The sequence below is a fragment of the Schistocerca americana genome, chromosome 4, assembly GCF_021461395.2.
Source record: "Schistocerca americana isolate TAMUIC-IGC-003095 chromosome 4, iqSchAmer2.1, whole genome shotgun sequence".
NCBI classification, from domain to species: domain Eukaryota; kingdom Metazoa; phylum Arthropoda; class Insecta; order Orthoptera; family Acrididae; genus Schistocerca; species Schistocerca americana.
In genome coordinates this window covers 464,358,112-464,430,200 of record NC_060122.1, presented here as the reverse complement: position 1 = coordinate 464,430,200, position 72,089 = coordinate 464,358,112, and positions in this window count along the sequence as shown.

The window sequence follows — 72,089 nt, the reverse complement described above, 5'->3', positions numbered from 1 at the left end:
ATCTGTAATTCTGCTGGTCCATTTCCTTTCCTTTTCTTTTGTCCATGTTCTCCTACTATTTTTCATTTTTTTCCTTATCCTATCATCGAATTCCAGTCCTCCATCAGAATTAAATTCTGGTCTCCCTTAACTATCTAAATAATATCCTTTATTCGTTTATACTTTTTTCCAATTTGTTCATCATCTGCGGAGCTAGTTCTACTATTGTGGTGGGCTTAGTGTCTGCCTCTCCTTGGCTTTGATAATGCGTTCACTTTGCTGTTCGTAGAAGCTAGCCAGAATTCTTATTATCTTATTCATTATTAGACCTACTCATTCGTCCAAGAATCCTTTCTGTTAACGCAGTCCACTAATTCCCACTATATAAAATTTCAACTCGTCAATTTCCCATTCTAAATTGTCTAGCCTTCCTTCCCAATTAAGTCATCAAACATTCCGCGACTTGTAGAACGCCAGTTCTGTTTTTCCTTGTGTAGACATGCTCTACAATAGTCTCCGCAAGTAAATACTAAGGGCGGACTCTTTCATCTCCGCATATTTTACTCAAGAGTATCATTTAACCATACAGTAGAGCTGCATGTCCTCCGGAAACGTAAGGGTTGTAGTTTCCCCTTGCTTACAGCTGTTGGCAGTACCAGCACAGCAACGCCTTGTCGGCTGATATTACAAGGTCAAATAAGTCAATGATCCACACTGTTGCCCCTGCAACTATTGAAAGCCTCCTGCCTCTGTTCAGGAACCACACAGATACCGCTCCGCTATGGTTGCACCTACGGTTCGGCTATCTGTATCGTTGAAGCACATGAGCCACTCTATCTCGGCAAGATGGGTGGTCCATTAAATGCTCGGCAGGGCCAACGATGATTAGAGAGAAGGTGGGAGGGGGGGGGGGAGGTATTTCGAGACGTCTTGACTCCCACAGGAATGCCCTTGCTGCTTATTATTTGTGTCAATAACTTAATACTGAGGGGGTCATTAGAAGACCAGCCGTGCGGGATTAGCCGAGCGGCCTAAGGCGCTGCAGTCATGGATTGTGCGGCTGGTCCCGGCGGAGGTTCGAGTCCTCCCTTGGGCATGGTTGTGTGTGTTTGTCCTTAGTATAATTTAGGTTAAGTAGTGTGTAAGCTTAGGGACTGATGACCTCAGCAGTTAAGTCCCATAAGGTTTCACACACATTTGAACATTTTTATAACCAGGATCTCACATATGTTTGCATTATATTTTATTCCACACTGTGTCGTAGTTTCTTCCGAAGTTTCGAGCTATTACTGAATGTCTTCCTCCCTTGATGATTATCATCCACGAACACCACTGCTTTCATCTTCTCTTCTCGAGCTTTTTCTGTCACCTTAGCCATTATCTCATTCAAGACGACAATGAAGAAGAGAAGTGAGCATGCACTACCCTGTTTCATACAACTTGGTTGCTGGAACCAGTCGGTCCTTTCGTTTCCCACTTTCACACAACTCAGACTTCTACAGTACATCTGCTTTCACCTCCTTGTCTCTCTTTTGCCTCGTAGAAGGCCAACCCTTCGTCCAAGCCGTGGGAGGCGAGCAACGCCGCATGGCTTACAGGGGTGAAGTACAGGGTGGGGGTGGGGGGGACTTGGAGTACCCTGGGGCCGATATTGCAGCTGTGAAGGTCTTGTAGGCTAACGGGGATTCTGGTTTAGCTGTGCCAGGCCTAACTAGCCGACAGTGGATCAAGTACGAGCTTCGAACAAGCAAACTAACCGACATAAGAATCGACTGTTTTTACATTGCACCTAACACTCATTTTACGGGACGTACTCCACTAACGTAACATGTTATGCAGACTTCCAGATACTCTCTAACGGTCTCAAGGTCGCAAACCCCAAAAAGTGTTTTTCACCCACACTTCGTATTCAATCCACACAATTTTAGATACTTGTAAGCGGTGTCTTCTTACTTGTAACGAAGAAGTCTGAGTTTTAAGTAATTTTCTGAAGTTCGGAAAACGTTAAAGATACTGATTTGAAACTTAATCAACTACCGTTGTGCTGTACAACATGGTTGCGTAAAGTTTCATTAAAACTGGCTTATTGAAACGGATACAGAAAGGCTCACGTGTTGGGGTAGGATATAGCGTTTCGATTACAGTGTCACGTACCGCAGTTTACCATCTCATACGTGCTTAGCATGGGAAGAGGCCACAAGGGCGCGTCTTCACGCAGAAACTGCAGAGTCACTCAATGCTGCAGAATACATATGGCCACGCCACATGTTCTTGTGATTGTGTCGACAGAATAACAGTACAATTCGCCGTTTTTTCACGACTGCGCGCGCTTAACGCCACCCGCCCATTCCGGCGAGTACCAGCATCCGCCCGGCTGCGCACCCGTCTGCTCCACTGGGCCGCTCGCCGCCGAGCACGTAACCGGTTTGCGCCCACGGTCCGTCACTCGCGTATTTTATTTCGCCACTAATTTCAATAAAACGGAAACAAAGGAAGAGCTTCCTGTTCGCGCTGTCGCCCGCTGTAGGACCATTTGCACGGCCCAGTTGAGTTGGCTCACGAGTCTTGAAATTGGCATGGAGTGCGCTTCGGTAAAAACGAAAGCCGAATTAGCTGGTGACTAGGCGGCAGGCTGCAAGCGAACGCCTTCGTGCAGTCGATATTCTCCTGTAAAAACTACGAGTCGTCGCCTCCCTATTTTGAAGAAGGAGATTGCTCGGCAAAGAAGAGGTAGGACACCGTTTGTGAGCTGTGTATCTACAGGATCTCCACAAACGTCATGCACAGTCTTCAAGCAGTCGACTAGCGTCCACCTAACATGGGTCTCAGAGGCATTGACATTAGTCTGTGAATGTTTACTGACGGGTAAGGTCCCATTCGAATTAAAGTTGTTGTGCCCACTCTAATAGATTTACAGCACCAATTACCTTTCAAAGCATTAAAAAAATTATTGTCTACCGACTTATAATTTGGTGCCAGACGTGCTACCATATTTCATTAGTGACAATTAGAAATCAGAACTTAGCTTTAAACTCACCAACGAGTCCGATGACATCATCTCCAAACTTGCCCCCTACTTGCACTCGAGACTCGATTCGGGCGTCTCCTCCTCCGCTCATCTAAATGAAAACTCCTCATTTAAGTCTGTTGTCGGTTACAAGTGGATTCGTCCTTTGTATAAAAGAGAGCAAAAACACGAGTTCACAAGTACAGCCGCGGACTCGCAGCACTGCCGCTACAAACCCATCCGTTCGCATGACGATTATTATGAGTATATACTAGTAAAGCGACTGATCGATTAGCAGTGAATATTGTTCTGTTAATATATAGAGTGTTAAGGTTACAAGTGCAGATACTGTTACTAGTGACTGAGGACAGTCTACTGAAGAACATTACGTCAGTATTTACTTCATTTGCAAATTAACGATTATGGCTATTAGTAGTATCTTTTTTAGTTGAGTTAGTATCTCCAAGTATAAGTGGCAACAGCAAGCTATTAATACTTATTTTCCCCTAGAAAGTAGGTAAGATGTTGAAGTGTGTATGAGTGGACACAAGACGATTACTCTATACTGACAGGCGCAGTCAACTTGGTCGTGCTGTTATAACCGTGTAGAAAATGTCAGGTAGTAAATTACGTGACATGTTTGCGGGAAGACAGACAGAGAGGAAAAAACAACTAGCAAACTGAAAAATATAGGATGTTAGGGGTATAAGTGCAGATATTGTGAATACTGATACCTTAGTATGTACCTACTTCCGTGTGTTAGTTGTTTTTACTCTGCGCCTAACAGTCTTCCCACGAACAAGTCGCATAATTTACTGCCTGTTGTTTTCTGGACCGTTGTGACTACACCATTAAGTGGACTGACCACTAGATATCGAGAGCACGTTAGACTAAGTGGCAACGACCCATTCACTTCTTTACACCATATTACTCGTAAAAATGACAGATCGATTGGAAAGTGAGGTCGATATTTTACACATAACACCAAAAGGACCGTCGCTGAATATGTTGGAAGAAATAGAGATATATTTGCACGCTAGAAATTATTCACATTTTATCTTCAACAAAAAAGTTGATCCAAAATATAAACACTTCATCGAAAACTTTATTGACGTTATCGACCAAGATCCTGACTAAATCATAACATTTCAAGAGACAAAATTTCAGTAACACAACACCACAGATATCCATTCAATACAATGTAATACGTCGTTGACAGAGTTTTCAACAAGCAGATGTAAACGTTCAATATCCCTGATCATTTGACATACTTGCTATCAAGAAATTTCATCTAGAAACTAAATTTATTTCTGATTATTATTATTGAAGTGCTAAAAAACCGGAACACTCCATTCAAAACTACAAAACGATATAGTCAGTAAACAAACAGATAGCAACAGAATCGACGATATTGCATGGAAGTCAGGACTTCAAAATGTACGTAAAATCATATTATCCATAAGTAACACACATATCATACAACAAACGTACAAATTTCTAAAATGTTCTATTACATATAATCATATGATGACTGTATAGCTGAAATAGACCTACAGTTCAGATAATAATAAAGAAAAATGATAACCCGTAGCAGCGTAACAGGCTGTGCGAATTTTACTTTGTCCTTGTAACCGTTTTGTTTCCCAGAGGGAAAATAAACATTAATGACTTGTTGTTGCCACATGTACTTGGAATTACTAAAAATATAAAAAGCATACTACCACTAATAGCTATAATTATCAATCTGCTAATGAACTGAATACTGATGTAATTTTGTTCAGCAGGCTGTCCTCAGTCACCGATAAAAGTATTTGCACCTAAAACTTCCACTGCATACGTTGCGGAAATGGAAAGTTCTATTGATCTACTGATGAGCGGTAGTTGGTTGACAGTCAGAGCTCGTATTGTTAGCCAATCAACAGACTCTAATGATACTTAGAAAGAGAATTTTTTGTGCAAACATATATATTTTTGAATGGAACTATGCCTAATGGCATTTAAAAAACGAAAAGTAGGGTAAATTAGAATATCTGTGGTATGTGGTGCAGGATTCTACTGCCCGTCGTTTACTAGATATCGTATTTTGAAAAGTTCCCACATTAACACCTGCGTAATACCTGTGGCAGCAGATACTAAAAACATCACAAGTGTGTACACTAGTTATGTGGATTCTGACCAGTAACGAGACAACTGACCATCACAGGTTGTGTTCAGAATGACCACCGGCAGTGGCCATAGAAGCTTCCAGTCTGATACGGAACGACTGCTGTACACATGCTAGCGTTTCAACTAATATGTCCGAGCAGGCTACAGTGATACATCGTTACATATCATCGGGTGTAGTTGGTGCGTCCTTGTAGACAGTCAGTGTAATTCAGCTTTCCTCAGAGAATAAAAGTCTACGGAACGGGTCGACCAAGGTACAGGTCCTCTGCGTCCAGTTCAACGATTTGGAAACAGTTCGTGAAGACGTGCTGTAGTACTTCGAGCACTACTGGCTGGACATCCATCGTGTTGGTACCAAAGGCTGTAAGGTGACTATAATTCGCACCTTACAAGCACTCATCCACAATCTTTGCCGTGAACTACAACCACAATCAGGTATCATTTGATAGGTTGTACATGGTATGTATGAATATTTAAAGGAGACTGACATTGTCACGTACGCTTTGTAAATAATTGTTAACGCTTATTGCATGAAAGGCGACGGATTGTCTTTATTATCAGACCAGCGTAATGAATGATTGCCTATACTAATAGCGGTTGGAACGCCAGTGGAGATGAAACGGCAGGCAGAACTCGAGCTTTGGGTAGAAGGCCTGCACAAGTGTTAGCCTTGCTTAGACACAGGAAGTAGCCAGACGGACGTCGTGGCACCTGAGCTCTGGAGCACAATAGGGTGAAGGCCGGCCGCTATTGTAGCGGGATCGGAAGGATAACCGGGAACTCTTCAAATCTTGGATGCAGGTGAGAGGAACGAAGAAGCGGCAACTCGGTAACCACGCAGGCTGGCTTATTTCCAAGGATTTTTACTCAGAAGCATACCATTGTACGAGTATAGGTTTTTCCTGGCCAATTTCCCGCACTGGACGACAAAAGACTAAAATATGGTTGGTCGGCGTTCGGAAGAATCTGTAGAGAGGGAGAATATTCCGTAGTGTCGGGAATATGATTCGTTTTCAGAATTACGAAGGTGGGGAGCCGAGCCTTGCTGGGAAGTCAGTGGTGGAGAGACGTGGTCTTCCCTTATGAGGGCCCGTAAGTGACGGTCGCTCGGCATCAGCTTTATTGGTATAGATGGACTTGCTGTCTTTGCTCTCAGGAGAGTTTATAGTTATAACAGTTAGGCACTGTACTGTTGCGAACCTATACGATTGTGGACCTCACCTCCGGATTGGAAGTCGTCGTTGAGTACGCAGCGTTCAAGCAATTGAGAGCACTTCTTCTGCCTCTACACACGTTGCGATGTTATCTGAATTCTGTCCTAGCGGCTGGGCGTTCGCGTTTCTCGTCTGTAAAACACAGGGAGGAGAAGATAGTATTAGAGTTTATTAGTCAGAGGACCACCTTCTGCCATCCTGGTGTTTGAGTTTGTTTGTGGCTGGAGTTCTTCCATCGCCACAGACGAGCACTAGAACCATCACTTCTACGCGCCGCATGCAGTACATACGGTGAGATCGCAAATTGCTTCGGCTTATTAGGGCTATAAAGCTAAACAGCTGTGATCCCGTTAGTTTATTTCCACGCCACTGTAGATCATCTTCGAAAGTAGGGTCTTCTAGTTTTTGGTACGTAGATGATGTCAGTCATTTTGCGTTAGTGATATTAGACCGTGCAGTCATAATAAGGGGCAGAGTTGGGCAATAGATTAATAATTTCCGTTAGGAAATAGAGACAACTGTCCTTAAAGGGTTGATTTTAATCTATAATAAATAGATATTGAACAACAATGTTTATCATTTAGTAGTATTAGTTGCCTTCATCATTCATTTATGTTTAGATTGTAATTTATATGTGAAAAAGACCATTAAGAGATCCTAAAATCTGCATCAGGGGGTAGTTATAGAGGGTCAAATCATCATTTTAGCGTTTATTATTTTCTGTTGCGCACATGCATTTTTACACCCGCCTGGAGTAGGATCTTGGAAGGCTCCTTCTAGTCAGCGGAGGAACATCTTATAGTATCTGTGGAAGGAGGTCTGTAGTGAGTCTGCGATACTTGTGCACTTTCAGCGTTCCGTCTACGGAAAACGGCCCTACGAGTTGGTGGTTCACTATCCCACACCACACTTTTACACTCCGTAGATGCTGACACTCCACCTCTCCACCTGACGAAGGTAATGGCGACTGTCAACAGTCTATTAATGCATGTTTCGGCGGTTTATGTGGCCATGATTGGTAAATGTGATTTCAGTACTAAACAAGATACATGATGCTCCTGGCGTACGCTGTTCTTGATGGAGAGAGATGTAATATGGGTGGAATCTATGTCGACGGAGAATGCGTAGGCCACGCGCCTGACTCACGTCACTTCCTCGTGCGATTGCGCGGAAGCTAACGTGATGATCAACTGCAACAGCAGCAAGGACATCTAGCTGTTACTCTACCACTTTCACGTAAATGGCTGAAGAGGTTGATAAATAATTACTGAGATAGTTGACGTCCATTGAGATATCTTGCCACGTACATCGCAGAAGAACGAACTGTATTCTTCCTGCACTCTCTGTGCACCATGAGCATATCGGCTTTTTCTGCATTGGTAGATTCTATCGCTGCTGCTTGGACTGTCACACAGCAACTGACATGCAAGTTGAAATACACCCAAGGAACAGATAAGCACACTGTAAGCAATATCGTACCTAGGAAAAGCGCAGGAATGATACAAAGAAGTGTCGGCGTGGAAACGTTCCAAAATACGACATCTCACAAACATCTCGCACTAGTACCCTGTCACAAACTCCACTGATATTCTAATTTACCCTACTTTTAGTTTGTTAATGTCAGTAGGTATTGTTCCATTGAAAAAAGCGTATGTCGTACAAAAAATACACTTTCTAAGCATTATTACAATCTGTTTATGGCTAACAGTACGAACCCCTGACTACCAATTCATTCTGTGAAGACCGCACATAAATAGGACTTTCCATTTCCACAATATTTGCGGTGCACGTTTTAGGTTATTTATCCTGTATTTGCACGTCTATTTATGTTCTATTGGATGTGACACCTCCTGTTGTCGGGATGACGGAGCGTGGAGTGCGATGGAGCAGGCCGGTGATGCACTGGGTGCCAATGATGTATATTAGCGAAACACATTTATCACTTTAAGCTTTACAACTGTATATTCTTCCTTTTGGTGGCGTCCAGATCGTCGGAAGTGCACCACACGGCTCCGAACGTGGTAACACTGCCTCAGTATTTGCGTTAACACGGTGCCGAGCAGACGGCAGGTCTCGCTGGCGGGTGGCGTAGCCCACACAGCAGGCGTTGCTGCCCAGGATATTACCAGAGCACTCTCTTAGACATCAAAGGGGTGTGACTGGGTAATCTCTCAACAGCTCTGCACGATGTGGAGAGGGACAACAGCATAGCTCTTCTACCAAGGAAGGCGGGGATGTCGATTACCGACTACTGATACTAGTCGGAGGCAGCATCAGTTAGCTTGCCTCGTGAATACTATGACAGGTGGACACTGCACGAAAGAGCATCAGTTCGGCTCAGCAAGCCGGAGGTAGAAGTCTCCAAGCCTTCTCATTAGGCTCACAGCTACTGAGTACAGCAGACCACACAGGCAGCAGTTTCGAAGGCAGAAGTCACCTTGGCGAGCAGTAGCACATATCACAGGTTTGCCCACGTAGCCGGCGTACTGCAGTGTAGTTCATGGCGGGGCTCTGAAGCCTGAGAATTTGCTACTGCAAGTCCGATGCAATGACTTTATGCCTGGGCGGCGATGACCGAATGTCACCTGCTTTTCCGCGCTCATCACCGGTTTTCACCACCTCTATGTTTCGCAAGAGCTGCTTTCAGGGCTTCAGATTGTTGCTTTTATGCCGTATCAGCAGGCTTATTGGTGTTCTTGTGCAACTTTTACTCCCTCTTGCAAAATCGAGCTGAGCTGTTGGAATGACGTTAGGTCTTCTTCTCGCTGAAGTCATGTCGACGAGATTACGATTCAGGCCTCTCGTTTAAGTGAGATGAAGCAATATCTTCCCGGTTTGCTGTGCTATTCTCAATGTCGGATTTCTGCCTGTGTGTCGTTCTGATTGCGACATAGGGCGTTTGGCCTGGCGTGTCTTACCTTGGTGCTGCCTGAAGAGAACTTTGAGAAAATTCTACGTTTGTTTATTATACGTTTCCGCTTTGTACCATTATATCTAATACCTATTCAGAGAACGTATGAAAATTACGTTGACATACGCACACTGTCGGAAAGTTACTGAGTTTGTGACAACAATACAAGTAGACGTGAAGTGCATTGTCTAAGTTGTGATTAACTGTTGAAATAAATTTACAACAGTCTTCGAAATAGTTATATAAATCAATGATAAGCCACACGTCTAGCTGTTAGCGCATAAACACATGTTGACATGACGAAAATAATACAGAAATAGCTCTCGTTTTGGTTGCAGGAATGGCCCACAATAATGTTCATGTAATCCACAGTTGTCTTGACGCCTTCGATTACTACCACAGGTCCCATGAAAGACGAGGTGGGTTGTCTTGACGCCTTCGATTACTACCACAGGTCCCATGAAAGACGAGGTGGGAGTCCCCACTGGCCTATGTCTGTGGTGGTTCGGTGCATATTTCAAGGAGACGTTCCCCTGGAAGACGGCGTATCTCAATACGACCATAGACCTGCTGTTAAAAGAAACGTGATTCACCCGACCGTGCGACATCTTTCCACTGACCAACGATCCAAGCTCGATGATTCCATGGCCACTGCAATCGTAACTGACGTTGTCATTGGGTCTACCTGGAAACAAGTAAGGGTCATCAGCTGCTGTGAACAGTGTGATTCGAAAGCCTTGTACCCACACCAGCATTGTACTCTTTCGTAAAATCTGCAAATGTCGACACCTACCCTACCTTACAGAGCGGTCGAGCCTCCGACCTCCTCGTTGTGTGCTGAAGCATGGACGTCCAACATCTTGTCTTCTACTCGTGTTTCACTGTTCTTCAGCCACTTACAGTAGACGCTCACGACAGCAGCTCGCCAAGAACCAACCGGCTTCGCCGTTCCCGAGTTGCTCGCTATCAAACACATGGCGACGGCAATCTTTCCTTTGTCAAGTCGATATAATGTCAGTGGGTTTCCCAATTTGTGGCCTGTACTGTTGCTAGAATGACTCCCTACTTGTCTGTGCTCTGTTTACAAATTCTTACTTTCGTTACCCAGTCATACGCTCCCAACAGCACGGGGCGTCATTCGGCATCACGGTGCGTAGTGACTTCCAAGGACATCTCGGCCTTACAGTAGAGGCGTCGCGGTGATTTCATAAAAACAGTAATTTGCTTCGCTTGCTTTCAAAGTAAAGAAGCAACGTGTGTGTTAGCAGTGATATGTAGCCGACCGGAAAGCAAGGGTTGTTGATATGGGAACGTGGTGTCTAGCAGTCGAGTTATACTGCGCGACTCATTTGTTTTTCTGTTCAGTACATTCAGTCTGAATGTTAGTTTGGTCCAACGCAGATCTTTTTAATTGTCGTTTGTTTAATGCGATTTGCGTTTTTATGGCTGCATGGACAAATTTTTGAAAAAAGTAGAAAACGTGATATTTCATATGTGTCACAGGAAGTATAATGACAGTTGCGCTACTTGAATTTCTGTTTCAAGTGCACTCCTGTTGGAAATGAATAAGGACCACATCGTGTCATTAATTTAAAAGTCCGAGCTACTGAAAGCGTGCTTCCTAATAAAATGAAACAAAATTTGGGGTCTAATTACGGTAGTTTGATACATAGACCACGAGGATACTTTTCTCACAAGGTAAAATAAAGTTTTGCCTCGAGTGAAGCCTTATATTGCAATGAAACGCGAACGATAAACTAAGGAGGGGGGGGGGGCGACATTATGCCTTAACAACTCATCGACGTAGATGTCAATACAGATGATCACAAGTCCGGACTGGTGGAAGGACTGCGAATAAAAAAATTCAGCATTGTTCTTTTTACGGAGGAACCATCCTGGCATTTGCCTCAAACCAGTTCTTGCTTTGTGACGGTACACGGCGGTAAGCAGTACCTGCGCCTCTGACGAAAAAAAAGTATTGGAGTAAAGTTTTAAGACTTCTAAATTTCAAATATACACGCTCCAGAAAGTCACAACACCGGAACCTCTTCTTTAGCAAATAAGGCACTGCCTTAAACTACTATAAACTTAACTATTACAAAATGTAAACCTCGACTGCCAAACAGGGAATGAACTGTCACTTTCCGAATGCGAACTCAGTGTGCTAATCACAGAACAGCGTCGCTCACTTTGCCCCGTAAACAGTATAGGCAAGAATAGATTAGAAGCTTCTGAATTTTTTTTACCGAAGAAGAATGTTGAAGGTTAGGTGGGTAGACAGTATAAATGGTGAAAGAGAAGGAGCTTTATCCGCAAACTAAAGGAAAGTGGTATTAAGTAGGTCTTGGGACTGAAGATTAGAAAATCAGCAGGTGTTATTATCATGCCACTTTTTGTTTATTTATGTATCAGGGTCCGTGGGATCATGTAAGACTTATGAGCCAGTACATAGTTTACAGAATGTCGATTAGAAATCTTATAAACAAAAGAATTAATGAATTAATAAAACACGAAAGACATTGTGAGAGTTTATTCGAGTAAGTAACAAACAGAAAATTTCGCTACTGTGAGGTACTCCCGTACCAAATTGAAGGAGTGTGCCACGAGGAAACCACTCAATTTCGATTTGAAAAACTGCAATTTTTCAGCATTTTTTTCATTTTGAATTTATCTGGGCCTGTAGCGTTATAAGATGTCTTGTAAGAACATTATATGTATAGGAAGCAGAAACGCTGCTACACTCAAAGACATTTTATTAAGATGTTGTTTTCCTGTGCTATAAGATTGTTTCTGATCCATGGCCATTATCGAGCTGTCTGCAAACATATGGAGTCTTCAGTGTGTGTATTTGTGTCTGTTTTTAATAACAATTTTAAATACAGGGTGAGTCATAAATGAGGAAAAATATGTCGAGGACCGCATGCTGCTATGCGTAACATGTGACGCACCGTTGTTAATTTCGTTCTCCTCGGTGTACTGTGTACGTAAAACAAAAACAACTCTTAACCATTGAACGAGATACCGACGATCCTCACGATCACGATATGTCATTCACCCATAGATACAACACATGACACACCAATGAGCTGATGTGTATTTGCCAGCGTTTGAAAGATACGAGAAAGAACAAATCCCGTAGTAAAGTATGTGATATTGTATCAAAACTTATGAATCACACGTTGCCGGCGTTAACGGAGTGTACAGTCCCATGTTAGTGAATGTGTGTCCTGTAAGCGGAAAGAGTGGTCAACGGCGGAAGTAACTTCTTGTGCGCTGCTAACTCTGCCCGGTACTCGCCGTGTCGACAGCTGCTAAAGGCCGCGTCGCAGTGTTACTACAGTACCATGCCAAGTTCCGCAAACGAGGAATACGACGACATCCACCTCACCTACGGGTTTGCAGATGGAATAGCTGACGTTGCAAGGCAACTGTATCACGAGAGGTTTCCTAGCCGGCGTCTTCCAACCGAAAAAGGTTTTACCCTGTGGACAGGCGCTTGAGGGAGTATGGTGCATGTGTAGCACCTCCATGATTTAGTGGTCGTGGCCGACCGTCGACGTGCAGTGCGGATGACGAAGAAAAAGTGTTACAAACTGTTGCGGAGGACCGAACAATAAGCTCCAGGTCTTTCGCCACTGCGGTCGGAACGTCACAATCTACTGTTATGCGAGTACTCCATAGAAACCAGTACCATCCCTTTCACATGCAGAAGGTACAGGCATTATTGCCGGAAGACTACCAGAGGAGGCTGGACTTCTGCAACTTTATCCTACAGCGTCAGACGCACGACCAGCATTTCTCACGAACAATACTGTTCACCGACGAAGCCTATTTCACGAAGGAGGGTATAGTGAATTCGCATAATTGTTACGAGTGGGCGGAAGAAAACCCCCACAGCACAGTGATACGAGAGTACCAACAACGATGCGGTGTCAGTATCCGGTGGGGTATTATTGATCGCCATCTCGTAGGGCCACATGTGCTACCACAAAAGCTTACTGGAGAGCGGTATCTGCGTTTCCTAGATGCTTCATTACCGGAATTGTTGGAAGACGTTAGCTTGGCCTCTGGTATGAACCTGTGGTACATGCATGATGGTGCTCCCGCTCACTTCAGCGGCACAGTGCGACGCCACCTGGACAATGCCTTCCCTTCGAAATGGATAGGTTGTGGAGGACCTGTAGCATGACCAGCAAGATCGCCAGAGCTAAATCCACTGGATTTCTGTTTGGGGGGGACATCTGAAATCTGTGATTTATGGAGAAGAGGTTGTTGATGTCAAAACCCTTCAACCCAGAATACAACGCGCTTGTGATTTTACGCAAAGAGATACAGACATGTTGGATCGTGTTCAGCAATCCTTCCTGCGGGCCACACACATCGTGTCCGTCATTTCACACAGTACTTATAAACCGCCACTGCAGCTTCTGGTCATGTGTTTCTACGTTAGTTTCGATTTGTACAGCTGTATTGTATTCGTTAATATTAACTGCCACATACCTGTGTAGTTGTATTTTGTATTGTGCATCTATGTACTCGTTTCTTAAAACTAAGCCTGGGACACAAAAACCAAATTACAAAACATGCATGTACAATAGTGCAGCACCTCCTCACATTCCTTTCCGTATGACAACTACCCACGATACAAAATACCGGCCAGCGTAACCGGTGTGAGATGGACGTGGGCGCTGTCATAGCTCGCAGCGTCACGCAGACCGGCGCTTGACGCCGCATGCCTCGCCTTCTCGTGGGCGGTTAAACTACCTACAACACTCGCGTGTTGTGCCGTGTTGCCGATCTCTCCCCCTGGCCAATGTCAGCGCACAGTAACACCTGAAAGTCAACTTCATATTTCCAGATTTTTACCATTCAATTGCATTGTCATTTGTTGACATAGGAACATTCTGATTCTGACAATTTGCACGACATGTTTTTCCTCATTTATGGCTCACCCTGTATATTTGTCATAGTACAGTACTTACCGCTACAACACAACGTTAACGCTGTCACTGTCTAATACAATGTATTGCTGCGAATCGTAGTGTAGCGTAGATAAAATTGTTGTTTTCTAGACATCTAATGTCTTAGCAGTGGAATTTGCTCAAAAAAAATGGCTCTGAGCACTATGGAACTCAACATCGGAGGTCATTAGTCCCCTAGAACTTAGAACTACTTGAACCTAACTAACCTAAGGACATCACACACATCCATGCCCGAGGCAGGATTCGAACCTGCGACCGTAGCGGTCGCGCGGTTACAGACTGAAGTGCCTAGAACCACTCGGCGTGGAATTTGTTGCTGAGCAATGTTCGCTAATACGCATTTAATATTTTCCGTAATTTTGATAACTTCATTTGACAGCTGAGTCAACGATGTTATTACATATTTAGCTAACACTCTATAGAGTTGTTTGTGGTAACAGAAAATTCTTTGCTAATATTCGGCAACGTTAGAATTCCGAGACACACTAAGTTCGCGAACTGACGCCACCGGTTAGTCTCATCGCATTTTTGTCGCCTGTGAATATGGTTGATGAATGCACAGAATTGCCACAAAATACAACACCATTCAAGACGATAGACTAAAAGTAAGGAAGGTAAACAAATCTTCTTGTTAAAACGTCAGAGACCTTGGATATCGTTTCTACAGTGAAGACAGGAGCATTCACTTTGTTGACAAAATTGTCAACTTGAAGCTTCCAATAAAGTCCTTCACCTGCCTACCCTCAGTCCTAAAAATGCAAAATGATCGATTTCACTGACTTTTGACAACCTTGAGACAGTAAAATTTCGATTTCACAAGAGTTTCGTGTCAGAAACTGTACGCATAGCGTTTTCTTGCAGTAAAGCATTAATCTGCTTTCTGAATGCCACGGGCTGATGTTAATATCTACCCTCTTAGCTACACCATTCACCTACATCGCCGCAGGCCACCTTTCTACATGGTGGAGGGTACTTTATGTACCAGTGTCATTTCCCCCTTTCCTATTCCAGTCGCGTATGGTTCGCGGGAAGAAAGATTACTGGTTAACCTCTGTGTGGGCTCAAATCTTCGTTATTTTATTTTTCTGATCTTTTCGCGAGATACAAGTAGAAGGAAGCAGCACAGTGGTGGACTCTTCTAAGAATGTACGCTCCTGGAACTTTATTAGTAGACCATAACGTGATGCAGAATGCCTTTCTTGCGGCGTCTGTCACTAGAGTTAGCTGAGGATCTCCGAGACGCTTTCGTGATCACTAAGTGAACCTATAAAGAAACATACCGCTCTTCTTTGCGTCTCCTCTACTTTCTCTACCAGTCCTCCCTTGTACGGATCGCAAACTGACGAGCAGCATTCAAGTACTGGTCGAACGAGTGTCTTCTAAACTACTTCGGGTGTTGATGGACTACATTTCCCGAGGATTCTTCCAATGAATCTCAGTCTGACATCTGCACTACTCGCGATTACTCTGAGGTGACATATTATGGGATAGCGATATCCAAATACGGAGATGACGGCTGTATCGCGCACACAAGGTAGAAAACGCCAATGCATTGGAGGGGCTGTCATTTGTACTCAGGTGATTCTTGTGGAAAGGTTTCCCATGTGATCATGAGCGCTCTACGGGAATTAACAGACTCTGAACGCGGTATGGTAGTTGGAGCTAGGCACATGGGACATCCCATTTCTGAAATCGTTAAGTAATTCAATATTCCGAAACCCTCAGTCTTAATAGATCACCGAGAATACAGGTTTTCAGGCATTACCTCTAACCATGGACGGCCTTCACTTAATGACCGAGAGCAGCAGCGTTTGCATTGAGTTGTCAGTGCTAACAGACAAGCAACACTGTGTGAAATAACCGCAGAAATCAATGTGTGACATACGCGGAACGCATACGTTATGGCAGTGCGGCGAAATCTGGCCTTAATGGGTTATGGCAGCAGAGGATCAACGCGAGTGCCTTTGGTAACAGCACGACATCGCCTGCAGCGCCTCTCCTAGACCACTGGAACACGGCGGAATGGTCAGATGAGTCCCGCGTTCAGTTGGTGACAGCTGATGGTAGAGTCCGGGTGTGGTTCAAGGCACTGTGCAAGCTTGTTGAGGCTCCATAATGGTGTGGGCTGTGTTTACATGCTACGGACTGGATCCTCTAGTCAAGTAGAACCCCTCATTGACTTAAAATGGTTATGTTCGGCTACTTAGAGACCATTTACACGTTCCCAAACACCGATGGAAATTTTATGGATGACAATGCGCCACGCCTCTGGGCAAAACTTGTTCGCATTTTGTTTGGAGGACATTCTGGACAATACGAGCGTATAATTTGGAATCCAGATCGCCCGACATGAATCCCATCAAACACTTAAAAGAAATAATCGATAGATCGGTTCGTGCACAAGATCCTTCTATGCAACACTTTCGCAACTATGGACGGCTATAAAGGCAGCATGGTTCAACGTTTCTGCAGGGGACGTCCGACGAATTGTTGAGTCCATACTAAGTCGAGTTGCTGCACTACGTCTGGAAGAAAGGATGTCCGACATGATATAAGGGTGTATCTCACGACTTTTGTCACCTCACTGTAGCTTTACAAAGTATACAAAGCTTACCTTTCACCCCGGACAACGTATTAGCCACGGCATTCACTTAACAAACGGGAGCAGCGTCATTTGCGTATAGTCGTCAGTGCTAATACAAAAGCAACACTACGTGAAGTAATCGGAGAAATCAATGAGGGATGTACGAGGAATGCATCTGTTAGGATAGTGAGACGAAATTTGGCGTTAATGAGCTGTGGCAGCCGACGACCGACACGAGTGCCTTTGCTGACAGCACGACACCTGCATCTACATCTACATTTATACTCCGCAAGCCACCCAACGGTTTGTGGCGGAGGGCACTTTACGTGCCACTGTCATTACCTCCCTTTTCTGTTCCAGTAGCGTATGGTTCGCGGGAAGAACGACTGCCGGAAAGCCTCCGTGCGCGCTCGAATCTCTCTAACTTTACATTCGTGATCTCCTCGGGAGATATAAGCAGGGGGAAGCAATATATTCGATACCTCATCCAGAAACGCACCCTCTAGAAACCTGGACAGCAAGCTACACCGCGATGCAGTGCGCCTCTCTTGCAGAGTCTGCCACTTGAGTTTCCTAAACATCTCTGTAACGCTATCACGCTTACCAAATAACCCTGTGACTAAACGCACCGCTGTTCTTTGGATCTTCTTTATCTCCTCTGTCAAACCGATCTGGTACGGATTCCACAATGATGAGCAATACTCAAGTATAGGTCGAACGAGTGTTTTGTAAGCCACCGCCTTTGTTGATGGACTACATTTTCTAAGGACTCTCCCAATGAATCTCAACCTGGTACCCGCCTTACCAACAATTAGTTTTATATGATCATTCCAGTTCATATCGTTCCGCACGCATACTCCCAGATATTTTCAGAAGTAACTGCTACAAGTGTTTGTTCCGTTATCATATAATCATACAATAAAGGATCCTTCTTTCTATGTATTCGCAATACATTACATTTGTCAATGTTAAGGGTCAGTTGACACTCCCTGCACCAAGTGCCTATCCGCTGCAGCGCGTCTTTCCTGGGCTCGTGACCATATCGGTTGCACCCCAGACGACTGGATAACCTTGGCCTAGTAAGATGAGTACAGATTTCAGTTAGTAGGAGATAATGACAGGGTCCGAGTGTGGTGCAGACCCCACGAAGCCATCTACCCAAGTTGTCAACAAGGCACTGTGCAAGCTGGTGGCGGCTCCATAATGATATGGACTGTATTTACATGGAACTGACTGGGTACTTTGTCCAAGTGAACCAATCACTGACAGGAAACGGTTTCTTTCGGATATTTGGAGATTATTTGCAGCTATTCATGGATTCATGTTTCCAAACAATGACGGAATTTTTACGGATGAAAATGCGCCATGAGATCGAGGCACAATTGTTCACATTTCGAGCGATCTATTTGGTCACCCAGGTCTCCGAACATTAATCCCACCGAACATTCACAGGGTTTAATCGAAATTTTAGTTCATGCACAAAATCCTGCACTGGAAATACTGGAATCAGTAGTATCAGATCTTCCTGGGATCACTCTGGTTTTATTCGCTCTAATATTGACCTATTAGTTCGCAGTCCACGGGACTCTAAGAAGTTTCCTCCAACACCACGATACGAAGGAGTCTATTCTTCACCGTTCCACCTTACTAATGGACCAGGTCTTACATCCACACATCACTATTGGAAAGACCATAGCCCTTACAATATGGAACTTTGCTGCTGAAGTTATATCTCTAGTCTTTAAAACGTTATCCAGGCTTGTTATTGCCTCTCTACCAAGAAGTGAGAGTCTTCTAGTTTCATGGCTGCAGCCACCATCACCGGAAATCTGGGAACCGAGATAATTGAACGTAGACACTACTTCCATTGTTTCTCCTCCTATATGCCATGATATAGTAGATGTAGTGGCCATAATTTTCGTTTTCTTAACGTTAAGTCTAAGACCAGCTTTTTCACTTCCTTCTTTCACCTCCAACAAGAGAGTCTTCAACTCTTCTGCACTTCCTGCCAACTTTACAGCATCATCTGCCTACCTATGGTTGTTTATATTTATCCCAGCTGCTTTAATTCAGGTTTCTTCTTCATCTAGCTCGACATTTCTCGTAATGTGCACTGCTTACAGATTGAATAAGTAAGGTGATAATACGCAACCTTGCCGTACCTCTTTCTGAATATTGATCTATTTAGCATTTCCATACATAATTCTTGTTGTGACTGACAATTCGCAAATTTTTACAAACACATCTTTTATTGATGTAAGTGCACAAGGTTGATGACTGAACAACAACCTAAAGGTAACAATAACGAAGCCAGTAAAAGTCTCCTAATTAAGGCAAACAAAAGTTCACTTCTAATTTTCCACAAATGTTCTTGGTAACACACACGCACACTAGTAAGAGCCCAATTCAGAGACAAAGATATAATCTTCAGCGGTCGAAGTACACAAGATTGGCATCCGGAGTGAATTGAACTTTGGGGCTCGTTTTAGCCCCTAAATAGCTGTCTCCAGCCATTCAGGTTTTGGCGTGGTGATACATCCTGCAGGCCGTGGATCGAGCTCCCCCTGCAGGAAGTAGTGCTTGGAGTATCTGTTTCCATTATCATGTATGTAAATAGCTGGTGTTTACCATGGTGCTTTTGGTACACCTTGGACATAGACAACCACTTCCTCCGTTGTGTAATATGGGTTGCCAGCCCTCAGAGGCTACCTTCAGCATAACATCCCTCCCCCCTCGGAAAAACTAGTGTGGCACGGGCGACCGTAGGGGAGAAAGTGCCAATATAACCCGGTGCCATAGGCTGATCTGCAGCTAAGTCCTCCTGAAGGAGGTGATGGAACCCAGATGCCGGAGAGTAGGACACCGCCTTCAGTGCGAGATGGCTGGAACGCCACAGCAGTGGCGGTTGTGAGGTGACATCGGGCTAGGCAAGCGGCATGGGGACGTCCGCGTCGCCCAGCCGACGCGGCGCCGAAGAGGGGCCGGAAAGTGGGTTCAGGGTAAGGCCTAGGAGTTGTCCTAGGTACAGAGTATGCGGCAGCATGGGGCTAGCAGCTGGCGTCTGCTGCCTATCTGCGGAAAGATCATCCACCAACCGAGGGCATCAAAATATGCCCCGAGGAAGGGACTGGCGATGGGAGAGAGAGAGAGAGAGAGGAGACAGCATTTGGGGCTGTAACTGCTCAAGGAAACAAGGACGAAGTTGGTTGCAGTGACGCGAAACCACCCTGTCGTACAGTCGTACGTCGAACAGTTGTCGACCACGGGGCTGGATAACGACCCCTCGAAGCCAGCTTTGCTGGGGCCTGAAACTGCGAGCCCACACCTTGGAACCAGATGAATATTCGGGTCAGGGCACGAGGTCCAACCTGCAGTAGGAGGAGATGGAGTAGGGTCCGAGGCTGGCGACCATGGAGCAGTTCGGCTGGACTCTTGTCATCCACCAGTATGGCCCTGTAGTACTGAGAAATAACGTAAAAGCTCCTACCAGAGAATGGTCCTCTGTGTACTTCTTCATCTGAGATTTAAAAGTGCGAACATGGCGCTCCACCTCTCCATCGGATTGGGGCTGGAAAGGAGAGGTAAGGACGTGGCAAATACCATTATTGTGGCAAAATTTGGCGAACTCTTGACTGCAAAATCGAGGGCCATTGTTTGATACCAAGGTGACAGGAAGACCTTCAATAGAAAATATCTTTGAAAGGGCCATGATGGTATTCTCTGTGGTGATAGAGGAGCATCAGATAATGAAAGGGAAGTGGGAGGTGGCATCCGTGATGAGTAATCAGTAAGCACCGAGGAAGGGTCCCGCAAAATCCACATGGATGCGTTCCCATGGGAAGGAAGCGGCCGGCCAGGATTGCAAGGACTGGCGTGGTGTGGGAAGGACCTGGGTACAGTGCTGACAACCCCGGACCATGTGCTCCATTTCCACAGACATGCCTGCCCAGAAAACACGGCGACGTGCGAAGGTTTTCGTCCAGTAACCATGATGTAGGACGTGGAGAATCCAGGACCGCAGGGAAGTTGGTACGATGATTGGTGGATTGGTATCATTTTCCTCAAGGAGGAGCACCCTGTTGATGGCCAGCAGTTGATGGCGGATGGAGAAGAAGAATCGGAGGTCAGCCTGGGCGCAAGGCAGAGGAAGCTTCGGCCAGCCGCGGAGAACACAGCAGTGCACCAGTTGGAGTAGCGGATCGGCTGTCGTCACTGTGGCCATCTTCGTAGCTGTGGTTGGGAAGGCAGCTAACACATCCTGTATGTCGTCATCGACCTGAGGTCCGACGAATCAAGTCCCGAATCCTGGCTGGAGGGGAGCCAAGAGAAGGCATCGGCATTGTCATGCTGGGAGGTGGGCCGGAAATGGATGGTGTACCTAAAACGTGAAAGCATTAGGGCCCATTGCTGCAGGCGGTGGGAAATAAGGCCACGAGGGACTTATAGGCAGTGATTAAGCGAAAAGACGTACCATAAAGGTACGGGAAGAATTTGGTACAGGCAAACACGATGGCTAGGGCCTCTTTCTCAGTTTGGGAATATTTGCATTGAGCCTCTGTGAGGGATTTAGATACGTACGCCACCAGGCGTTCTGATCCATCTGGGAGATGGTGCGAAAGGACAGCCCCAACACCATAGTCAGGCGTCCATAGCCAAGAGGAGAGGAAGAGAGGGGTTATATGGCATGAGACATACCGCAGAGTTCAACCTCCGCTTTAAGACAACCTCGTCCTCTGTAGTGTAATATGGGTTGCCAGCCCTCAGAGGCTACCTTGGCTCTGGGATAACTGTTCTCGCCGTGATTTCTCCGTATGAGATCTTTGGGGTGATCTACTGCCCCACATTTTTGAGTACTTCTCATAATTTGTTATGATCGACATAGTGGAAGACGTTGGCATAATTAGTAAAGCAGACACACACGTCTTTCTGGAATTCTCTTCCGTTTTTCATAATCCATCGAATGTTCGCAATTTGATCTCTGGTTCCTCTTCCTTTACGAAATCCAGCTTGTTCTTTCGGTAATTCTCGCTCTAGATACTGCCGAAGTCTATTTTGTAAGATTTTCAGCACTGCTAGCATGTGAGATAAGTGCTATTGTTTGCTGATCTGAGCATTCCTTAGAAATTCCCTTCATTGGGATCGGGAAGAATACTGGTCGTTTCCAGTCTTCCAGCCACTGTTGCGTGCTCCATGCTTACATGTTTCATACCAAGAATACAATGTATAATTTGTATAAGCGGAGATAATTTTGTATGTGGTACCTTAACATATACACACAACAATGTGATGATTGCTTTTTATTTGTGTCGAACAGTCTTCACACGTCCCTGCGTCCATATTTCAGTATCTGACTTGGCCGGCCGGTGTGACCGTGCGGTTCTAGGCGCTCAGTCTGGAACTGCGTGACCGCTACGGTCGCAGGTTCGAATCCTGCCTCGGGCATGGATGTGTGTGATGTCCTTAGATTAGTTAGGTTTAAGTAGTTGTAAGTTCTAGGGGACTGATGCCCACAGATGCTAAGTCCTATAGTGCTCAGAGCCATTTTTTATCTGACATGCTGCCTGGGGGAAAGTAAACATTAATGGCTTGCTCTTGGCACATGTACTTGGATCTACTAAACAACCTACAAGCAAATGACCTCTAACGGCTAGAATTATTAGTCTGAAACTGTCCTAAATCCCGATGTATTATTGTTCAGTACACTGTCCTCCGTTACTATTAGAAATATCTGCACTTACACCCGGTACACACTATACAGAACATTAACTCATTAATAATCAGACGATTGAAGCAGTTTCGTACATGGGAGTTTGATTTTTTTAAAGAATCGGAAATTTGCTGCTTTATCAAGAAAAGGAAGGGATCTAGAGCTTAGAGCCCAACAAACCCCATTTCCCTCCCCTACCCTAATCTGGCAGAAAGTCGTGATAGAGTTTCTGTAGTTTACATGTACATGGAATCTCTTTTAGCTGGACGTCCATGTTTTATCAACTACTTGTGCATAGGATAATTCTGCACTAAAGTGATGTAGCTCCGCATTCAGATGCAGTTTTTCTCGGTAAAAATTTGATTGTGGACACTGATATTTAATTCTTGGGTACCGGGAGTGTTAACTTACATAGTCCGTTCTCGTTACTCATTAAGTACTGTAAATTAAACAGGAGAGTGATTAAAGTGCTTCTAGTGCGTTCGTCGTGTGCAACGTGCCACCGGAGCGGCCTTCGCCCTCCCGCTGGCCGAGCCCGTGCTGCTTTCGCCAGTTAGCCGCATCGGTTCTCGCGTGTCAGCACTCCGCACCGCTCGCTGCGACGCCTCACCAGCCGCAGCGGAATCCGACGCGTCGGCAGCAGCCACAAGCTGCCCCGCGCCCCGCCGTCGACGTCAGCAGTAGCGGCCACCAGCTATGCTCCCTGCTGTTGGTAAACAACCGCCTGCCTACCTTCGGCCCTGGATTCCAGCCGACGAAGCAGCGACACCGCCACACCAGAGGCCGACGGAAGAAGAAGAAGGAAAGCATGGGGTAAGACGCTAGCTCGAGCCATCAACGTCACACCCGGAATGGAGCACACAGAGGAAGAACTTGTGCCTATGTCCCCCAGTGAACAGATAGCAGCCTAAGGCAAAATGTTGAGCGAAATAGGAACAGAGTTAAAAGCTAAGCATGCTTCATCTGCTCTGTTAACCGTCATTAGAGACAAAGTGTTTCCCTCAGCTTTCCAAATAAGTAGCCTTGAAGCTAAACTGTCCTGCCTAAACGATGAAAATGGGCGACTAAGACTTGAGCTACAGAGAGCCTCGAATCCAGTCAAAGACTTACAAATACAAACCTTGCAAGAGAAGGCTGAGAAATTAGAGGACGAAAACAGGGAACTGAGTGTAGCGAACCAAGACTTGCAACAACAAATTAGAGAATTAACTAATAAGGTCACACAACAAGCGCAAACAGAAGCACAGACACCGACATGTGCTGCCGCCTTAAGAATAGAGCCCAAGACCAAAGAGGCTCGAAGAATAGAACAGGCTAAAATAAAACAGGCCACAACCCTATGTATCAAACTGACAGCAAATCAAGACGCCAAAGCTGTTCGACAGACAATCACCAAGAACGTAAATCCCGGGAAAGAGAATATACATATCAAGTCAATCAGAACCACTCAGACTGCAGTTGTAGTAGAAACGGAAACACAGGAGGATTGTCTAAAAATAATAAAAAAGACTAAAGACCTGCACATCATTGTCTGTGAAGGACCGCGAAAACGCAAGCCACTCATGGCAGTATGTCACGTGCCAGATACACTTACCGACGAGGAGTTTCGAGAAAGTCTTTACGAGCAGAATCTAAGCGGTGACACCACGAAAGAAGACTTCGACAGAGAACTCAAAAGGGCGTTTAAAACAGGGCCTAAGGGGAGGGGTTTCAGTCACCAGATACTGCAGGTCAGCCCACACCTGTGCATAGTCCTTACACGAAGACAAAGAGTCTACATAGACTTCGAATCATTCTCTGTGATAGACTATACAGTAGTAAACCAGTGTTTTAAGGTTGTGTCCTAGGACATACGACTAAAACCTGCAGAAAGGCCGATGTTACGTGTGCCAAGTGCGGCAACCGAGGACACAAGCGCAGTGAGTGCACGTCCGCGGTTAGCGTCTGCATTCCCTGCAAATACAGAGCCCGCGTCTGCAATAAAACAAAAGGAGGTGGTTGTCACACCTGTGAACAATTGCATGACCGGCTCCTGGACAGTATAGACTATGGCAGCTAAAATCAGCACACACACAAGAAACACGAACGCCCAAAGCCAATCACCCAAAACACATAAGTACAAATCACCGTCAACATTACAGAGAAGCTACCAAAGAGCAATTTCCTGAAGAAGACAAATGAATCTTCTGCCGGAGAATTACGACTATAATGAACCCATCCCGCCCCTAACACACACAACGACGTTACAGTATAGCTTCATTTGTACGATAGAATATATAGAGGACATGACAATCGGTGGCTCCGTCCACTACGAGGTGGCTAAGCACGTAAAAGACGTTTACTCGACTGGATAAACTTCCAAATAACATTAATGCAGAGGATAGATGAGCTGGAAGATGAGCTTTCATACACTGTGCACAAGAAAATGTACAAACAAAACCGACATACTCCTTCACAATTTCTCCCAACGGAAGTACTTCACATCATACATATACAAGAAGAACACAAACCAGAATCATCATCTCATGGAAAACCCAACGACACACATAAATGTGAAGAGTACATCAAACGAGTCAAGTTTGTCTCTGGGAGGCACTGTTCACCCCGCGAAAAACTAACAAAGAACAGACAGGCGCGTATACCCTGAATCAATACACATCGAAACAATCAGGCCACAGACCAATACAAAATTCAGAACTACCGGACCCTTACTTGTAAAGGTAGACAAATTAGATGAGCACAAATGTAAGGGAGACACATGTGACATTTGCAACGATGTCAACGTGCGTCTAGAAACATCCTCCACTACAAACACCAACAAAGACAACATAACACATTCAGTCAGTCCCACACAAATCACCACCATCGCCGACACCACACCAGCAAGCACCACCAACATCAGTGAAAAACGTGTGAAGGCAAAAAGCATTGAAGAAGCGTGTGACAAAACAAAATGTAGCCGTGTGACATCCCAAAGAGGTCTTAAAATGTCTCCCATTCAGCGGCCAACACCAACCAACAATACGTCTAGTACCACCTCAGAGACTGCAACAGAAACCAGCACCAACAGCAAGCTAGCTACTCCTAATTACGATAATTTAGAATTTAACTTACTTTTAAGTAGGCTAGAGAAAAAAGAGACACTGCAAACAGTGCATCGGATGTTACATAGATTGTGCCATCCAAAGGGAGATTCTCTCTGTTTTCCAATAACTGAGCAAACAGACAGAATCATCCTAAAGACAGAAAATATCCCTACATCAGCAGAGCCACTGCTCGACCTCATACTCCAGGTCTGTCTGCGCAGCTCAGAATCATTCGACTTCGTCAAAATATACATAGATCATGTAAGAGCACACGGACGAACATATTTCAATTACTCACAGACTGGCAGTAAATGTTTTGTACACGAAAAACACCCAGAACACAGACAAAAAATGAGTATCTTACAATATAATACAAAAAACAATACGACAGTCAGCGCGGAAATCCCTAAAATAGCACAAGACTTGCAGGTAGACATCATGTGCTTACAAGAACCTAATAACAGAAATGGGCAACTGATATGTCTACCAAAACATGCTACCACATTAACCGGTAGCAATGACTGTAAGGCTGCAATAGTAATTCTAAATAGAACTTATAACATAATTAAGGTAACACAGTTATGCAATCAAAACTTAGTTACCATAGAGATAACTAATGGGAACGTCACATGGGTTATTGCATCCATGTACGCCCAATACAGCCATCAAATACAGCCGTACGCAGACTACATCAGAGACCTAGTAACGTATGTCAGAGGCAAAAAATTAGTGATAAGTGCTGACATTAATTCCAGATCGACCCTTTGATACTCAGACAGAACAGATGACGGAGGACGCATAATCACCTACCTAATACGAGAAACACAATTACACGTAATGAATGCGTAACATACACACTAATTCACACTCAGAACACAACGACCAAATCACACACCAGGCACTTGTTGTTGCACAAAGCAGACTGGAACAAATTAACGGAAATTATCCAACAACACGATCTAGAAAACATCAATGGAAGTATCGATTATAGAGCACACACGTTAACACAGGTAATACAACATGCACAAAACACATCAATGCCGACTGCAAAGAACATAAAACGCTCACCAGTACCACGGACCAACGAACTCAGGAGACTCAAACAAGATGCAAGACGCAAAAGGAAATTGTATCAAAGGGCGATAGCAGATAGGGTCAGGCGAATAAGACTTGAAACATATAGGCATGCACAAGACTTATACAGACAGCCCCTATACAACACGCGTAGACAACAATGGGAGCTATTTGTAACAACACAAACAAAGCAAAATATGTGGGGGGAAACATACAAAATACTGACAGAGAAGATAAAAACCCCACTAGTTCTGGGAACGCTAAGGCAGGATGACGGCACGATGACGAGGGGATGGAGGAATACAGAGGAATTTCTGCTGTATAAACTGATCCCTGACGACCTATCGATACAGACACACAGTTTATCATGCAACACTAAGAGAAAACCTACACACACCATACAACACTGCAACTGCATCTGTCCTTTCGCGCAAGAAGAGGCTGCGAGAGCTCAAAAACAAGAAAGCACCAGGATCAGATGGTATCCACTAGGAAACACTGAAAAAACTAGCACCGCAGATCACCCCGTTCCTAACAACGTTATTAAACGATGCCTTACGGCTGGACAGGGAACCTACAGTACGGAAAACCTCAAAAGCAGTCATTATTAAGAAGTCAGCCTTACAGGATTCCTTCAGATCCAAAGACTTACAGGGCAATATGCCTAATAAACACTCTAGCAAAGATTCAGGAGAAGCTACTGTGTAAGCGCCTGCAAACACACAGAGATCTCATAGGTATGAGCCAACACCAGTTCGGCTTCAGAACTGGCAGATCAATAGATGATGCCATCAATCAGGCCCGGCACATAGTTAACAGCACAAAACAAAAATACGTCATGGCAATAATGATTGACATTGCCGGAGCATTTGATTATCAAAAATGGTTCAAATGGCTCTGAGCACTATGGGACTTAACATCTGAGGTCATCAGTCCCCTAGAACTTAGAACTACTTAAACCTAACTAACCTAAGGACATCACACACATCCATGCCCGAGGCAGGATTCGAACCTGCGACCGTAGCGGTCACGCGGTTCCAGACTGCAGCGCCTAGAACCTTGCGGCCACTCCGGCCGGCTTACTCCACAGTTCCTGATTCCTTATTATACAGAGTGTATCAAAAAGAATCATCCGGTTTGGCATATCTATATTTTTAAAATTAATAAACACATACAATGAATTTTGTTTTTTGATGTATGGGAAACTAAAAAAGTTTTTTTTTCGTTCCTTTTCATAGGTGCCTCTTGAGGTGCACGGCACGTCAATGCGGTATTCCCACACTGTAGCGGGCATGTCTTGAGTTACAGCTTCCACAGTTGCTGTTATGCTATGTCTCAGTTCATTCACTGTTGTTGGTAACGAAGGCACATAAACAGAGTGTTTTATAATCCTCAAGAAGAAATATCACATACAGTCCTGTGACCTTGGAGGCCAGTAATGTAAAGCTGAATCATTTGGTCCAGTGCGACCGATTTGTAGTTCATTAATCGTTTCATTTAAAAATTCCTGCGCTTCCAGATGGCAGTGTGTCGGTGCTCCATCCTGTTGGTAAATGAAGTCGTTCGAATCAGCCTCCAATTATGGGAAAAGAAAGTTCTCAAGCATATCGAGATCTGTGCTTCTTGAAACAATGTTCTCGGCAAAGAAAAATGGACCATACGCGATTCCCCTTGAAACTTTACAAAACACATTAAATTTTGGAGAGTCCCTCTGATGTTATAGAACTTCATGTGGTTTGTCCGTACCCAATATTCTCACATTATGGCGGTTCACCTTTCTATTTAAATGGAATGTTCCCTCGTGACTTAGAAGAAAACCTCATCCTTCATGTTGCCAAGAACGAAGTTGCAGAACTCCACACGTTGTTGTTCGTCACCTTCACGAAGAGCTTGCAGTAACTGAATTTTGTATGGTCTCATGTGTAAATGTCGACGTAACACACGCCAGACGGACATCGGAGTGATGTTGAGCTGTCGAGCAGCACGGCGAACGGATTTCTGCGGACTGCTTGTGAAACTATGGCGGATGCGTTCGATGTCTGAGTCAGACTCTAGCGGACGGCCCGGCGATTTGCCTTTACACAAAAAACCAGTTCCTCGGAATATTTCATGCCATCGTCTAATGCTCTGTGCTGTAGGTGGATCCAAACCATACCTAGTACGAAAGTCACGCTGAACAGCTATTACTGACCCGCACTGCGCAAAACGTAGAACAAAAAACGATTTATGTTGTCCCGGGACTATTTTTACAAGAAATGAACTGGGCACACGCTGCTGGTACCTGGTGAGAATCACGTGGAACTCGAGAGTTTTTTCACGCACATATCTTAAATAACGTAATAGTTTTGATTTTTTTAAAATCTGATGATTCTTTTTGATACACTCTGTATTACGCTGTTGCATTTCTAAATGCGTTCCTTTCCTGGTCTGTAACATCTGGTCTAATGGCAAATTCCCGGGTGATGTGAACCGGGGTGCCGATTGCTCCACATTCTCGAGTGTCTGTGGTGCGCTGACGTATTTTTAGTGAGTAGCTGGGATACGGACCATGTCCCGACAGGTAGTGTATAGCTCCCTCGATCGGAAGGAAGTTTTTCATTCACTTCCTTTCTTTTATGTTAAGAGAGAAGTGGTAGGTTTTCATTCCTGTTTCTGACCCATCCGAGAAAGTCATTGCTATTTTTAGAAATGCATCCCCGTGTGATGCTTACTACGAGGAGGCAGGTCAGCCCGTCATCTTCTGCTAGCTTTTCCACTAGCTGGGGACACCCACCCAGCTGGCACGGCCGTGGCCGGCGAGCACAGTGTTCCAATAAATAAGAGGGCTCTTTTGTGGGCCGGACGGTCATCGCTACGATAATTAGCCGGCTCCCATACCCCACCGCCTTCCGCGCGCGCTCTATAGCCGTTGCAGGGCAACAGGCTATTGTTGAACACAATTGCGCGGCGCGCGGGGATTATATTTTGGTGATTTATCAGGGCTGAGCCGGCACAATATGGACGCCCGGCGCAGCCATCACCGCCGGAGCGCTGCTGGTTCCTCCTTAATAATAGTAATAACGAAGAAGATTTTTTATTTCGCCCCCCGCCCGTATCCACGCAAATCCTCTGCCGAGTGTCAGTGGGCACGTCCTGATACGCATACCAGTGCAGAGCGGGGAAGAATTTTATTCGGTGTGTGCTGCATCGACGAGCAATTGATTTCCTCCGAATATGAGTTCATTAAATTGGGCAAACGAGAACTGACGGATTTCATTTCTGAGCTGTGCGCGGAGCGAGTCGTTAAAAAAAGAAGCATCACTCATAGCGGAGGAATATTACATGTCACTGTGGCGCGCGCTGCAGTTTCAATCACGATCAGTTATCAGATTTTTTTTAGAAAAATCTACCAACATGTTCACTCTGCACTCATTTTTCTGAAATAACTTTTCGGGAAACGGAAATTAGCAGCAGGGCATTTAGTGGTGAACATCATTAAAATAATTGTCTCCCAAACACCATTAAACTACTGAAATCTGCTTCAGGAATAATGCGTAAAAGTATTTATTCCGCAATCTCAGAACCGTTGGCTGGTGGATTTATGTCTCATTTTCCAACGAAATTGGAGGGGTGGGGCTATACACCAAGAAATACCATTTATTTATTTATTTCGAAGGTATCCACGTATGCATGAGGGCACTAGAAAGTTCCTTCTGGTATTTATCCTGACTAGACATTATCGGTGCCACTAAGGGTTCACACATTGATGAGAATGAACGACGAAACGAAAAATAACACGCTGAGTACCATCTGTTAATACCTTGTATAGTTTTAAAGGTAATAAAGTGTTAAGTTGTAAAGATTATGGATGCATTGTACGTCCCAGCCGTATTGAGACGTTAACTCTCTCTCTCTCTCTCTCTCTCTCTCTCTCTCTCTCTATATATATATATATATATATATATATATATATATATATAATGCCACGACGAGAGAGGGAGACCACCCAATGACGGTGAAGCTGATGCAAAACTTTAGATAAAAGAAAGTTTCCGATAAATCGTATGATTGCGCAGTGGGGTAATATTTCAGTTCAGGCGCGTTTTTTGCTGAAACTGTAGACCTCAAGCCAGTGAAGTGACTGCTGACGTCGTTGTTTGATTGCAATTGACCGATCAACTTAACATAATTCCTACGTAAAAAATATACGCAAAAAACTGAAAGAAATGTTCGGCAAACGACTTCTGGGAGGCCCTGCTCAACGATAATGCACGAATAACGAAAGAACACGTAATGTTTCATGTCGCTGCGCCACCTCTCTTTCCGGCCTCTGAAAACAATACAGAATTGGATACAAAATTGCATTTATGAAGATGTCAATTCATGAGGTCAAGTTTTACGAAATGAGTTCCACATACATAGTTATTAGAATGTGCTCTATTCGAAAACGAGATTACATAGAAACATAGATGCTTACGTTACGAGAACAGGAAGGGAAAAGGCGACAAGTATGACGAGAAAGAGTAGAGCACAATATTTCATATGTTTCTAACAAAAAGCTACTCTGAATTCTTTTCACTTCTAGAAGCTTTGCCTGGTGGCATGAGATTTTGGCCTCAGCTTTTATTTTTCTTTTAATAACGTAAAGTGTTTCACAAGTAAAACAGAATAGAAATCCATATGATATTACAGTACTTACGTAGTTTCGTTGATATAACGTTAGTTTAATTTTTATAAGTACTCATAGTTTCATGCATGATACATAAGTATATTGCATGGCCAACATATAAAGGGTGTAAATTTTGAGCTGACAAATAAGCTTCACACGAAAAAAATGTGTAGAATCCAACGTTGATTATTTTCGAGGGGGACGTCTACTGGCGCTAAAATTTGCCCGCCACTCCAGCCCCCTGGGGTTGGGGCAAGAGGCAACTTTAAGATTTCAAATGGGAACCACCATTTTTATTGCAGAATCAGAATCTACATAAAAAACTATGTAGATTTCGTCTTAAACATTTGTTTTGATTCTTGGTAGTTGGCGCTGTAATTCAAGAAAAACTTTTACTTTGTTTAGTCTGTTAGTTAACGAGTTCACTCGTTAGTCAGTAGGATGTTTGGTTAGTTAGTTAGCTAGTCAGATGAATTGTTTGATAATTAAAAGTTGTGTGGCCTCATGACCACGAAACAAACAAAACTTATCCGAGTCTGCGGAAAAAAAATAATATGTGGGTCAACATCTGTAAAACTCTAATTCCTCTCTCTCAAACCCCACCCTATGGGGAGAGAGGGAGAGTTTTAGTTTTAGCGAATCAAAATTTACGAAGTAAATAAGTATTTTTTAGTTATCCGCAACCGTTTTCCACGCAAGAATGAGAACATTGAATTTCTTGAATTGAGGTTCCAACTACCAAGAATCAAAACAAATGTTTAAGACAAAATGTAGGTACTTTTTATGAAGAATCAGATTCTGCAATAAAAATGGGGGTTCCCATTTGAAATTTTAAAGTTGCTTCGTGCCCCACCCCAGGGGGCTGGGGTGGCAGCAGATGTCCCCCTCGAAAATAATCAACTTTGGATTCTACACATTTTTTCGTGTGAAGCTTATTTTCGATTTATTCTGGTTTGTCAACTTAAAATTTACACCCTGTATATAAAGCTATAGTAGCGTCCTTCGTGCGCTTTTAAGACAAAATGGCCGTTTTGAGAGAGCTAATTATGTGATTTTATTCATGATGCAACCGTCGTAAACTTACAACTGGTTCTCGAGGAACACCAGGAATGTTATGGCAACAGATATTAATTTCAACGTCATGATTACGGGCTAAATACAACTGAAGAAAGCTTTGATGCTATTCACGATTGCACAGAAGGGAACCAATATGATGTTAAATCTGGAGAAACGAGTGGATTATACTGTATGCACCAAAAGTTTTCATTTTGAAGGACATTATTAAAACTGATTAAAACTGTGTATCTCATGTCCTGCCTTCCAAACTGGTGGAAGTAATGCTGTGAGGAAGGATCATGAGTTGTGCTTGGGTATCTAAGTCCAAGGTCTATCGTTCGAAACCACTCGGTGCCTAAATTTTTATAGAGCAAATACGTACAGCACTTGCCAGGCAGTCTTAACCTACCAGGGAGTTTCATATCAGCACACACCGTTATAGAGTGAAAAATCGGCTATGATATATGCCTATCAACAAAACAGACAAACGCATCCAGTTTTTCACATAGCTGTTTCATTTAAACCACAATTTTCCTCCATTACTCCAATACAAACCAATTCTTAATCGTTCAGCCTATGATGAAGTCGTACGTAAATCGAATACCTATACAGATCACAACATATTCTCAAGATATTTTGTATTTCAAGCATCAGATACGAACCATGGGCAGGTGTTCCTCAGGAATGTGTGGCAGTGTTTGAGTAGCCTGTTTAGGAATACCGTCATGCAGTTGTTCTAGATTTCGTAAGGAACTCTTGGAAACTATTACAAACTATTTAAAAAAAGTTTTACACCAACTTCATATTTTAGATTACATAGAAGCAGGAAGTCCCCCCCCCCCCCTCCCTCCATGAGCCATGGACCTTGCCGTTGGTGGGGAGGCTTGCGTGCGTCAGCGATACAGATAGCCGCACCGTTGGTGCAACCACAACGGAGTGGTATTTGTTGAGAGGCCAGACAAACGTGTGGTTCCTGAAGAGGGGCAACAGCCTTTTCAGTAGTTGCAGGGGCAACAGTTTGGATGACTGACTGATCTGACCTTGTAACACTAACCAAAACGGCCTTGTTGTGCTGGTACTGCGAACGGCTGAATGCAAGGGGAAACTACAGCCGTAATTTTTCCCGAGGGCATCCAGCTTTACTGTATGGTTAAATGATGATAGCGTCCTCTTGGGCAAAACATTCCGGAGGTAAAATAGTCCCCCATTCGGATCTCCGGGCGGGGACTACTCAGGAGGACGTTGTTATCAGGAGAAAGAAAATTGGCGTTCTACGGGTCGGAGCGTGGAATGTCAGATTCCTTAATCGGGCAGGTAGGTTAGAAAATTTAAAAAGGGAACGCCTTGTCTTCGAGCATCTCTTGCAGAAAGACCATGCGCGTAACAGCCGTCCAAAGTCCCAGCTTAGGCTGCGGTCACAGTGGCTCCGATATCGGTGGATCCCGCCGACTACTGACATCGGCCGAAGATGGCCCATCTTTTCAAATCAGTACGCCACTATGTGCGCGGTCACAGTACAGTCGATCTTATCTCCGGAAAGTACAGACTTTGGACGACAATCGCTGAAATTCAAATCAGTTTGATTTCTTCGGTCAAATCGACGGACGTTCTCGCACACGATATATGTAGCGTGAGAAACTGATAAATTTAGTCCAAGAATGAGTGAGTTCGTGGCATCTTGAAGATGAAAATATCGTAATCAGGCTATAGTTCGAAATCTATGGACTGAAAATGCAGGTTTATTCGAAACCTCAAAGAAGCTAAATCTTTATTGTAAATTTTAGGCATAGATTACACCTCTAAAAATAATTTGTTAAAGTGAAAAGGGCGGTGGGTCTTGCATGCTTATAAATAATGTACTGAATCTTTTTTGTGGTAGGTTATGATTAGTTTTCTACAAACTATTATTACTGGTTACTGGCGTTTTATGCCAATAAGGTAGTGATTCGGTTAATATGAAGTGGTTTGCAGTTGTGGTGTACGGTATGTACTTCCACTTTCAAAAATTGTTCATATGGTTCTAAGCACTATGGGACTTAACATCTGAGGTCATCAGCCCCCTAGACTTAGAACTACTTGAACCTAATTAACCTAAGGACATCAGACACATCCATGCCCGATGCAGCATTCGAATCTGCGACCGCAGCAGGAGCGCGGTTCCGGACTGAAGTGCCTAGAACTTCCACTCTCAAGTACTTTAGGTTTTCAGAGTATCTTATGCTACATTTTATGCTTCTCTTTCACTCTTGTACTAAATGAATGTCATTGAAGGTTAATTGACGTACGTCTGCATAACTTTAAATAAATACAGGGAAACAGAGTGTTTATAACTTGCCTTTCGAGGTCACCACGAATTATTCTTGAGTATGTAACAGAATACTGCTCCCATCATCTCATGTAGTCCTAAAACTTGTCTGGTTATTCCGATATCTGTGGACAGAGTTTACAGTACTCAACACTTTCTTTACGAGACAGGAAAGCTATTTCACACGCATTCGGCGTCACTTTAATAGCAGAAACTGCTATGTAGCACTCGTATCCAAGCACAGAGGCGTCGTGCTATCCATCCCACCCTAAGAGGTTTAAAAGCTGACCTACTTCATACATAGAATAGATTCTAACCTCACCAACGTAAAAACCTCCTTGACCCTGCGAAAGCTGACGAAGGAGATCGGACCTTCTATTACCACGTTGTCGGCCGATATTATCAGGCCACCCCTGGTGACGGTGTCTAACAATCGTTGCCAATGCCACTGTGAACGAAGCCTTTTTTCCCCGTTTCCGGTGACGCTGCCGGCCGGGGTGGCCGAGCGGTTCTAGGCGCTACAGTCTGGAACCGCGCGACCGCTGCGGTAGCAGGTTCGAATCCTGCCTTGGGCATGGATGTGTGATGTCCATAGGATAGGTTTAAGTAGTTCTAAGTTCTAGGGGACTGATGACCTCGGAAGTTAAGTCCCCATTTTGAATCGGTGACGCTGCTGGTTGGAAAATTTTTTTGGAACTTTGTGATAAGTTCCTATGGGACCAAACTGACACACCCATGCCCGAGGGAGGACTCGAACCTCAGACGGGGAGAGCCGCGCGAATCGTGACAAGGCGCCCCTGACCGTACAGCTACCCCGCGCGGCACGTTGGTCGTTGCCTCTTCCCGAGTGACGTGCAGCGTCCGATCCGGCCAACCCTTAGCCCCGGGCCCGTTAGCGTTCAGCTATACTACAAATTTACCTTAAGTTGTACCAATACTGGGCGGTCGAATACCTCGCCTACATACGCATAACGTTACAAGTAGTTATTGTAACGATACGTCCACCCCGATAGCTGAATGGTCAGCGAGACGGGCTGTCGTCCTAAGGGGCCCGGGCTCAATTTCCGGCAGCGTCGGGGATTTTCTCCGCTCAGGGACTGGGTGTTGTGTTGTCTTCACCGTCATTTCATCTCCAATCTGCGCGCAGGTCGCCCAATGTGGTGTCAAATGTAATAGGACCTGCACCAAGGGGGCCGGACCTGCCCCGTAAGGGGCCTCCCGGCCAATGATGCCATACGCTCATTTCCATTTTCCATTGTAACGATACAGTCATGCTAGAAGTCTAAATGGTACACACGAACACCGAATAAGCACAACTATACGACTAACTGACTAGCTGGAATTATCTGTTACATGGGAATAGCGCATAAACGATGCTACCGGCCCATTGCGGGAAGGATGGGAACCCTGGTCATCGGCAAAACCACCACTGTGGACGACTGCTAAACTGGAGTAAGAGGTTGCCAACCGAATATGTTTGAGGTCAGTGATCCACTCTGAGGTCTCCATCCCTTGTTGGCATCCGTGCATGAGATAATCTAGTTTCCTGTCGTACTATTCCAGCCTTGCCCTGAAATGTTTACGATTAACACGTTCCATCTCCTCTAACTAATTCATAGTTCATAAATTGCTGAATATTCGTACCAGTTCATAAAAATTTCTTTTATTTGCTTAGTTTGCAAAAAATTTTTTTGCTAAGAGCACTATGTGTGTATAATATAAACAAATTTGTGTTATTATAAGCTCAAAAAAGATAAAATACACGGCCCATTTAAAAATGCTACACAATAAATAATTGAAAGTGTATATGAGTGCCATAAAAGTATAACATTCTGTAACATAATTTACTCTCCACGTTTGGCCGTTCGTTCGTTGACTGAAATTTAAAGTGTTTTGAGTGCACAGCAGTTCCTGTGCAACGGTTGGTATTATTTACTTGTCTGCTTACTCGATTCCTGCCTTGCATCGCTCTCTGAGATTTGTTGCAGTTTAATTTGTTGGAACAGTTACCAGTTGTGGATGTCAGAAACAGCTGTTCTGGGCGACGTTACCGATAATCACATGAATTTAATTATCATTTCGTGCAGTGGTTTGCTTAATGAATTTAATTTATTAAACAGGGGTGTCCCTTGCATACATGACACATGGGTGTGGTAACTGACTAGATGATAAAATAGCCGGCTGCTGTGGCCGAGCGATTGTAGGTGCTTTAGTCTGGAACCGCACTGTTGCTACGGTCGCAGGTTCGAACTCTGCCTCGGGCATGGATGTGTGTGATGTCCTTAGCTTAGTTAGGTTTAAGTAGTTCTAAGTCTAGGGGACTGATGACCTCAAATGTGAACTCCCATAGTGCTTAGAGCCATTTGATGATAAAATAGGGACTGAATCAAACAATGGTCACTGTAAAACTCTATTTACTACAATTTGCTAAGATTTAAGTTAAGCACAACTACAGAAAAATATGAAGTCATTACGGTCATTGAGTATTAATACAAAATTACAACAGAATTAAAGTAACAGCACCTTCGCAAAGATTAGGTAAACAAGTGAAGGTGAATGCATTAAAGTCAGTCGGAGCTGGGCGGAACAGTTATATTCGCGGAAATTGTACAGTGATTGTTAATCAAGAAAGAAAGCAAGAACTACAGAAAGAATCACGTATGCCCCAACTATATTGCTAGAGCACATGTTGAGTTCGAGACTGCAATAAATGTACCTGGATTAGAAATGTAAAAGCCCTAATGTCAAGCTGAAAATCCTGCATACATTTTATCACTTTGTTTGTGAACTGTGCAGTGGGTCACCATACTTAACGTTGCTGGTGCATGCACGTAGCCGGAGTGGAGAACCTCACATGGAAGTAAGTTCCACAGAGTGCTCCTAGAAAGAAGCAGAATTTTTACTTGTGCTTGATTCTGAGCACCGATGAAGTGATTCTTCTGAGGCTGACCAATCTGGTCCGTACTAACACTGCAACAATCTCCTTCAATATTCAGTCTGAAGTTTTTAGCGTTGGAGTGAAGAAACAAGCCCTTCCTGACTCCCACCATCTAGTGTTCCTCACAGTTTAAGCCAATCAGATCTGATGTACGTACAAAGAGCGATTCCTCTTCCCAACTCCAGATTTTATTCACGTCATCCAGTGGCAGCAGCTCTTACTATTTATTAACCGAATGAACAATAAACCAATTAATTTCGTGAGAGCCTGATGGCTGCGGCTCTCGTTCTTTTAAACAGAAAAGTGTTGGATGAGTTCCTGCCCCATTAAAAAAAAAGTCCAGTCCTTGAAGGGTCAACGGTACCGATCGGCCGCCGTGTCATCCTCAGCCCTTAGGCACCACCGGATGAGCATGCGGAGGTGTATGCGATCAGGGCACTGCTCTCCTGGACGGTGTCAGTTCTCGTGACCGGCCTGTCTCATTCCACTTCAGACATTTCTGCTTTCGTATTTCTTCGGGTCTAGCATTTCCCAGAATGTTGACTTCCTGCTGAGGTCAGGGCGCTACAAAACTGCGCTCTCTCATTTTCTGTTCGCTGCGTGTCTGTCTCGCACATTCAGGCTGCTTGCCGTTGTCATTTAGAGCACAACATAGATGGTGCCTCTTTGGACGACCACAGACAGCATGAAATACAGGGTGGTCCATTGATAGTGACCGGGCCAAATATCTCACGAAATAAGCATGAAACGAAAAAACTACAAAGAATGAAACTCGTCTAGCTTGAAGGGATAAACCAGATGGCGCTATGGTTGGCCCGCTAGATGGCGCTGCCATAGGTCAAACGGATATCAACTGCGTTTTTTTGAAAATAGGAACCCCCATTTTTTATTGCATATTCGTGTAGTACGTAAAGAAATACAAATGTTTTAGTTGGACCACTTTTTTCGCTTTGTGATAGATGACGCTGTAATAGCCACAAACGTATAAGTACGTGGTATCACCTAACATTACGCCACTGCGGTCGCTATTAGCTTCATGATACATTACCCGTGTTAAAATGGACCGTTTAACAATTGCAGAAAAGGTCGACGTGGTGTCACTGCCAGACACCACACTTGCTAGGTGCTAGCCTTTAAATCGGCCGCGGTCCATTAGTATACGCCGGACCCGCGTGTCGCCACGGTCAGTGATAGCAGACCGAGCGCCACCACACGGCAGGTCTAGAGAGACTTACTAGCACTCGCCCCAGTTGTACGGCCGACTTTGCTAGCGAAGCTACACTGACCGATACACTCTCATTTGCCGAGACGATAGTTAGCATAGCCTTCAGCTACATTTGCTACGACCTAGCAAGGCGCCGTATTCAATTGATATTTATTATGTGAAGCATGTATCATCAAGAGCGATGTTCTATAATTGTGGATTAAAGTTAAGTATTATATCAACTACGTACTTTATTTGCAATTCTCAAGATATTGTCCTGTTCCAGACCTCACGCCAGTCAGCGTGTAATTAAACGCGTGCATTTCGGCCTCCTCTAGAAACACAGTGTTGGCTCTTCTGCCAACACTGCAGTCGATATCGTGTTGATGTATGGCTATTATGATCAAAATGTCCAACGGGCGTGTGCAGTGTATGCTGCTCGATATCCTGGACGACATCATCCAAGTGTCCAGACCGTTCGCCGGATAGTTACGTTATTTAAGGAAACAGGAAGTGTTCAGCCACATGTTAAACGTCAACTACGACCTGCAACAAATGATGATGCCCAAGTAGGTGTTTTAGCTGCTGTCGCCGCTAATACGCACGTCAGTAGCAGACAATTTGCGCGAGAATCGGGAATCTCAAAAAACGTCGATGTTGAGAATGCTACAACAACATCCACTGGAACTGTACCATATTTCTATGCACCAGGAATTGCATGTCGACGACTTTGAATGTCGTGTGCAGTTCTGCAACTGGGCACAAGAGAAATTACGGGACGATGACATATTATTTGCACGCGTTCTATTTAGCGACGAAGCGTCATTCACCAACAGCGGTAACGTAAACCGGCACAATATGCACTATTGGGCAACGAAAAATCCACGATGGCTGCGACAAGTGGAATATCAGCGACCTTGGCGAGTTAATTTATGGTGCGGCATTATGGGAGGAAGGATAATTGGCCCCCATTTTATCGATGGCAATCTAAATGGTGCAATGTATTCTGATTTCCTTCGTAATGTTCTACCGAGGTTACTACAAGATGTTTCACTGCATGACAGAACGGTGATGTACTTCCAACATGATGGATGTCCGGCACATAGCTCGCGTGCGGTTGAAGCGGTATTGAATAGCATATTTCATGACAGGTGGATTGGTCGTCGATGCACCATACCATGGACCGCACGTTCACCGGATATGACGTCCCCGGATTTCTTTCTGTGGGGAAAGTTGAAGGATATTTGCTATCGTGATCCACCGACAACGCCTGACAGCATGCGTCAGCGCATTGTCAATGCATGTGGGAACATTACGGAAAGCGAACTACTGGCTGTTGAGAGGAATGTCGTTACAAGTATTGCCAAATGCATAGAGGTTGACGGACATAATTTTGAGCATTTATTGCATTAATGTGGTATTTGCAGGTAATCACGCTGTAACAGCATGCGTTCTCAGAAATGATAAGTTCACGAAGGTACATGTATCACATTGGAACAACCGAAATAAAATGTTCAAACGTACCTACGTTCTGTATTTTAATTTAAAAAACCTACCTTTACCAACTGATCGTCTGAAATTGTGAGCCATATGTTTTTTGACTATTACAGCGCCATCTGTCACAAAGCGAAAAAAGTGGTCCAACTAAAATATTCATATTTCTTTACGTCCTACACGAATATGTCATAAAAATGAGAGTTCCTATTTTAAAAAAAACACGGTTGATATCCGTTTGACCTAAGGCAGCGACATGTAGCGGGCCAAACATAGCGTCATATGGTTTCCCCCTTCAAGCTAGACAAGTTTCGTTCTTTGTAGTTTTTTCGTTTGACGCCTATTTCGTGAGATATTTTTCCCGGTCACGATCAATGGACCACCCTGTATATTGTTCCCACTTTCTACCTGCGCTTCTTATCCTCCTGACAGCGTCTGCAATTGAAAATGCATGCGTCCTTCCTAATAGCCAGACGCTGGCAATGTCCTCTGGCCATGTATCCTCGCACGACCTATACTCTTCTTGAATCCCAGTTATATTTAGACAGATGTTCAGAAAAATTACAATGGAAATCTAGTACCTGGACGTGACAGTCATTGACGAATACTTTAATCATGCATGTACTCTCGTTTCTAACTTGGGGTATGTTAGATTGACTAGACTTGTCAATTTATTGGAATTTAATTATAGTCCGTGACAGTTTTTCGAAAAACCGTCGCATAACATATGAAAAGTGTCTGTGTCAACTGGTGACATAAAGTGTATCTTGTTTTAAAAATGTGATTCTGATAATGGCTGTAGTCGAAACGCGTTAGTGTGTACTCGTATTTTTGAAAAAAATAGAAGTGTAAATTGCTATAAGATGAGCAATAATATTGATTAATGATAATGATCACAGACTTTTGCAAAAATTTTGTGTTATTTATAGGTAAAAACCACGTCACTTGTAATCGTTCACTGTTACACACTGACTTAAAAAAATCGTAACGACAAGAAGGAGTTGTGCGACTTAAATGGAAGTTGGTAGGCGTGTTTGTACATCTGAAGGATAATGTCCATTCAAATTTCGCGACAGTCGCATAGGAGTGGGGCTAGTAGCACCACAATGAGAGTGCAAATACAGGTTTGCTTTAACTACACGCTGTAACGGTCGTAAGCGTTAGTTACCTTTGAGACTGGACGTGGTGAGTTGATGTTAGTCAAGAACAAAGGAAGTAGGTTACAGTACACTTGTTGGCCCACTGCTTGAATACTGCTCACCGGTGTGGGATCCGTACCAGATAGGGTTGATACAAGAGATAGAGGAGATCCAACGGAGAGCAGCGCGCTTCGTTACAGGATCATTTAGTAATCGCGAAAGCGGTACGGAGATGATAGATACGGAGATGATAGATACGGAGATGATAGATCAACTCCAGTGGAAGACTCTGCAAGAGAGACGCTCAGTAGCTCGGTTCGGGCTTTCGTTGAAGTTTCGAGAACATACCTTCACAGAGGAGTAGAGCAGTATATTGCTCCCTCCTACGTATACCTCGCGAAGAGACCATGAGATTAAAATCAGAGAGAGTAGAGCCCACACAGAGGCATACCGACAATCTTTTTTTCCACGAACAATACGAGACTGGAACAGAAGGGAGAACCGATAGAGGTACTCAAGGTATCCTTCGGGACACGCCGTCAGGTGGCTTGCCGAGTATGGATGTAGATGTAGATGTAGATCTCACTGCGTTTGAACTAGGTCATGCGAAAGGTCTGCGAGAAGCTGTGTATTCATTCTACGATATTATTGAAAGATCTGGCAGGAGTGTAGCCACTGTACGTGATTGCTGGCAGCAGTGGTCACTGGAAGGTAAGGCAGCAAGATGACCGGACTCTGGACGGCCACGTGGCATTACAGAGAGGAAAGACAACGTCTTCAGCATATGGTTCTGGCGCATCGTACTGCATCTGCAGCAGCAATTTGAGCGGTAGTCGGCATCACAGTGATTACAGTGACACAACGTACTGTTACAAATCGGTTACTTCAATGACAGCTACGAGCCAGACTCCTTGCAGCGTGGATTCCATTGACACCAAATCAGCACTATCTGCTTCTTCAGTCGAGTCAAGCGACATCTCACAGAAGGCAGTATTGAGGACTGTCGTGTATTCTGATGAAAGGTGGTTCTGCCTCAGTGTCAGTGATAGGCGTGTGGTGCTCAGTCCTAGACGCACTGGGTCTACATATCGAGTTACGGTCCATGGTGCGATTTCGTATGACAGCAGGAGCACTCTCATGGTGATCCCACGCACCCTGACTGCAAAACTGTACGTCGGTCTGATGGCTGGACCTGTTATGCTGCCATTCATGAACAGCCTTCCAGCGGGCGTCTGTCAACAAGACAACGCTCTCCCATTTGCCGCTGTTGCAACCCATCGAGCTCTATAGAGCGTCGATGTGTTGCCTTGGCCTGCTCGATCACCAGATCCGTATTCAATCGAACACATAACGGACACCGTCAGACGACAGCTACAGCGTCATCTACAAACAACATTAACTGTGCTTGTATTGACCTACCCAATACAACAGGCATGGAACTCCGTCCCACAAACTACCATCTGGCACCTGTGCAAACAATTCATGCAATGTTGTATGCTTGCGTTCTATATTCTGACGGCTACAACAGTTATTAATGTACCAGCATTTCATATTTGCAATGACATATCTAGTGCTTACATTAAACTGTGATCTCAATTCAATACACTGAAGTGCCAAAGGAACTGGTACAGGAATGCGTATTCAAATACAGAGATATGTAAACAGGCACAATACGGCACTGCGTTCGGCAACGCCTATATAAGGCAAGTGTCTGGCGCAGTTGTTAGATCGATTCCTGCTGCTACAATGGGAGGATCTCAAGATTTAAGTGAGTTTTAACGTGATGTTATAGTCGGCGCACGAGCGATGGGACACAGCATGTCTGAGGTAGCGATGGCGTAACGACTTTCCCGTACGACCATTTCACGAGAGTACCGTGAATAACAGGATTCAGGTAAAAAATTAAATCTCCGACATCGCTGCGGCCGGAAAAAGATCATGCAAGAACGTGACCAACAACGACTGAAGATAATCGTTCAACGTGACAGAAGTGCAGCCCTTCCGCAAATTGCTGCAGCTTTCAATGCTGGGCCATCAGCAAGTTTCAGCGTGCAAACCATTCAACGAAACATCACTGATACATGCTTCCGGCGCCGAACGCCCACTCGTGTACCCTTGATGACTCCACGAAACAAAGCTTTACGTCTAGCCTGGGCCCGTCAACACCGACATTGGACTGTTGATGAGCTTAAACCTGTTGCCTGGTCGGACGAGTCTCGTTTCAAATTGTATGGAGTGGACCGGACGCGTACGGGTATGGAGACAAGCTCATGCATCCATGGACTCTGCATGTTAGCAGGAGACTATTCAAGCCATGGAGGCTCTGTAATGATGTGGGGCGTTTGCATTAGGAGTGATATAGGTCCCCCGGTACGTCTAGATATGACTGTCAGGTGAGACGTACATGTGCATCCTGTCTGATCACCTGCATTCATTCATGTCCATTAGGCATTCCGACCGACTTGGGCAATTCAACCAGGACAATGCGACACCCCACACGTTCGGAATTGCTACAGAGTGGCTCCAGGAACACACTTCTGCTGGCCACCAAACTTCCCAGACACGAACATTATTGAGCATATCTGTGTTGCCTTGCAACGTGCTGTTCAGAAGAGATCTTCACCCCGTCTTACTCTTACGGATTTATGGACAGTCCTGCAGGATTCATGGTGTCAGTTCCCTCGAGCACTACTTCAGACATTAGTCGAGCTGATCTCACGTCGTGTTGCGGCACTTCTGCGTGCTCGTTGGGGTCCTACACAAAATTAGGCAGGCGTACCAGTTTCTTCGGCTCTTCAGTGTGTGTTGCCTAGATAAATGTATTCCAGAAATTTCACTGCTCTACATTCACTGTTTTTTTGGTGTTGCAGTTTCTTTACGTCAGTGTAGTTTTGTCATAGATTTCCTTTCTCAGCTATTCGTCACATTCTCGTACACTCCTCGTTACTGACTCAGTGCGCTGGCAAGTTCACATTGTGAGAAGGTACAAATTTGTGTAGAAGATTACGCTATGAAATATCGTTAGGAAGTAGGTTCGCGTAGCGCAGCCGTGACGAGGCCATATCGTCATTAACTAACACAAGGCGCCGAGAGTGAGTGAGAGTATGAGAGGGAGAGAAAGAGATAGAGTGAGGAACTAGAGGTACTTTTCGCGAGAAACTCGTCCCATAAACTTGAGACACGCAAAGAATTATAACTAGTGCCCAAGTTTGTCTTAGTCGCCACAGAAGCACGTAACAAGGCGCGGCCTGTCCCGCTCACAAAGGGATAAGGCGGCGGAGACGCGCAGCCAAGCCGGCAACCAGCCAACCCTAATTACACGGCTCGCTCTGTATTCGGGGTCTGCGCGCGCACCGCTAATTGAGCTCCGCACGAGGGACCGGGAGCCGACAAACAGCACCGACTAACGAGACCAGCCTCTCCGCTCTCTGTCTCCGCAGCCGCTCTCTCCCCCTGTCTCCTCTCCCGCCCCTCTGCCTCTCTCTCTCTTCCTCTCGCGGCCGTGTTTGACATCCTTTGCGCATGACGGAGTCCACCCGCCGCAAGCGGTGCGACCGCTGCAGCCTCCTCCGCCGCCGCCGCCTGCCAACTTCGCCCGCCGGAACGTCCTCGGAGCGCCTCCTGTTTGCACTGGCTCGGAGGACGTGGTTTCATTAGAGAGCAGTTGGTAGCGGCCAGCAGCGGCAGGTTAGTGCGCTGCTGCAGCGGCGCGTCTAACAACAGAGGGGCTCCCGGTCGCTAGGTGCTCTGTCGGCCGGCGCAGCGCCACCGCCCGCCGAGAGGCTGTTGTTTCAGCTGCAGCTCTCCGCGGCAGCCTACTTCAGCGCGCGCAGGTTTGCTCCTTGCTTCCATTGCTCACAGAACAGTACTTAACGGGCGCCTTGGTTTGTACCCTAGCCTATCCTGTGAAATTAACTACGACTTGTGGCCAAAATGAAATCAGAAATCCTTAGAAACTGAAGACAGAGAGACGACGTCTATGCAGGACCACTAGACAAATCTCCAGCTACATTTCTGTCCATGAATATCATGAAAGCGGCATCGAAAAACGTCGTCTGGCAAGACGTGCAATACCCATTGGGACATGCAAATGATAAGCACTTCCGGTCAACCACACAAAGTAGAAGTAACACCATGTACATTCTTGGCCATGAGAAAAGGTTTTTCACCTGGTTTCTCATCCCGACGTCGCATTAGAACGTTGGCTGCCTGTATGGGGATTCTCTTATGCCTGATGTAAGACCGGTAAGTATCAGACTTTGGCATCGGCAAGATTCTGGCTGTTAGAGACTTGTCGTTTTGCTATACAGCTGCATTGGTCGGGACTCCACTGTGCTCAGGCATAAGTGGGATCGACAGGTTCAGGAGCACAACACTCACCGCTATGTATGAACTAATCAGCCCCATCCGACTAGCGCTCGAGAGGACAGACATTTGTTCCCTTCGCTGTGCAGGATCTTACAGCTACATCACATACCTCGATTCAGAAAATGGGTTGTTTGTAGCAAGACATGTATGCCCGCTGACACTGACACTTCTTTGGAATAGCACAGAATGTTAGCATAGGTTCCTTTGACACAACAGCAGAGAGCACTGCAAGACAGTAATCTACTGGACACAAGGAGGGCCCCACACTGTCTTCATAGACAAGTGGTTGTTTTGCGTGCAGCATCATGACGTACATATCCACACGTGGAAGCTCTGATGAGAATGAACATTGCTGGAATGCATGGGCCCAATACATCATGTGATGGTATGATGTGCCGTTCTAATATGGCCAGAGGGAAACATATTTCTGACTTGTTAAAACCAGTCGCTGTGCCTCATCTTCGAAGTATCTGTGACAGTATCTTTCAACAACATAATGTAAGACTTCATGTTGTCCGTGCTGTCCTGACCTACCTCGATAAAGAGGTTAGCATATTATACATATATCTCACCCACTGAAAATATCTGATAATTGGTTGCGAATTCATTGGCACACATTCAGTTGCTTGACCCTATGACGGAACACTACCATGGGGCTAAAGAGGAATGGGATAATATATCTGTGTCTGTCATCTGAATTTGGTTGGAACTGATTCCCATGATGAGCTTTAGAAATTCAGATTTTCCGTCCTGTATACCTTGAACTACCTACAAATTTAATTAATTATTCTTCTTATAGTACTATATATCCACAGTACACAAAGTTTTATCCTTTTCTATCCTTCCTGGTGTTGCAATTTTAATGGCCAGAATGTAGTCAACATAACATTCTAGAACTATGGGTAGGTCATGTCGTAAGTATGTAGTGTACTATGTTGTCATATGAAATGTGTATAGCATCATGGGCCGAGGTGTTACGGTATCTTAATGTATATAAATTTCCGATGAAGCAGTTTTTCAGCTCAAAAGTCTGTCGTTGTACAAGGAGGAAGAGAGGCGACTGATAAACAACTAAAGGGAACACAAAGCTTTAAGCAACGGCATAAGGAAACGAGCAATCTTAACAGATAACGCACTGCCATGTTCAGCCAGCAAGGAGAGTGTGAGTAACAAGGCTATGAGATGATCTATATGTCACACGTAAGACTTAAAACTGGCGGCCTCATATTATGTTGTGTGACATCCATGTTGTCTTGGTCGACAGTACATATCGTCACAGAAGATGAGACTTCAAACAGCCCGCCAGTGCGCTTCAGGGGCCATACTCTCTCTAGAGCTTACCGTCTTCCCATAGGTGACGCCACGTTCTCCACCAGTGGACGATATCACCTCTTTGACTGACTGCTACCAAATGTAGCCCTCTGTGCATCTTTTTAAGCAGCTGCACTCTGGGCTTTGGACTCAGATTTCGGAAGACTCACGGCGAGAACGGATGGACCGAGCAAGTCGCTGCTAACCTGACACTAATCAACAAGTGGCTGAACATTGCACTGATAGCCAGTGACGCACGGCGCTGTCAAAAAAATGGTTCAAATGGCTCTGAGCACTATGGGACTCAACTGCTGAGGTCATCAGTCCCCTAGAACTTAGAGCTAGTTAAACCTAGCTAACCTAAGCACATCACAAACACCCATGCCCGAGGCAGGATTCGAACCTGCGACCGTAGCGGTCTTGCGGTTCCAGACTGCAGCGCCTTTAGCCGCACGGCCACTTCGGCCGGCACGGCGCTGTCGAACCGTCAGAATATGGAAGTTACATTGAAGGACATACAATTTATGTATTTATCTCATTCAGCTGCACGTATTGTAGCCGGCCACAGTGACCGAGCGGCTACAGTCTGGAACCGCGCGACCGCTACGGTCGCAGGTTTGAATCCTGCCTTGGGCATGGATATGTGTGATGTCCTTAGGTAAGTTAGGTTTAAGTAGTTCTAAGTTCTAGGGGACTGATGACCTCAGAAGTTAAGTTCCATAGTGCTCAGAGCCATTTGAACCATTTGTACATATTGTAAATGTATAAACATATAAATAGTAAAATAAACGTGCTCATGTTTTAGCCATTTAATAAATGCTGAAGTATCTATGCCACCCCATTCACCTATGGACAAAACATGCTATCCATATGCAAGGGGGCCCTACCTTAAACTGACCGACAGTCTGGTAGTTTGAGGCTTGTGGTATAGCAGTATAGAAGTTCTTGTTTTCTGGAGAATTGGAGTACATGGAATTATTCAAATTCAGCTCATGGTCGCATGCCAGTGTATTCTGTTCTGTTTTGAGGACCTTCTTAGCAAATGCTATTATTGAAACCTTTCCTCATAGAATGAACACTGCCAGCAGTGCTGGGACGTGGAGGTATGCTTACTGTTCTTACACTGAGTCTACTGGATGTGTGCTACAGAGAATTAGCTTGTGAGATCACACCTGACAATATTTAATTTCTGTTATATTAACAAACTGTTATTCACCCTGTTTGTCCCTGATCCCAGATACACGTTGTTTCTCTCTATACGTCCCATTTCATTGTAAACTGTTACTAAGTGTCATGTATATACCAAGTTGACACCCATTTAGTCTGATCCCAGAATTCTGAATTAATCTTTGGCCTTCTACCCTTCGGCTTTTACCTCTTTACCATTGCTGAAATTAGATTGATTCCCTCTCGCATTTGTTAGACCCTGGCAGTATGGTAAGATCCCCTGTCTTTCAAGTTCCACCGGTAAATGGTGAGGCAAATAAATGTTCATTCACAAGTCACTGAACTAAGGCAGGTTTTGGATATTTAGATAGCAGAAAACCTATGGGATATGACAACTATGTTCAGTACAGTTTAAGTTACAGACGATCTAAACCTCCTTGCAACCAGTGTGTACAGCACAAGACTAAATAGTCAAGTTATATTCTTCCTAACAGCACCTACTCTACCACAAGCCACGATAACAGGTGTGGCTTGAAGTGACCAGAGTAATAACACACTGGTCTGTAATGTGTACCTCATCAACAGAACGCTTAGCGGACACCTTATAAGTAAGGTAAAGCCAGTAGTTCAGCCAGTGTGTCGGTTTGGCATGGTGTTTTAAACACTCATAGAAATATTTTAGAAGTTAATTATGAGGTATTACAGCTTCTGAAAGTTTTGGTAAAAGTAGAAAGTATCATCTGTGATGTATGTGTAGTCATGTTACAATAGTCACTAAGATGATAACATACTGATTATGTTTCACATCAATCGTCAAATCAACTAAAGGACCCATTTATGAGCTATCAAAACCGCCACAGAGCATTGTCCAGTTTCCATTGCCCCTTGTGCACATCCAATCCTGGAAGTCTATGGGAACAGGACGCCATCCACGTTTGACTTAAATATGGGAAAGTAATTTTTATGACCAGATAACACTATCGAATCCTTCATATTCATCTGTGGAACTCTTTCTGTCCATTGCCACAGAAGAAAGGGAGGTCACAGCATCCTGTTGATGACAAGGTAGAAATTCGACAATGATATGCAAGAAAATCGACTGTTCCACTTCTGCTCCTCCTGAATGTAAGAACAATTCATTAACCACAATGTCATCTCATTTGAGCCTACTATATGAGGGTGTGTCGTGTTCATGAGGGAGTAAGCTTTGTCAATGCAATTATGCCGACAGTATTCCTGTAATAAAATTACATTCACAGTATCCATTCTGAAACAAAGTGCGAAGGATTATGGACATACAGTGAAGCAACTACTTCCTCCTAGTGAGGTGATTTCTTCAAAGTCAGATAGTAGTTCTGTAGCTCAGCAAACTAATCATTAGAAACATAGCTATTATGGGCAGTTTAGTGAAAGTTAATTTCTTTTATTAACAGTTATTCTTTTCCTTTTAATATTCACAAATAAGGATACTGGTCCACTAATACAAAATTACATCCTGACAGTGACATAAAATTATAAACTTTATTGAATCATTTCCAAATAAACAACAATAGATAAGGAAAGATGTATTTCCCTTTATATGTGTAACTGTTCCCTGAAATTCGTTGACTTTTCAAAGTTAAGCTTGCATGTAAACTCATAAACTTTGGATTATAGCTTTGTACCAGAGTTTTACTTGGTATCACTCAAAAGTAATCCAACCCTTTCTTTTATGTGTACTTTAACCACCTTTTCTGAGACCACATTGTTTGTACATTTGTGTAATACATTCAACTTGAGGTAAAATGTTCTGAATTTTGAAATAATAGCATATTTAAAAATCTTTAAATGCAAACAATATCATATTCAATATCGCTATTGTCATTGTCTCATGAAAAGAGGTTTAGCATCAATCACCTTCAGAGCACTTTTATCCATACTCAATATCGCTATTGTCCTTGTCTCATGAAAAGAGGTTTACCATCGATCACCTTCAAAGCACTTTTATCAATCTTTTTAACATATTTGTATGGTAAAGTAATTTTACATACGTCATACAGAGTACAAGAACTGTTTAACATAATTTGTTTCAACAACCTCAATATCGTAAACCTTATACTTCTTATTAATCTCACCCTCAAACAGTTCACTAAACTCAGATATGTTATTTAGCTTTGTCAGCAGTTAATCCATTTATACATGGAAAAAAGTTAGAATTTCTTAAGAAGACAAAAATATTTTCTGACAAAGCGATTTTTATTGTTGGAATCTTTGGTGAATATGTTGTTTCATTAAATTTTCGTTAATTTCCTTCTGTGTTTGTAAAGAGTCTAATGGTTTCATGTCTCTAAGAGTTTCGAGATTTTAGTGCATTTTCTTGATTATTTAATTATGTTACTAAACATTATGATTAGAACATCTGTAATTTTAGTCACATAATTTTATACGCTTTCAGTTTTCTTCATATCATTATCAGAAAACCTGTTTAATTTATTCAGTCATTTATCAAAATATTCTGTTTATATTACAGTTATATTGGTGTTAAGCAGGATTACAGTTTTAATATCCTTCTTCTATTTTAATAAGTCCTCCACAATTTTCATACTGTTCTAATTATTATTCAGGTTTTCTGAATATTCAGATTTGTCAAACTTACTTTCTGCCTCCCCTTTCAATTCATCAGTTCATCATAAGATTCATCATACTTTTGTGCATGTCTTTTTGCATTTACACATTCTCTAGAAAATTTCAGAAATCGATATTTCAAAATTTTTGTTTCTTTACATTAAGTTCAAGTTTTCATTTCATCTTGTGACCTTTGCTTTTTAGCATATATGTTTATACATTTCTTACAATAATATCTTAATTTTTCTATTTTCCTTCCTATTTCCTCTTGTCTTTTTCTTTCTTTACATTTACTACAAGTTTTAAAATCATCTTGCTTAATTTCTTGTTCTTTCAAATGTAACATTCTGTATTTGTAATGCTCTTTATTCTAGGCATTTCTTAATTTTCTTGCATAGTCCTCTATGCTTTTTGTTTCTTTACATTTACTACAAGCCTTTAAACCATCACACTTTGTTTTATGTCCTGAATTTGATTGTACCACCTTTTAGGATCCATCTTTATACATTTTTTGCAAGCAGATTTTACTTTTTCTGATTTTTACCAAACTCCTTTTCACATTTTTCTTGATTGCATTAAGAGCAACTTTTCACTCTATGAACTATATACTATATTTATATAAGGATTAATTTATAAAATACAGTTTTTTAATTTAAAATCGATTAACTTCCATTAAAAAAGTAACATTTATTCTTTAGAAGCTTTTATAAATAAAGATATTGTCTATATCTCCGTATAGACCCAAATAGAGTATTTACCTTAAAATTGATTAATTTAATTTAAAATAGTAACATTTATGCTTAATTAACTTCTACTGTTAAAAATATTATCATTATTCCTGTACTAACTCGAATATTGTTTTTAGCTTAACCCTGCTGTTTTCTTCAGGTCAGCATGACCCAAAAAGGAATTTGTTCTTCGATAACTTTTTGATATTTAAATGGTATTGATCCAAACTTGATGACTTTCTTTATCTAAATATTCTAAATACGTTTAAGCTCAAAATTAAAAAAAAATCTTTTCTCTTCCTTGCTAAAACTTAGTTTGGTGCACCACTGTTCCTCAGGTTAGTATGAGGGTTTAAAAATTCAAAGAATGTACAAATATCATAGCTTAGTTTTGTTTCTATGTGTCTGAGGTATATGCATAATGGTTTTTAATGACAAAGTAAATATTTGATCCCATAGTGTTCAAATGTGTGAAGTCAACACAACAATGCAAGTTCAAATTATTATAGCACATAGAGTTGCATTTTTTCAACTGTTGTGTACATATGCACTTCATGTACCTACAGCAGTAATTTCTGTGTGGCTATCATGACAAAATGAGTTCTTTCTGGTGAGCAATTACAAGAACTAGTAAATACATCTGAGAGTGGGGAACATATTTCTAAGGAATAAAATCGCAATAGTGATGACAACAATTATCCTTCATCTGATTCAGAAGACATTTTAGATGTTGATACCTCAAATAACAATGCACATGCTATTCAACTGATTCAGTCTAAAGATTAAAAGATCAGAGTTTAGAACCATTCCTGAAAACTGGAAGAGCATCAAGTATAAACATTATCAAACTGACTCCTGGTCTCACAAGATAAGCTATCACCACAGTGCCTGATTGAAATCATCTTTGCAAGTTATGATGAATGATAATATTCAGAGTATTGTCATACAAATGACTAATATTGAAGGTGAAGGTGTTTATTGAGACAGCTGGGAAGCATTAAATGAAATTACACTTGAAACCTATAATGACCTGTCATTACTGCCTGATGGAGTCTTCTTTCCAACCATAATGTTCCTGGAACAGTTCTCTTGCATCTCACATTTGTTACATTTTGATGGAAAGTCAGATCAAAGAACATGAATAGTAAATCACAAGTTAGCATCTATAAGAGTTTTGTGGGATTAGTGGGTGGAAATACTTTCAAAATTATGCAACACTGGCACAAATATAACCATGGATGAACAACTAGTGATTTTCCAAGAACCTTGTCCATTCAAACAATATATATCAGGCGAACCCTCAAAATATGGGCTAAAACTATTGATATTATGTGGTAGTGCTACTTGTTATCTTTAGAAGACACAAATCTACGCAGGAAAATTACCCAACACACACCTCGGAAAAATCAAGATATGGGTGTTACTATACATCTGAGCCTAAAGGACAAAATATCATGTGTAACAGTTTCTTCACATCATTTGCATTAGGCCAAGGACTTCTCAAAAGACGTCTTACAATGCTGGAGAAGGCGAGAAAAAGCTCTCTAATAATATATCATGCAAAGAAGATGTTCGCACTTCAAAGTTCGTTTTTACTGAGGATACCACTGTCGTATCCTATAATCTCGGGAAGAACAAACAAGTTGTCACAGTGAGCATGATGCAAATCAAGGAGGAAATAAGAAACAGAGAAGGCAAGAAACCAAAACTGATATAGGACTAGAATCCAAGTAAGGGGGCACATTGGATCACCTCGTTGGCACCTACACATGCAAGAGGAAAACCAACCACTTGTCAATGACTGTCTTCTACAACATTATTGGTACTTCTGCCTACAATGCTTTTCTTCTATGGGGAGAAATAAATCCAGGATGAAGAAAAATGTTCATTACAAAAGAAGAGTATTTCTCAATGAATTGGGAAGACTTCTAGCTACACCTTACTTTGAAGCTAGAAAAATGTTGTTAGAAGAACACTAGCAAGAAGTCCATCAACACCAAGCTCCAGCAGTGGCTGCCTAAATAGCTGATGAGCTAGATGCAATTCTGCCCATCAAGTTGTGATAAAAAGACACCAATGAAATGTTTAAATTGCAATAAACATTTTTGTAAATCTCACATTAGATCTTGCTGCCAAAACTGTGGAATTCTATGTTAACTTTTCCAGAGATTGACAGTTTATAGGATAAGTAAAATTGTTTAAATTGTAATAAACATTTTTGTAAATCTCACATTAGATCTTGCTGCTGAAACTGTGGAATTCTATGTTAATTTTTCCTGAGATTGACAGTTTATAGGATAAGTAAAACACTTATGCAACAAACAGTTCATTGAGGGCCAGAGTTCACATCATTGTTGAGACTGTTGGCATGTAATATTGCAAAACTTGTTTATATGGTAACAAATAAACCTAAATTTAAAATTACAATAATTTTTATCAATTTAGAATCATCATGCCCTTTAAACAATAAACCCAAAAGCATATATGTATACAGCTTTTTAAAGGAAGGCAGTAGGCTTAAACTGTTAAATTTATGTTGAATAAATTAACTCTAAATGAAATTTAATTCTTTTTACTCTATATTAAATGAATGAATAGTTCATTGAGTACTTTTCTCTAATGCTCTGGGAAATAAACTCAATTTTATTGTTACGGTTAGTAGACGCAAATTCTGATCATGACATATTTCATGAGATGTTCAGCATCAATGGAAAAGTTAATTTTGTTTCTTATTACAAACTCAGTCGCATCGCTGCATGGTGGTAGCAGACACTTACTGCGGCTTTGGCCTGCGCAGAACACTAGGCCACTGGCCAGATGGAAACTGAAAGACCAGGCCATCTGTGAAAACGTACCGTAAGTGGTACTGTACTGGGCTGGATCAATGTTGAGCCACACAGCTTAGTCTCAAGCACACTCTCAGGCAATATCATTTCAACAGATACTGAAATACTGGTTAACATCGCCCTGTCTTCTTTGCCCAACTTGCCACAACTTGTCTGTTAAGCACCAGTGCTAAACAATCACTGACAGATTTAGTAGTTTTTATTATTTACCGTGTTTTACTTCACTTGTTGATCAGTATCATTAAACCGAATATCGCAATTCATTGATTTGGGATCACTCTGTCAGTTGAACACATAAAACTTCGGTTTGGAAAGCAATTTGTTTGTGACAAGGAATCAACCATCGTTTTATCATTGACACTGGGAGTCAGTGAAACAAAGGTTGAGGTACACTTGTGTGTACCACCTCAGTCTACACACTGCAGAAAACAAATTACAAATATCTGTTGAAAGAGCACATCTGTACAGTTTTGTACCCTCGTCATGTAACTTCACTGGCCAATCAACCACATCTCACTAATTTAGAGTCTAGTCACCGCATTGTGTTGGCCTGTATAGCCAACTTAAAGGTCATGCGATCGTAACAGAGTATCTGTTGTCGATCCAAACCTATCATTTTCCTGTCAAACGCCCTCAGAAATTTGTGACAAATGGGCCTGGGTGGCTTGAAATGCACATGGTAGGACGCAGTGAACAACAACACGTTTAGAAATGCCCCATTTCCAAGTGTTGATGTCAATGAAAGAACAAAGTGATATTATGAAACAAATGACTATTATGAAACAAATGACTACTATTGCATTTTCTGGAAAACGGTGGCGCATATCCAGGTCTTACAGATTTGGTTTTATTGTGATTTTTGGAAATTGCTCAAGATGAATTCGGTGAAGATTCCTGAGCGGACGATTTGGATGGGATTCGGTTAATGATAAGGGGAAATAAAATTCAAGGTTTAATTCCCCAAAACAATTAATTAATTGTAATAAATTACACTGTGGCTTACAAATTACAGTGACACAAACAAATCAAGCTGCTTACAATATGGAGTAATAAAAATGTTATATGCCACAGGTGAACAGAGAAACTTATTTGTGTCGTTTGAGTTACTGCCAAATAAAATTGTTTACAATGTGATACATTAACAAATAATCATTGTGCATTAAACTACATACTTTCACCTAATACAGTTAAATTTTATAATGTGAAGCACAAATGTATGATTCACAATTAAATTTTCAGTCGAAGTTACTCCTTCCTATACGTTCTTTAAAAGAGTGATAAAATTTCCAAAAGGTATCTCAATTAAAAATGCCCTAAAAGCCATAACACAACAACACGTACATCACTAACTCAAATAATAAATATGTGTACGGCAAAGCCCAACGATCGCGTGCGGGGATCCATAAGTTGTCCACTACAGCACGTCACCAATCCGCCACACCGCCCAACGGCCAAATCAACGAGGCCCGCCAACAACGAGACCACACCTCCGTGCCGGGACGGAAAGCAAAATACCACCAGCTCGGTGCGAATCCGACTGCCGAGCCGAGCGCGCGCGGCCCCCCGCGAAAAACGCTCCAGAGGGCAGCAGCCGCCTCAGCGCTTGCGCAGGCGGAAGCAGACGGAAACAGAAATTTAAGTCGCTGTCGATAGTGCCGGATTCCTTTCCCAATTCCAGTTGGTGCTGTGACATTAATAATCGTGACATCGACCTGCCTTTCTTCTTTCCTTCAGTCATAATTTATGAAGTTACAAGGTGTGTCGATAACGAGCGATGCAAAAGCTACATAGCTTACGAATTGGCAATACGTCTTTTATGAAGTGTGGCTGAGTGTCTGGCAAGCTTCACATCTGCTGTACTCATTTCCTGCCACGAAGGCAAGGACAGAGACCTTAACTTTTCTCCAGAGTTAGTAACTAAGACTAGGCAAATCCACAGGAAGGTTGACCAACAGCAGTGCCGACTACAAAGTTTTCGAATTCCCTTCGAAGAACCCATCTATCATTCGCGAAAGCATTAGATTTGTTCTCCAAGAAACTTTGATTCTACATTTTGAGCGCATCTTGGTAATGTTCCATCACATTTGCAGGCGTGCATTTTACAAAGTGCTAGACATCATACATGAAACAAAGTGTAGGCTAATTTCACACACTGATCAATTTCTTTTGGCATTTTTTTATAGGTTTCTTTCCTTATCCAACAGTTTAGATTGTATTGTTCGAGACCTTTTCAGCCAAACATCGGACGAGCTGGGGGGGGGGGGGGCAGAGAGATTCCCATATTTAGACAAAATTTTGGAAGCCTCAGACATTCTCGAGTATCTGTTTATATATGTAGGAGAGTAAAGGGTATGACTTGCGCGACATATTATATAAAGTGTGTAGCTATACACGTGTGTTGCCTGCGCTTTAACAACTAAGAAATTCCACTATGGGTAGACATTATAACTATTAAGCATGGTTATATTTTTACTATATAAAATATTGTTCCTCTTCATTTTATGTGATTGACCAGTAAAAATAAATAGACGTGAGCTTATAAGAATAATAAATCATTTTACGACATTTCGTTGTCCCTGAAAATGATTCCCATATCATTGAGGTATATTAAAACAAAAAAAGATAGCCACAAAAGTTACAGTTTGCCACTGTTTCAGTTTGTATTAGCTGTGCCCTCGGAAATTTGTTTGCTAATTAGTTTGTTAGTTTCATGTTTTATGGATCATTTATATAATTTATGATAAAGTGTGAAACGAGTCTCATATTCACATTATACACTCATATCTCTGCCTACATCCTAAGTATTAGAAAGATAGTCCCATTTTAGTGGAAATATATGTGTGTGTTATTCCAATCCACAAACTTTAACACACACACATAAAAAATACGAGTTCTTCTACAGAACTGAACGAGTTTTCAAGGAGAAATTGTTTCATATTGCTTGGAAACTGAACCTTGCTCTCTGTTGAACATTTTATATCTCTGGGTAAATTATGGCGGTAATGTTTTGTATTCCTCTTTGTGCTAGGGACAGTACTTCGTTGTAATGAATGTCATTTTTTTTCTGGTGTTGCAATTATGTACATCGTTGTTCCTTTTGAGACGCAGTCGTTTATTTACGTACACTTCATGGGAGAACAAATATAGAGCAAAGCAATAGTCAAACTGCCTTACTTCACAAGCAGATATTTACAATCTAATCGTGTGTGAGCACCACATATGATTCCTACAGTGCGCGCCTGAGAAATGAAAATCTCCTTTCTGAAAATAAGTTACACCAGAACATAATTAATTTTTTGTGACATTATTGATCAAAAAATATGTCAATTTACTGATTTTTCTCTCCCCACATTCGCAATGATTCGAAATGTAAATGTGACTGAACCAAATTGTTCTACGAGTTCGAAAACGCGTTTTTTTCATATACACGTGTAAGGTGTGATGGTGTCTTTGTTGTAACATGCGAACGCTTCCCATCTACGATCATACGTGTATTTAACACGAGTATGGTTTTTAAAATTGAGGAGTTCAACAAGCACAATTATTTTCGTGATGCAGTACTTATACTGAGGTGATAAACGTCGTGGGACACCACCTAATATCGTGTCGGACAACCTTTGCCAAGTGCGAGGTGGCATGGACTCAACTACTTGTTGGAAGTCCCCTGCAGAAATATTGAGCCATGCAGCATACACAGCCGTCCAGAATGGCGAAAGTGTTCACGGTGCACTATTTTTTGCACGAACGGACGTCTCGTTTATGTCCCATAAATATTATATGGAATCCATTTCGGTAGATCTGGGTAGCCAAGTCACTCGCTCGAATTGTCCAGAATGTTCTTCAAACCAATCATGAACAGTTGTGGCCCAGTGACATGCCATACAGTCATACATAAAAATTACGCAGTTGTTTGGAAATATGAAGTGTATGGATGGCTAAAAATGGTCTCCAAATAGTCTAACATAACCATTTCCCGGAAATGATCAGTTCAGTTGCACCAGAGGACCCGTTCATTCCATGTAAACAGAGCTGGCACAATTATGAAGCCACCACCCGTCTGCACAGTGCCAGGTTGACAAGTTGGGTCCATGGCTTCGTCGGATCTGCGCCACATTCGAACCCTACCATCAACTCTTACCAACTGAAATCGAGACTATCGGACCAGACTAAGGCTTACCAGTCGTCTATGATCCATCGGATAGGGTCACGAGTCCAGGAAAAGCGCTGCAGGTGATGTCGTGCAGTTAGCAAAGACATTCGTGTTGGTCGTCTGTTTCCGTAGCCCATTAACGCCAGATTTCGCGGCACTGTCCTAGTGGATACGTTCATCGTACGTCCAACATTTATTTCTGCTGTTATTTCACAATGTGTTTGTTGTCTGTTAGCACTGACAACTCTAAGCAAACGCCGCTGCTCTGGGTCCTTAAGTGAAGGCCACCCGCCACTGCGTTTTCCGTTGTGAGAGTTAACACCTGAAATCTGGTGTTCTCAGCACTGTGGATGCTTGAATATTAAATTCGCTAACGATATCCGAAATGCAGTGTCCCATGCGTCTAGCTCCAACTACCAACCCGAAATCAAAATCTGTCAATCCCCGTCGTGCGGCCTAATCAAGTCAGGCACCTTTTTACTTGAATCACTTGAGAACAAATGGCATCTGCACCAGTGAGCTGCACTTTAATACCCTGTGTACACGATACTATCGCCAACTGTGTATGTGCCTATCGCTATCCCATGATTTTCTCACCTTATAGTATGTGATGTAGATGAAATCTTGTAGTTGACATCGACAAGACAACTTACGATTAATTCTTTTTCTTTCTCTTTTCTTTACTATTCTCGTCAAAGAGATTTGAAAAAATGCAGGTTTCGTGTCTCTTTCTATACATGTACTGTAACTGTCATATATGGGATTGTTATTTTTCATTTTCTGACGTCGTGTGTTTACACATTTATTAACATATTGTTAAATATGAGTGCATAAAATTGTGTATTAATGTTAAATTGTAAATAACATAATACACTCCTGGAAATGGAAAAAAGAACACATTGACACCGGTGTGTCAGACCCACCATACTTGCTCCGGACACTGCGAGAGGGCTGTACAAGCAATGATCACACGCACGGCACAGCGGACACACCAGGAACCACGATGTTGGCCGTCGAATGGCGCTAGCTGCGCAGCATTTGTGCACCGCCGCCGTCAGTGTCAGCCAGTTTGCCGTGGCATACGGAGCTCCATCGCAGTCTTTAACACTGGTAGCATGCCGCGACAGCGTGGACGTGAACCGTATGTGCAGTTGACGGACTTTGAGCGAGGGCGTATAGTGGGCATGCGGGAGGCCGGGTGGACGTACCGCCGAATTGCTCAACACGTGGGGCGTGAGGTCTCCACAGTACATCGATGTTGTCGCCAGTGGTCGGCGGAAGGTGCACGTGCCCGTCGACCTGGGACCGGACCGCAGCGACGCACGGATGCACGCCAAGACCGTAGGATCCTACGCAGTGCCGTAGGGGACCGCACCGCCACTTCCCAGCAAATTAGGGACACTGTTGCTCCTGGGGTATCGGCGAGGACCATTCGCAACCGTCTCCATGAAGCTGGGCTACGGTCCCGCACACCGTTAGGCCGTCTTCCGCTCACGCCCCAACATCGTGCAGCCCGCCTCCAGTGGTGTCGCGACAGGCGTGAATGGAGGGACGAATGGAGACGTGTCGTCTTCAGCGATGAGAGTCGCTTCTGCCTTGGTGCCAATGATGGTCGAATGCGTGTTTGGCGCCGTGCAGGTGAGCGCCACAATCAGGACTGCATACGACCGAGGCACACAGGGCCAACACCCGGCATCATGGTGTGGGGAGCGATCTCCTACACTGGCCGTACACCACTGGTGATCGTCGAGGGGACACTGAATAGTGCACGGTACATCCAAACCGTCATCGAACCCATCGTTCTACCATTCCTAGACCGGCAAGGGAACTTGCTGTTCCAACAGGACAATGCACGTCCGCATGTATCCCGTGCCACCCAACGTGCTCTAGAAGGTGTAAGTCAACTACCCTGGCCAGCAAGATCTCCGGATCCGTCCCCCATTGAGCATGTTTGGGACTAGATGAAGCGTCGTCTCACGCGGTCTGCACGTCCAGCACGAACGCTGGTCCAACTGAGGCGCCAGGTGGAAATGGCATGGCAAGCCGTTCCACAGGACTACATCCAGCATCTCTACGATCGTCTCCATGGGAGAATAGCAGCCTGCATTGCTGCAAAAGGTGGATACACACTGTACTAGTGCCGACATTGTGCATGCTCTGTTGCTTGTGTCTATGTGCCTGTGGTTCTGTCAGTGTGATCATGTGATGTATCTGACCCCAGGAATGTGTCAATAAAGTTTCCCCTTCCTGGGACAATGAATTCACGGTGTTCTTATTTCAATTTCCAGGAGTGTATTTTACGAGATAGACTAGCTTTATAGGTATCGATACATAGCTAAGCAAAGTGTTAAGAAAGGAATCTGGAGAGAAATAGAGACTGCTTATTCCTATCCGTGAGAAAGGGCATGGCTTGCTCATAGCAGCAAATAGTATGAAAGATCGATTATTTTGCTATTAATTTTTTGTATGAATGTTATAATTTCTGATAGAGACAATATTAGGAATGCTCTTGTTTCGTTACAAATCGAAGCACATGCATACTATCTGCTCAGAAATTCATATGTTGAGTGGAAGGAGTTGAGATTGACTTGTCAAGACGTAATAACTTTTTTTGTTGAAGTTTCATTATGCATTAACACCTTTAATTCAGATGATAGATGGCCAATTATTTTTATGTTTGCATAGTTGGTTCCATTATATGCAAGAGGAAGGGAAATATGTGAACAACGGAGATTATTTTTAGTTTTAGTGTTTAATTTAGGAATTCTCCTTCATTATTCAGGTAATGCCTGATCCTTCAAAACAAAGTACGTAAGAAGATAAATCTGTTGTAGGGCTGTTTCTAGAATGCTTAATTTATCAAACAGTTGGTACATGAAGCTCAAATATGGACACCAGATATTATCTTAAAAGGACGTTTCTAGACAGTGAACACTTAAGACTTCAACGAATGATGCATGCAAAGTAAGCTGGTTTAGTTTCAACACCAGACTCAGCAGTTATACGTTAAAAAATAAATAAATAAATAAATAAAAGTTGCTCTATTCAGATGTTGTAAGAGGTCTATAACATTTGATTTTTAATTCAGTTTCTGCTCAATGTGCACACCCACGAAATTTGAACACCAGTGTTGGATATTATTTCTTACATGTACTGTTATCGGTGATGATATATCTCGTATTGTGGAGAACTGGATGGACTGCGTTTTTTCGATGTTAACTGGTAGGTCATTTACTAAAGACAGATCATTAATAATTTTGAATATTTTATTTGCTGTTAGGCTTGATTATGACTCCTGAATCACCAGGAAAAAGCTAAGTTTCTACTTTGTCAGTGTGATGTGGAAGATTATTTACATAGAGCGGGAACAGAAGCAGTCCCAGAATAAAGCCCTGTGTGTCGCTAGAAGAAAATCTGTTATGAGTGGTAGATGAGCTATCTAAGCGAATCTTTGCTTCCTATCACTAATTACGAAGCAACGGCTTCCTCATTGCATCTCGACAGTCATAAACCTCCAGCTTCTCCAAAAGGAAATTGTGATTTGCACAGTCTAATGACTTGGACCTGTCACAAAGTGTCCCGGTAGGTGCAATCTTACCATTCAAGTAATTTAAATTCTCTCAACATCTACTGTCTTTCTAAAAATTTTGTGAGCACAGCTACACTGTCAGATATGGTTTCTACAAATGTTGACACTATATTAACGACACGTACACTCAACTCCATCTGCCTGTTAAAGCCACTTTTCACGAGCACCGTTATTTGAGGTCAAAAACGCTAGTAGTACTACAACGATCTCATTCGACGAGTGTGCAAGCTGTGAGCATTCCTGCAACACGCAAATAGCTGTGGCCTCTTTTTAGCGTTTCTCTGATGGCGCAGCTTCGTCCTAACGCGCTTTTGAGCTGCAGCTTGGCAAGCAATTCGATTACAGTGGCGAGTGAGCGAGGTGCTTTGGACATGGATCCGGTCACAGGTGTACGACCGCGGCCGCGCGTTTGCTGTGGTCCCAGGTCCGAAGAGTGGCACGCCAGTGTGTTCGGCGTCAAATGGGCCGTGATTCCGGCCTGCGCCGCTGCGCCGCGCCACTGCGACAGCCAATACGCCGGAAAATGAACACGCAGACCGCATTCGCAACGCTACAAACAATTTGATTGGGCTTGTGCGCGCTCTGCACGGCGGAAAATGAGTTGCTGCAACTATTTCAATATCGGCAGGTAGCTCACGGCACACTTTGTGTGTGTGTTCAGTAATTCACGAGCATCGCGAGCACCGGTAGCTATTGGATGAGCGAAAGGGGTGGGAGGGGGAGGAGGGGGCGAGGCGCGAGAGAAGCACTGCGAGCGGATGTTTCACAACGCGATAATCGACGCGTACGCTTTAATTATTACCGGAAAAGTGCTAGATTAATTTCATCAAAACACACATTATACGCCCCGTTAAACAAATGAATAATTCTGTCATTTCTGAATTTGTCGTACTACTCCTAGGCCGGTTATTGAATTTGGACCGGTCATGCTAATGCTTCCGTGATTGATGAAGTGCCTGACAGCCACGCTTGTATTATCCCGCTGTCCTAATGAATTAGGTAATTATCCTAATGGCTTTGTCGAAATTACTTCTGTAACGGAGCAGCACCATTTCGGTCTATGGATTTTTGCCTTGAAGAGTTCGACACTTTATGTCATGAAAGAGCACGCAAGAATTGTGCACGTGAGCAGAGATTCTACAGTTCGCTGAAACGATCACTGAAAACAGTACAGGAGGAGTAATTTTGTTTGGGGAACTCGGTTAGTATCGGATACGTACTGTTTTTTAAAAATAAATTTTTCTACAGGTTTTATTGGAATGTTCTTCATACTAAACACTAGTATGGTACGTTGCTTTTTAGAACTATAAAACTTCGTGTCACAAGAAAGTATGTTCGTTGCTTTTTTAAATACTTTTCCATCCTCTGCAGTTTGGTCGTTTAAATTTTAAAAAGGCTATATTGTACGTGAAACTGTAATCAGAAAATCGTAGTTGTTACAAAAACGTTTGAATTGGAGCGTAAATGGCTACAAACCTTAAAGTTAAGTAAGTAGAAGTTAAGCCTCAGTATTAAGATTCCACGTTGGGAGTAAGTTGACTCAATAAGCAAAAATTCATAATAAAGATATTAAGTTAAAGTTTTGAACAGACAGGGCATAAATCATAATAGTAGCTTAACCTTTAGTAAAACATTTACCACGCATGCGGTGAAGACTGTTTAGCTCTATAAGGGCATAATTGTTATCAAAAAATGTGGCACTATATCTGGTCTCCTTCGACGTACAATATTATTTCCTGTTCACCACTGAACGTTCTCTGAAAGGATCTTGTTACGGTATTTTTATAAAACAGGTTACATGACCACTTCTTTGTTTACAAGTAAAGCTTTAAGTATATCACCCAACGTACTTCTATTCTCTTCTTGTCTGAACTTGTTATCGTCCACATTTCACTTCAGCACAAGGCAACATTCGAGACATTGCAAACCTGTATTACATACCGAGCAAGGCAAATACGACAATGGCATTGCCTTCTCCCGTGCGGGAATCACGTGCATAGCGTGGCTCCGTGAAATCTGGAGGTTTGGGTCGCTCTACAAGGCGCGTAGAGATAGCGAGAGTCGTTAAGGTGACCGCTCGCGTTAAACAGGGAATCCGTGTTCGAGTCCCAATCCGACAGAAATTTTCATTTCCCACTGTTATTTGTACAGCCGATGTACAATCACATTCGCAGTTTGTGAATATATTTCTTCAACTTAAGTTTATATTTGATGTTAACAAATTTCTCTTCTTTATAAACGGTGTTCCTGCCGTTGTCAGTCTACATTTTATATCCCCTCTACTTCAGCCATTATCAGTTATTTTACTGCCCAGATAGAAAAAAACCCATCTTCTACTTTTTGGGACTTATTTCCTATCAAATTCCCTCACCAGCACCAGATTTAATTTGATTACATTACATTAGCTTTGTTTTTCTTTTACTAATGTTCATCTTATAACCTCCTTTCAAGCCACTGTCCATCCCGTTCAGCGGAACTTCCCAGGTCTTTGCTGTATCTGGCAAAATTACAGTGTCATCGGTCACCTTTACAGAAGGATTTCCAGTTTGGAAAGGGCCAGTAGTGTTATAACGGGAATAATCATTGTTGGAAGATCAAAACCGAAAAGGATTAGATTGATTAAAGTAAAGTATTCTTGAAAATAGGACTAATCACGCATGATAAAACTTCTTTTTGGCTCTGACTTTGCTAGTACTTTGATTTAAAACAAATGAAAGTGCAGTGCCACCTGCTACTTGTTCTCATGAGAATGCTTGTAGCTTACTGCACAACAAAAGTGAACAACTGAAACTTACATTTAGGTTAGCTACTGCCCTCTGACCCTTACAGGGAAATTTCTGAAATTCATCTAATTTTAGGTCTAACATGACTTGGATTCGACATTACCTGAATGCAGTGAAGTCATTTTTGACAGTATTCAACTTTAACGTGAGTTAACGGCAGAATGGCGTTTTTAAACTGTAAGCGCTTTCATGGTGGATCTACGATTATACGCAACGGACATTGTCTGTGCTCTGTCTCTCGTGCATATCATACACATGTAGGCGACGAACTTCGTTGCTACAATAAAATGGAGCACACAATTCGGCTCGGAGCGTCCATAGCGTTACACATCTCAAACATGGGTACCGACAGTTTTGGGGAGCCATGAGAGGAAAGATTCCGAAAATATTTGTCTTAATTTAACGAAACAGATACGCGTTAAATCACTATATTATGAATTAACCTAAATTGCAAAAAAAAAAAAAAAACAATGGGAATCCAGTTTTAGAAAGTGTTGATGTAAACACTACTAAATACTGAAGGCACACTATGCGTGGCCACGTTTCCTGAAAGTACAGGCCTCGCGAAATCATACATCAACTACAATTAGAAAAATTCAGCGTCGAGATTTTTAGGTGGCCACGTTTGAATAAAGTGTTTACTGGCTGAAATGGGTCATTAAAAATAAATAATACAGTGTCAAAAATAAAATTTATGGGTGAGATTTCAGAACCCTTTACAATTAGAACGAACGTAAGACAAGGAGATGGACTAACCCCACTCTTTTTCAACTGCGTCTTGGAAAAAGTCATTCGAGAGCGGAGAAAGTTGTTAGCCCAAGAAGAAACAAATGAAAAGCGGTTCAGCCTTGGTCCTAAGAACAAAGGGGTGCACACTAACTGCTTGGCCTTTGTGGGTGACCTGGACATTTTTGCTAACAACGTAGAGTCAGCAGTCAACAAGATCAACAGGCTGTCAGAAATTGCTGGAATAGTTGGACTCCAGATCTGTGTCCGGAGGAAAAAATATATGACGAACATCTGTGACGGTCCTGAATGGATGATCACCAATCTGCAAAAAATCGGAAGAGCTAAGAATTTCAGGTATCTCGGTGAAGTCATTCAGGAGAATGGATTAGAAGAAGAAGCCATTAATGTCAGGATGAGGAAGTCAGACCAGGCATACCAACTGACAAAGAATACCTATAACAAAAAGTCTACGAGTATAGAGGCCACGTTCCGACATTATAACACAGTTGTAAAACCTGAGGGCTTATATGTGTCCGAAAGTTTGACCAAAAATAGACAAGGTTAAGCTGAGCGGCTGGAAAAGCGGGAGCGTAAGATATTAAGGAAAATCCTAGGTAAATAGATGGGTTGATGGACAATGGCGAATGAGAGCAAATGAGGACTTTTACAGCAAGACAGAACCCATCACAGCATCCATTAAGAAGAACGATTGTTATGTTACGGTCGTCTCATGAAGGTGGACGATGACCGACTAACAAAAAGAATATGGAGTTTCATCCAATCTAAGAAAACAGTGCCGACATGGTTCGAAGAATGTGAAAAACACCTTAGGCAGACTGGTATCTCAGAGAGAGAAATTCCTGACAGGAACAAATTTAGGAGATTGGGGAACAACTACCAAGGTTTTAAAATGGCATCAACGTCCAAAAGACGGAGAGGACCTGTGTGCGGAGAGCATAAACAAGCTCTTCTTTGTGGGCTCGGAAGATACTGGCAGGAAGTCAAAGCTGGAACAAGAAGAAGACCCAGACACTGAAAAATGAATGTGGTTATTGCCACGCAGTCCATGGAGGCTCTACTCTATATATATATATAAAAAAAAAAAACTGTGATCTAGACTGCGTTACTCAAACAACAGTGTGAGAGAGCATAAGAGGCTCTGAAGAAAGAATACGATAAGCAAGAACGTCCATTTTGGCCTGAACACACTGCAATTATGAGTTGATCGTTATATACACTGGCGTGAAAAACTTAGAGGCGAAAGTAACATTGGCAATATGTGTCACTGCCAAGTAACATAGCTAGTTGATACTTGGACCATTCTGAGAAATAAGTACTGCAGTACAGTATAGAAGGTAACTGAAAGATATACCCAATCAATCTAAAAGACATAACACAATTATTACTACTACTTTACTCTGTCCGAACAGCCTTGGAACGCCCAACGGAACCGACCGGCCACCGTGTCATCCTTAGCCAACAGGCGTCACTGGATGCGGATGTGGAAGCACATGCGGTCAGCACACCGCTCTCCCTGAGGCACATAAGTTCACGAGACCGGAGCCGCTACTTCTCAATCTACTAGCTCCTCATTTTGCCACACAAGTTCGCAGCCCGCTCGCCAACAGCGTTCGGCAGACCGGATGGTCACCATCCACGTGCTAGCCCAGCCCGACAGTGCTTAACTTCGGTGATCTGACGCCGACCGGTGTTACCACTGCGGCAACGCCGTTGCCAACACAATTATTCAAAAACCATAACTATACTGAAGTCACCACGATTCACGATAGTGTATTGAGTATTAAAAATAGCGGAACATGGTTTTTAATAGGATACGTGATCACCGCAGATGGCAATGTACGCATTTCAACCTGCTCCCATGCTGGCCACAACATTGGTTTCTCTACCAGTGCGATTAATTGCTCGATGGTCATTGGCGTATGTGGATGTTTTGCAGTACGCCTCCCCGTTACATCCCACACGCACGCGATGGGAGTAAGTCGGGGAAATGGGCAGGCCAGCCCATTTACCGAATGTATTCTTGTTCCGAGACCTCCTCCACCTGCGCTGTTCGATGCGGTCGAGTAACGTCATCCACAAAACTGAAGTCAGGGCCGAATGCACCTTTCAAAAGATGGAATGGAGAAACAGTACAGTGACACATTAACGTTGACCGCTGAGTGTACCGTGTTCAAAGAGTTGGAGAGCAGGACGCCTACGCAGCGATATGCCTCCCAACACCACAACATCTGTATCAACAACACGATCTTGTTCGACAACGTTTCTGGGTGCATTACGTGTTCCCAGCTCTCGCCATACGAAAGTACGTCCAGCATTGTCGAGCATGATCGTTTTGATGGTTCTGGTTTGACTATTGCCACGAAAATAACTCCGAAAGTATAATAGGAGCTGAAAAGTTTGTAGGATAAAAGTTGCATGGTGCCACGTTGAGTTTTTGTTGCTAGGTTGGGTCGCTTCGGAGATACGAAAGCCAACTTTGCTTTATAAATGGGATGCTCTAGTTCAGTAATTATTTTCTGATGACGGCTATCTGGGCGAATCCAATGATGTGTAACAGTAAGGTCTTTGAAAGTCAACGAAGGTCACAAAGGTGGTATGAACGTCCATTTACAGAACGTGTTCGAAGTGATGACCATTGGCGTCAATGCAGTGCAGTGCTTATCATTTCGGCACTTGTTGAAGCACATGCTCTGACAATTCACTCTCGTATATCGTGCAAATAGTAAATACTCGACGGATACGGCGAATCCATCTAAGGTGCCATTGACATGTAAACGACATTCAACTGTTTTGCGATACAACACTGATAGTAACGGTGAGACTAGTATCGTCGGATCAAGTGTATGTGAATGGTGTATTCCTTCGATTAACAAGTCGATATGCTTCTCATTTACGGAGAATGCCAACGAAATTCAGTCAGAGCTAGAGCTTATACGCTGAAAGATATCCTCGCCCTACAAGAAGTACATTTAGATATATATATGATAAATCGAGAACAACTAGATCTTCAACACATCGGAAACATATCCGTTAAAGAAAAGTTACTAACGAGGAAACGGAAATTGGTATTCTTGCTACTGTGGTTCGAGACCCTTGTGTTAGTTCGCGTCTGGAATGAGACAGAGTAGTGTTGTTCGTGTTCTGCATCGTCATAAATATCATCCTTACCATATCAGTCTCCGTCAAGAATTAAATGGTACGGATTGTATTCGTCACATTGAATTCTGTCGATGGGCTCAACTTAAGATTCAGGGGAAAACACATTTATTAATTTTATTTTATTTACTGACGAGGCTACATTCAAGAACGATGGAAATCTTAGTTTGCGTAACGTGCATTATCGGGCAACTGAAAATCCATGTTGGCTGCGGCAAGTTGCACACCAAAAACCGTGGTCCGTGAATGTATGGTATGGGATTCTGGAGGACAGAATTATTGGTCCCTATTTCATCGAAGGAAATCTTAATGGTTGGAAGTACATCACAGTCCTGCAAGAAACATAAGGTTGTTATTGGAAGAAATATCTTTAGGAAGAAGGATCAGAATGTGGTATCAACACGATGGGACTCCGGCACATTTTTCGCTGATGTCTAGAAGTCAGTTGCAGAGACAATTTCCACATAGTTGGATTGGACACGGAATAGATGTGCCATGGCCGGCTCATTCGCCAGACTTGACGCCTCTCGATTTTTTCTTGTGGGAATTAGTAAAAGACATTGTTTATAAATACGTTCCAACTACACCTGAACATGTGCGAGAGAGAATTGTCAAAGCATGTTCTTCGATAAATGCCGATGTGATAAGGAATACCACTCAATCCATGATAAGAAGATTGCAGCACTGCATTGATACCAATGGTCATCACTTCGAACACTTTCTGTAAATGGACGTTCATGCCACCTTTGTGACCTTCGTTGACCTTCAAAGACCTTACTGTTACACATCACTGGATTCGTCTTGATTGCCCCTATCAGAAAACAAGTACCAAACTATAGCAGCCCATTTAAAAAAACGAAGTTGATCTTCATATCTCTGAAACGACCCCACCTAGCAACAAATAACCAGCGTCATATTATGGCCCCCATTGTACCATGCAACTTTTTTCCTACAAACGTTTCAGCTCCTATCATACTTTCGGAGTTATTCCTGGTGGCAACAGTTAGTGACTCATCCTGCATTGTAGGAAGGCACAGTGCTGCGCGAGCGTACTGGCCTCCATATATTCTACCGGAAAAAAAATCGCAACACCAAAAGTAGTTGTGCGACATAAACAAATGCTAGTATGCGTGTTTCTCTATCTGAAGCATGACACGTATCCACATTTCTCACCAGGCTCTTAAGAGTTGCACTAGTAGCGCCACTATGAGGAACCAAACCAGATTTGCTTTAAATACAAGCTGCGTTAATTACCTTTGAGACTGGACGTAGTGAGTTGATGTTAGTCAACAATGCCTTTAAGGCCACAAAGGCGCGATTATGGAGACCTCAGTGAGTTTTAATGGTTCCGTGCAGTAGGGCTACGAGAAGCTGGATGCTCCTTCTGCGATACTACAGAAAGACATGGCAGGAACATAGCCACTGTGCTTGGTTGCTGGCAGCGGTGATTACTAGAATGTACAGTCGCACGAAGGCCGGGTTCCGGACGGCCGCATGGCACTACCGAGAGGGAAGAACATCGTGTAAGGCGTAAGGCTCTGGCGCATTATACTGAATCTGTAGCAGCAATTTGAGCAGCAGCTGGCACCACAGTGACACAACGAACTGTTAAAAATCGGTTACTTCAAGGACAGCTCCGAGCCAGATGCCCTGTGGCTTGCTTTCAACTGTCCCCTTTTGCGGCTTCACTTTCGTCAAGGGGAAGTTTATTTGAGAGCAGAGTGGAGGTCTGTTATTTCTGATGAAAGCTGGTTTTGAAATGTGTTGGTTGAGATCAGTTGAGGACCTTCAACCAACCTGACTTCGTACAAGACACACTAGATCTAAATCTGGATTTGCGCTCTGGGATGCGATCTCGTGTGACAGCAGGAGCATTCTCGTGGTTTTCCCAAGTATGCTGATAGTAAATTTGTACATCCGCCTGGTGATTCGATCAGTTGTGCTGCCATTTATTTACAGAATTCCAGGGCTGTTTTCCAGCAGGATAACGCCCGCCGACATACCGCTGTTGTAACCCATCATGCTGTACAGAGTGTCGACATGTTGCCTAGCTCCAGTCGATCATCAGATCTTTCTCCAGTCGAGCACATATAGGACGTCATCGGATGACAACTCCGCACCATCCACAAACGACACTAACTGTCCCCGTATCGACCGGCCAAGTGCGGCAGACATGGAACTCCATCCCACAGACTGACATTTGGCACCTGCTGAACACAGTGCATGCATGTTTGCATGCTTCCATTCAGCATTCTGGCTGCTGCAACGGTTATTAACTTACCAGCATTTCACATTTACAGTTGCTTATCTCGTTCTTACATTAAGCTCTGATCTTGCAATGTTAGTTACTTAAATATGCTACCTAGACAAATGTATCCCTGAAATTTTATTCTCTACTGTAGTTGTTTTTTAGAGTTGTGATATTTTTCCGTCGTTGCATTTGAACACGGCACAGTCATCTGTCACCATGATTGAGACAATGTGCTCCTACCCCATGAGCGTCTTTTCAGGAGTGCATTCTGCTCTGACTTTATATTTTTGTGCCGGCCGGTGTGGCCGTGCGGTTCTAGGCGCTTCAGTCTGGAACCGCGTGACCGCTACGGTCGCAGGTTCGAATCCTGCCTCGGGCATGGATGTGTGTGATGTTCTTAGGTTAGTTAGGTTTAAGTAGTTCTAAGTTCTAGGGGACTGATGACCACAGATGTTAAGTCCCGTAGTGCTCAGAGCCATTTGAATCATTTTTATATTTTTACGGATGACAATGCACGACTGCATCGAACAGCGCAAGTGGAGGAGCTCTCGGAACAAGATTAGATTCGGTGAATGGACTGGCCTCCCCTTTCGTCCGACTTTATTGCCCTCAAGCAGATGTCGCATACATTGGAGAAATGGAAATGAGTGTTTGGCGTCATTGGCACCACATTGGGCGACCCAATGAAATGACGATGAAGACAGCACAACGTCCAGTCCCTGAGCGAAGAAAATCTCCGACCCAGCTGGGAATCGAACCCGAGCCAGTAGGACGGCAATCCGTCAACCTGACCACTCAGCTATCGGGGCGGACTACATTGGAGAGACATGTTGCCACCCCTCCACATGCACCAACGATCATCCAGCACTACTGAACCACGCTGGTGGGAGAT